The 72,089-nt window shown below is 37.9% G+C and overlaps 3 protein-coding genes across 3 annotated transcripts; 2 read left to right on the top strand and 1 right to left on the bottom strand.

The window, feature by feature from the left end:
• The first annotated feature begins 17,429 nt into the window (after positions 1-17,429).
• Positions 17,430-28,909, top strand: LOC124112878. The gene is made up of 4 exons (XM_048395587.1): positions 17,430-18,000; positions 18,188-18,274; positions 26,421-26,903; positions 27,111-28,909. The coding sequence occupies exons 1-4, from the start codon at positions 17,430-17,432 to the stop codon at positions 28,907-28,909; spliced, it is 2,940 nt and encodes a 979-aa protein (XP_048251544.1).
• A 122-nt stretch (positions 28,910-29,031) lies between these two features.
• LOC125379310 (serine/threonine-protein phosphatase 6 regulatory ankyrin repeat subunit A-like) lies at positions 29,032-31,542 on the top strand. Its single transcript, XM_048395586.1, has one exon. The coding sequence runs from the start codon at positions 29,032-29,034 to the stop codon at positions 31,540-31,542; it is 2,511 nt and encodes an 836-aa protein (XP_048251543.1).
• A 15,604-nt stretch (positions 31,543-47,146) lies between these two features.
• Positions 47,147-48,204, bottom strand: LOC125379309 (CD209 antigen-like protein E). Its single transcript, XM_048395585.1, has 2 exons — positions 48,030-48,204; positions 47,147-47,376 (listed from the first exon to the last, which is right to left on the bottom strand). Exons 1-2 carry the CDS (start codon positions 48,202-48,204, stop codon positions 47,147-47,149), a joined length of 405 nt encoding a protein of 134 aa, XP_048251542.1.
• Positions 48,205-72,089: the final 23,885 nt, after the last annotated feature.

The raw sequence follows: 72,089 nt of genomic DNA, 5'->3' as shown, positions 1-72,089 counted from the left end.
TGAAACAGTGCACCTGCCGAGAGTGGAATGTGTAGAGTTTGCCTCTGTTCTAATGATTAGAGAGCCTGCCTGGAGTGTGGAATATATAGAGTCTGCATCCGTGGTGCAGTGGAACAGTGCACCTGCCGAGAGTGGGAGGTATAGAGTCTGCCTCTGTTCTAATGGATTAGAGAGCCTGCCTGGAGTGTGGAATGCATAGAGTCTGCCTCCGTGGTGTAGTGGAATAGAGAGCCAGCCCAGAGTGGGAGGTATAGAGTCTGCCTCTGTGGTGCAGTGGAATAGAGAGCCTGCCTTGAGTGGAAGGTATAAAGTCTGCCTTTGTGGTGCATGGGAATAGAGAACCTGCCCAGAGTGTGGAATGTATAGAGTCTGCCTCTGTGGTGCAGTGGAATAGAGAGCCTGCCTTGAGTGGAAGGTATAAAGTCTGCCTCTGTTGTGCATGGGATTAGAGAGCCTGCCTTTAGTGTGGAATATATAGAGCCTGCATCCGTGGTGCCGTGGAATAGGGGGTTCTCTGTCTTTTTTCTATAGATTTTCGATGCGTTAAATTTCAAACTAGTAGCCATTTTTAGGAACTTCAGATGTACACACACTTTTATATCTTCTTTCCCACAGCACCACGTTTCACAACCACATTTCTAGCTCGTTTAAGTAGTGTCATTGAAGCTTTGATACCAATGTTATTTTCAGGTGGGGATCCAAATGTATTTTGGACCTTAGTAAGATCAATAAAAGTACAGAATAGTTTCCTTTCATGACGCTTAAGTTAAGTGAGAATAGTCTGAAGGATGAAAACATTATCGACAGTTCATAATCTTTTACCAAAGCACGATTGTGTGTGAGAAATTTAGCATCAAAGTGATCGCGATATCTGGTTAATCTATCATTTAATATGCTTGTGAATCTTTTTTCAAAAGCAGCTTAGTATTGAAACATGTCGGCCCGAAAGAGTAATTTAGGTTACCTTTCCTCTTATGAACTAGTGATCCCCATTAGCCAGACCTCGGTTAGTAGTATAGAATAGAGTGTTAAATTGAAATAAGCAGAATAAACATCCTTCGACTGAGGAGATGAGACAGCTAAGTAGTCATTACATATACAATCAAGAATATTGTTTCGGTTTAATTTTTGCATGACATCATTATCATAATGAGATAGCTTGAAAAAATCATAGATGCGGTCACTGTGAAAATTATCATCAAATTTATGGTCGCTTTCACCACGAGAATTAGTATGCAAATAACTTTTTTTGATTCTCGTGAAATGCTCCTAAAATGCTTCAAAAGTAATTTATCATTTCTTCCTTTCTGTCCGTCCAGTATTGTTTAAGAGATGTCATATCCCTTAGAATATTCTTTAAAAAATATTTGCTATCTTTCTTTTATATTTATATATTTTACATTTGTATTCTTTGCTCTTTACCCGAAGAAGCTTGTTTTTTCCGATTTGATTTATTTCAGAGGTAATTATTTGTAGCTTTGAACAATTCTCATTATTGGCGCTTACATTCCTATAAAAAGCAGGGTTTAAGGGCAGGACATGCATGCCCGTTCACGAACACCCGGCGATATGACTCCATTCATATAATTGTTTAACGCTGTTTTGCCTTTTACGTACAATGGAATCTATCTCGCCAGACAATCGAGACAGGTTTTTCTCTTGCCTTGACGTTCCTAATTTACTAGATCTGCTAACATTATTATGATTCTTGTTAGGACTTATATGGACACACTGTGCAGAGATAACTAGCACGTGCGTTATCTTATCCGCGAGTGAAGTAAAACTTCAGTTAAGTCACTCTCACCTTTATGCTTTGACCTGATTGTGTGGATAATGTTGTTCAATATGTTGTCTAAAGGCAGCCAGTGTACTACTATCAAACTTGGTTTGGCTGCTTGCCAGTAGACTGGATATCAATGCGAGTACAATCGTTATTGATAATAACATGAATTACACGTTCTTCAGTTGGGATATTATTTCAAAACTAAGAGCATGGTGTACATCAGATAACATTGGGCAAAATCATCTGCACTGAAGTGAGAGAATAAAGGATGTGAGGAAATGGACAGGAAATAATAGTTGATAGTACTTGTGTCTTAACATGCGGTCCTTCTGTCTATCTTATCCTCGGGGAGGTGGGGTAGCATAGTGGTTAAAGTGAGTGAGTGAGTGAGTATGGTTTTACGCCGCTTTTAGTCATATTCCAGCAATATCACGGCGGGGGACACCAGAAATGGGCTTCACACATTGTACCCATGTCGGGAATCGAACCCGGGTCTTCGGCGTGACGAGCGAACCATAGTGGTTAAAGCGTTCGCGCGTCACCACCGGTCATATTGCTGGAATATTGCTATAAGCGGCCTAAAAGCATACTCACTCACTCAATCACTATCTTATCCTCACCCAGTCTACCGTTACAGTTAACCATGACGTGGCTTTTACATATACTCCTACCCTTACTCTAAACCATAATTGTTTGGGTGACCAGAGTCATTAGATATTCTTTCTCTTATTATTTGAAGGTCATCGACAATTCTGACTTGGTCTAATTCGTGCCTCATACAATCGATGTCAAGATGTAATTCTTCAAGTATGAGTCAATCATTGGAACAGTAATCTTGCACACTTTGCGTTCTTGACTTAAATCCACAGCCGAAATATTGCTTCAAATACAGTCAGAGAGATAGTATTTTCAACATATTAAAACAGTGAAACCTTCAGTGAAGTGTTGAACACAGCACCCATATATAAATCTTGATATTTATTGAATCAACTCCCTCATACTTTTACCTCAAAGCGGGTGCCAATATTAGAATCAACAACTATTCCTTTCTTACCTGATCTCCTGGGTACTTTTGTCCTGCTTTTTAGGTCATCTTTACATCCATCAATTGATTTCTTTTATCCATTGATCAGTTCCTTTCATAAGTCATGAGGTGATCAAGGTTAGAATTGAAACTGTTGTAACGTGTCTGACTCTGTATAAATTAGTCAATGACTTACTCAAAATTTTAGTGACGGTGCAACTAGAAGACATAAGAAATAGTTATCACAAAGCTCTGAAAAATTGTAATTAGTAGAACAATGAGAGAAAATGACTATATAATACTTATTAATCATCGCTATCAATATAAACTGCCAATCATATATATCGGAGACATCCCCAGGTACCTTTGAGTTTCATTCATTTCCATATTTACTACAATTTATACCTCAGTCATAGTTTCTTTCAGAGGAAAATAATATCGCTTCTGTGTGCGATTTCTCAAAATACTCAGGTCATCAGATCTCAGCTTTATATTGCTTCAAACAAGTGGTTTATCACAATGTTATTTTAAAGGCACTGATCTTGTAGAATGTTACCATACCATAGGGAAATTTGGAAAAGAGAATCATTCATCTCATGAAGTCACTTCTAAAACTGTTGAGTGATGTTAAGTCCTTGCTCCTGCTGGTGAACAATCCATGAAATTGAGGTTTCTGTCTCAGTGAACAAGTCACTGAATTCAAGTAAAGGTATTGTTTGGGACGGAGCCAGCGTTTTGGATGAATTGCACACCAATCAAATGGTGCACTCTCCAGAAAGGTGTCGTTGTTATCCAAATAAAACAATTTGTTCCCTTTTGTCCCAGCGACTCTTCCTAAATTTGTAAAAGCCAGTCATTTCAATCTCAGTATGTAGGAGTATGTCCCCAATTCATGCCATAAATGCCCTAAAGTATATCTATGGTTCGCAGTCCTGTCATGGCACTGTGAGAGCTGTAGCAAAGGCAATGAGACTGACGACAATATCCTCTGGTCTAAATTGATCTTCTCCTCTTAGCCCTTAACACGCTTCACTATACCGTGTTCTATTTGGTATATCACGATGATGAAGAAATGCAAACTTTGAATCTCCGTTTTCAACACAATGTCCGACGAACACAAGATGTTTTCTGCAAGACACAACATTTTGCACGGAAATCTATACATTACTACTCAAAACAAAGTGAGTGTCAAATGTATATTCCTGCACGACCGTTCATTTGACATAGAAAGTAGAAATTAGAATTTCTAATCGCAAACCGTTTGGAATGTGTTTGTGTTCAAAGCTGAGCATTGTGTGCATATTAGCATATGCACTTTGCAAGCACAATAATTGTGAGAATCTGTTGACAAATCACCAAGTTTAACCTTAAAACAAGGGTAAAACAAACTGTTTTCATCGCTCGAACGCAATGTCACAATGAGTTTGTTTTGTCGTTGCACCTGCAATCTGTGTTCACCATGTACAATTGAGGTATACAAATCGTTACCATGATAGTGTTGTTCTCACTTGAAATTACATCATGGTCAGACGTCAATGAAACAAGTTGATAGATAAAGAGCCATTGCGTGGTTGCAGGATGCTTATTCACAAAGGACTGCGGCCCCGAGAATTGGTTGTAGAAAAAGTTTGATTGGTACACAAAATTTCGTCAGTAAATGACATTTAACAAGTTCAACACAAAAGTCTATTAGGGGACGAAACAAAGTGGTATATGTCAAGTTATGTTCATTGGGAAAAAATAACACTTGCTGTGCATCCACCAGTGTGGCAGTTTCCTTTTCTGTATACCTCGAGAAAATATGCTGAAATTTGCTTCTTACTTTTCTAACATAAATGCATGTTGATGCATGTACACATTTTCATGTAGGGAAAGCCTATCAAGTCTCACATCAACCTTTTGTCCGAATCTAGGATCAATTTCCAGTGTATTCCAGAGATACATGTTCCATTTAGTGCACAGTGAACAAAACATTATGCCTTTCATTCTGCCATCTTCACTAGTCTCCTCTGAACATGTGAACAAGGGACGATCTTGTTGCTACTTTGTCTTGTGGATACCATCTATCTTCTGGTTTGTTGTTTGCGCTGAGTCTGCCTTATGTGCCCTTGAGCTTTGAAAGTAAACTACGTCTTAGCCTAAAAACAAAAATAACAAAATATTATTATTATCATGATACCATCGAATGCCACAGCAAAGCGTACCTCCACAAGGATGTGAGGATTCTGCAGTATGAAATCATGAAATAGATCACTCCTAACACATACTGATTTTTCTAAGTCATATCCTAATATTAAAAGACATAGTCTAGATATCAACACTTCGCATCCATGCTATTTTAAATACCTTATTTATCAGGACGCACGTCAAAACAATAGAATAAAGCCAGGGCACAAAAAAACAAGACCAGAGCGCTGCGACCTGCTTAATGTGGCTAGGGAGAACACTATCATATCGCAAATAAATTAGATGAAACATAAGCTCCTAATTCCTTACCAAAATATAAGGAATTCTTTACATTCCTTATATTTTGGTAAGGAATTAGGAGCTTATGAGGCGGGGGCAACAAGCAAACATGAAAATAAATTTCAATTTCTGCCTTAGGGCAAGCTCACCATACTCTTACAGGGGCTGTAGAGACCATCCCCTTCCGTTTTCCATATCATGCCCCGTTTCATCCCTGACTGAGATGATATGGGATGTTCCGTCTTACAATGGAGGGGATCTGGCGGTTTAGAGGCGGGGGCCTAATTAATGTACACAATAAACTCAAGGCACCTTAGCGTTGGTTGTATTTGAATCTTCCAGGCTTAAATATAGGAAATATTATATTATATATTTATACAGGGAAATACTCAACCCCTTTGTATGTTCGATATAACCTAGCGACTTCGATACAGTATGCAAAGTCAGCACATAAAGATCCATCTTAAAATTTGGTTTTAATTTAAATAACGTTAAAATTGAGTGAGTGAGTTCAAATTTAACGTCGCATCGGCATTATTTCAGCCATAGAGCGACAAGACCAAGTTAATATATTTACAATTTAGTTATTTATGCAAAGTTTTATTTAAAAACAAGTTGTGAAACACATTTGAGCATAATATATTAAAAAAACAATTTATGAAACATATTTGAGCATAACAATATGATGTATATAGTTTTAAGTTGGGCTATAGACCACCTGTAACCAAGGCTAGGCCACCTCGCTGGAGATCATTTGGACTTACAGTATCTCGGCTTGATACTCCAGTAGGATTTACGTCATCACTTTAGCCACTGGTGGTTGTGCACAATGCTAGCCAACGTTAAAAAATACTCAGCAATGAGTTGGCTTAAAAACACTTGTTGATGATAGTTACATCGATTATGATAGGATTACGTGTCACACAGGGGGACAATAATTTTACGATACTTTAACCCCCTGGACCGAGCCTTCAATAATGTCAGTTGATAATAACATCACACATTTAAAAACAAGCATTAAATTTTCCATATATATATATTTATTTAAAATTTATTATACAGATCAATTTCTTTCAAATAGCTGATAATAAGATGCCCGCTGACATAGGAAAAGAGATCTTTCAGATTTACGTTTTGATAATGTGAATCCCTTGCGGTCGCAAAGTCCACACAGTCAAGCAATATATTCTTGACGGTGAACCTTTAATCACAAGGGATACACTTAGGAAGTTCGTCCTTGTCTGTCTTAAGCAGATATTCATGTGTAAACCGACTGTGGCCAATACGACATGGTCGTAAAACGACCTCGTCATGTCTTGACTGACAGCCCAAGTCGGTATGACCGATTGTTGGTTTCAATTCGTGTAGTTTTTTGCTTCCTACTTGGGTGTCCCACCTCTTTTGCATGAGTTGGTGGTTTGAAAGCTTTTGAGTTACCTGTTATGCCTACGTGACTTGGTAACCAGCAAAAGACGATGTCACATTGGCCAGTAGAAAGGTCATTATAGAGTTCTAAAATGTCAAGAATAAAAGGGTGATATGATTCGAAACGTTTAAGTGCCTGGAGGCAAGACAACGAATCAGAGAAGTTGATGAAATTTTAGGTTGTGATTCATGTTTGATATATACTGAACCGCAAAAGAAACGTCACCATGGAGAGATGTATAAGAAACCGTATTTGTCAAAACACTGTAAACATACTTTGAGACATATGAAAAAGAGGAAACTGGGCAAAACTGATCATCAAGGTTGAAATTAAAGTGTCAAATGTTCTTAAAGTGAAACACAACACTAGTCTCTGAGAAAATGGCATCACATGTCAGTATCTCGTGTGTCCGCCATGTGCATTGATGACTGTCGTGCAACGTCGATACGTGGAATTGATGAGGCGGTTGATGAAGGTCATAGGCACTTGAGCCCACACTCTATGGAACGCCTGACGTAGTTCAGCTGCAGTTGTCGGCCTTGGACTGACGTCATTCAGCCGTCTTTGAATCTCGTCCTACAGGTGGTCAATGGAATTTAAATCGGGACTGAGGGCAGGCCACTGCATGGTTCTGGTACCATTCTGCTGGAGGACGTCTCTTGTTGCTCTGGCAGTGTGGGCACGGGCATTATCATGCTGAAACTCATGGCTGCGGCGCCGTGCCAAATGAGGTATGGCGTGTAGTCTCAAGACTTGATCAATGCACCGAGCTGCTGTGACACCATTGCCTCACCCTGGACCGATGTTCTGGAAGACCACAGGGCCGACTCTCTGTGCAAGACCAATTCAAACCCACACCATGATGCTCGGACCACCCCTCTCTCAACAACACAAGCATCCGAATAACGTTCTACACGGCCTCGCCAGACTCTGTCTCTCTGCCATCTGAAGACGGTCCCGGCGATGACGTGGGGTCCTCGGTGTGGCCTGTGACAGTGGAGGTGTCTGCTCGTCAATCGTCGACGCACGGTGTCCGTACTAATGTGTGGCTGGTATGTCCCCATGGTCTGTCCAGCAGTTTCCGCAACAGTAACAAAGCGATCTTGAAGATGCTGTCCCACAATCGGACGATCCTGACAACGGGTGGTGACCCTTAGTCTTCCACTACGCGGTCGGTCATCTGTAGTGTTGGTGGCCTGGTACCGTTGCTGGAGCCTGTATATGGTCCTTATGTGGACTCGAAATACATGCCGGGCGGTTTGTCCAGCTTGCAATCGTCCAAGGGCTTGGTGTCCCTGATAATTTTTCATTTTTCGCATGTGGTAGCAAATTCATTAACGAATGAATGTTATCCGATGGGGGTGGATTTTTATAGGGAAAGAAATGGGGGAACGCATGTCCATTTCAATTTGCACGGAGCTCACGTGCATCGGGTCACCATGGCCGATGACGTGATGCGTTTTGGCGATCGGTTTTATTGTCATCTGCTTCTTTATTTCATCATCAAACGTTATTTTTCCGGACAAGCTAATGTTAAATTTTAGAAACTTTGACAAAAATTACCCAGATTTTTAAATGACAACTTTTCATGCAATGTTACTTGGAGTGACGGTTCTTTTGCGGTTCAGTATAGGTCAAAGGTGAAAGGATAGCTTTGGCCGCAGCCGTAAATATCGTTGAAATTGAAGTATAAGTGTCTGCTTCGAATGTATAATTATCAGCTTGGTGGGAATAATGCAATTCATATTATTATGAACGTTAACTGTGAGGCCACACTGATCAGAATGTCTCTCTGTAAGTGTAGTTTACCCAAGCACACTTACGAACTATTATGAAACCTTTTTAATCAAACCAGTGTGTGCAAGAAAATATGCATGTAGATATGTACAAGACAAGAGATGCAATTTTATCATAAATCAAATATTCATATCGAAAAGAACATGTTCGGACATTTCCATATTTGACGCAGATGTGACAAAAATAATATTTTGACTGTTACCCCCTGTTCTTTTAGGTGAACAGTTCACTTGCCTTAACGAGTGTTTGTGAATGGTGTCACTGGTGGGGCAGGATACGCTTACCTTTTCGCGAACAACTGTATCATTAATCTGTGATAGTAATTCATAAACACATCCTCATGATATAGTCGGAATCGTACAACGAACTCTGCTTTTAGTAGAGATTGATTATGATTATGTAAAGGGTTTTGTCGCTTTTTACACCACACAGGAGGAAGCTTTCTATACCAGCGGGATCCAGGCACTCCAGCCTCATAGACCCAGAAAAGTGTGGACCTCGGAGGGGATTATGTTGAAATATTAATAGCAACCAACTCATCAGCGAGGTCCAGCATAGTAAGGATAAGAACGTTTAACCCAACATTCATAGTATGTACTCGTAGGTACAGGAATACTCCCAGTGAGACCGAGTTAGTCGCTCAGTCACTCAGTGATTTCAAAACATGCACGCCCCCTTCAAGTAAACACAGGCACCGCCACCCTGCTCACTCTTCTTCATCATATATTTGGGCGGTCGGGTAGCCTAGTGGTTAAAGCGTTCGCTCCCGGGTTCGATTCCCGAGATGGGTACCATGTGTGACGCCTATTTCTGGTGTCCCCCGCCGTGATATTGCTGGAATATTGCTAAAAGCGGCGTAAAACCATACTCACTCACTCACTCATCATATTTTTGAATGAATTGTGTGTGAGCAAAAGTTTGATCATCATGCTCACTGTGTAATAGCAGTGTATTAACTAAATTAAATAACAATATGAATAAATTAATACGAACTAGGTCTACGGCGAGACACAATGACCTCCCTGTCAGTGTACAATGTTAGATTACCCCACTCTGTGAGGCAACCGTGTTAATACAGCTCACGCCACCTGATAACTCACAGGTGATAAGTGGTGGGTCAAGCATCAAGTTATTGTTATCTTGTATCCACACAGATTGCTCCATTTGAATCATGGGCCTATGAATAAACTTTGTCATTGTCACTGATACCATTTTTGTTTAGAAGGTCACCACTGGGATGTACAGACCGCTGGTCACGTTGGCTAGAGTTATTTAACGGTGATGAATGACTATCTGTATATAATATTATGATATCAGTAACCATATGTTATGAAGCTCAGGTCTGTTTTAGTGCAGTGATGTAGTGAAAAGGAATTTATTTTTATTGTTATAATTATTTTTGTTATTATTACTATTACAATAATTATTATGATAAAGAAAATAGATCCCCCCAAAATTGTAATGTCATAATTGACTAATGAGGATTGGGTGATCATCATGTGAGAACTGACTGACTGGTGTCTGTGAATCTGTGAATTGGGTTGTTTGACCCGATCTACAGCCCCCTTAATGATGGAATATTGCGTCACTTAATGAGCCTGGCACGTTTAAGGTCAATTAAAGATAAATTGCAGTCGTAACATGATCAGTTGATGAACAAACTTCTGCACCAAAATTGCTCGCTCGATTTGCCATCAAATTTGATAAAAATATACCTAATAATAATTATTCCGATAATAACTTCTTGAAAACCAATGATGACATGCCTTTACGCCCCCACCCCAAAAACAAAAACAAACAACAAAACAAACAAATAACAACAAAACAAACAACACAACAAACAAACACAGCAACAACAACAACAAACAAAACAAAACAACAAAACAAAACCAACAAAACAACCAAAAAAACGTCATCACTGTTATGAGGAAAATGAGATGAATATACTTTCTTTGCGTGGTGCAAACAAAAAAACAGCAAAAACAACAACAACCAAAACCAAAACAAGCAAAACAAACAAACAAAACAACAAATCAAAACCAACAAAACAAAAAAAACAACGTCATCACTGTCATGAGGTGATGAGATGAATAAACTCCGGTATCAGTTCTCTCCACATACCGTGCAGAATACATATATGGTACAAACCATTTCCTCATCTGTGGTTCCAAATATAATTTTAATCAGGTAAAAGCCCTTCCTCATATATCATTCTGAATTCTGCATTTGATATATCCAGCATCAAATATCCCCATCTGTCTTTCTTACTAGTGTACAGAATATATACCTGACGAATACCCTCCACTATATACCCCGTGTACCATTATATACTGGAGATGCCTATTACGTACAAAACATAGTTCTGTTGTTCTGTCTGAACAAACAGATATGTACTCATACATCCATCAAACCCAACTCAGATCCAAACACCAACAATAACCTTTTTCATGATCCCAGCAAATGTTTGAGAAAATTGGGTGCATAACGCTCCCCTTTTCAGAAGCATATTAATAATTTGAAATTGTATAAGTAGAACTGGTAAACGTATTACAACAAAAAACTAATTCATTTGGTGAAAACTAAGATGACTACCAAACGTGTAAATTGTTTCGCGGAATATTTGTCCGGTCCTTGTATCCCCCTTTCACAAAAATAATATCAGCGGTTGCACTGAGCATGTTGTGTACACTCCACCTCAGCATTGCCGTAAGTGAGTGGACATTTATTACAGGGGAGGAGGGCCGGTGAGATTGGCCTTCAGACTGTGTAATTTTTTGCCAAATACATGTAACATTTTTCCATGACACTCCTTTCCCAGCCCTATGATATACTGAACAACAAAAGTCCCTGTGATTTAATTGTCAAGTTATGTTTTTCACCAAATCTGAAACAATTTCGGTTTGCAACAGATAAAAGACTCATGTAAGTGGTTTAAGTGGTTCAAATGGTTTAATTTGCCATACTGACTTCAGAAAATGCCTTTCATAAAAAAAATGAACATGTCAAAATGTCAATTTACAAATCAATAGCGTGTGTGTCCACCTCTGGTTGCGATGCAAGGAACACATCTTCGTCTCATGGAATGGACCAGGCGTCGCACACAGTCCTTTGGGATATCTGTCCATATCTGCTGGAGCATGTTTCGTAGTTCCTGGAGTGTCTGTGGAACACGTGGTTGACGTTGAAGGCGCCGATCCATCTCAATCATGTGCTCGATAGGTGAGAGATCAGGGGAGCGAGCCGGCCAGAGGGATGACATTCACGTGGTTTGGTTGAAGAGAACCCTGAACAAGTCGAGCAATATGAGGCCGGGCGTTGTCATGTTGAAAGGTAATGCCATGGTCATGGCGACGCAAAATCGGTAGAACAACAGCGCCGATGATCTCGTTGCGGTAGCGCTGTCTATTGAGATTTCCCTCTACCACTATCAAACGGTTCCTCTGTCTTGCTGTAATCCTTCCCCATACTCTAACGCTGCCGCCCACGAACCGATCTTCTTCCATAACACAATGATTGACGTAACGTTCACCTCGACGTCGGCACACTCGAATCCGCCCATCGCTGTGGCTGAGGTGAAAACGAGACTCGTCAGTGAATAGAACTTGTTCCCACTGCATGGCTGTCCAGCGTAGACGCTGTCTGCACCACTGTAGACGTGCTTGACGGTGGTTTCCTGTCATAATGGGACGTCTGGTGGGTCTTCTGGATACAATCCCTGCACATCTGAGGAGACGACGTACGGTTTGTGAAGATATTCGTCGAAGGCCAGGGATGCTTCTTGCAGTCACTGTTGCTCGCTGGAATCGATTTCGTAGGTGTGTTGTTCGAATCCAGTTGTCTTGTTAATTATTGGTCACGCGTGGCCTGTCACTCCGAGGATGATCTCTGACTGCATTCGTCTATTGCCACTGTTGCCATAAACACCAAATGGTGTTTCTGTGGACGTTAAATTGTCTTGCAACATCACGTTGATTCGATCCTGCTTCAAGCATACCAATGGCTCGCAGACGCTCATTTTCGGACAGGCGTGGCATTTCGTAATGTTGAATAATTGCGTAATTTTGTTGTTTTTCTGAGTGGTTGTTGTCAGCACGATGCTAAACAATGCATATTGAATCCCGTTAACGTACATGTTTTTATACCCATTCTTGGGTAGTGAAATGCATGGGGCTTGCAACTTTTGCATGGAATGCATGCTTTTCTGTAGCAGTTGCGTTTTTGTGACTTGATACCATACATGTACTACGATATTGAAAACCAAACTTTACTTGTTTGAAAAATACACTAAAATATTGGTGTCACAGGAACTTTTACTGTTGAGTATATATTAGTTGTCCATAAATAATGTAAAAAATAAATATTAAAAAAAACCCCGAATGTGTCCTTTTTTCACCCCTCCCTCAGAATCGTACAGCCCCTCCCTCCCCTATACTAAATTACCAGTCCATAGGCATACTCGTTTCTGACAGCAAATGACCCAAGCTACATGAATTCATTTCAACACGTTCGCCTGCTTGCACAACTGTCAAACTAGTGTCTGAAAGGGTGATAGTGGTTGTGTCAAGTGATCTGGAGTAGGTGATTTGGATAGAACACACGACAGTGAATGAAAGCTGTATTGTGTATCCCGCTTCAGAAGCTTTCTCTCACAAACATCTGATCTCAGTATACACAAGAGCACAGCGTCTTTACACATGCATATTTCAATGACCTTCACTTCAAAGATAGTCCATCAAAAGCTTACTAATTCAACGCTACACCCAAATGATGATGTGAACCAAACTTCATCCTATTTAAGTCAATACGGCTTGATTTATCGCGCCCAAAAGATATGGTTGAGTGGCCTTCAATAACAGTTGCAAGTATTTTTAGAACATTCCCAAGGGCTATCTAGAAACCAAACATAATGTCTCTTATTAGAATTCAACATTAGAACAATAAGCATGTTTTACTTAGTGAAAGTAGGTTACCGTGACCTACCAATAATATCATCACACACAGTTACATTAAAAAAGAAATATTCAGTAAATCTATCTTTCATCTTTCACGTTTTGAAATTGCTAGAAAGGTTTGTATACACAGATAAAGATTCATTGCGCTGAATAAAAGAAAAAACAATGTTAAAAGAAAATGACCTTTTTGAAAGTTGGCGTGGTTGTAAGGTTGCCAGAAATATAAACAGCTTCTTTATCATTTCAGGCTTAGTACTTTATGAGTCATGTCATGTGATGGACAGGTGGCGACACGGTAACTGTGTTACGCTACATACGATAAGTCCCTGGCGATAGGCATTGTGGGTAGGAGCAGGAAGGTAGAAACCTAGCTCTGTGCAGGTAAGGATGTACTTCTTTGTCTCAGTATTTACAGGTTGTATTCTCTGTAATATGAGATTGGTCTTATTTAGTGGTATTCAACAATTTACTGCTATCAAAATAGCTTAGATGAGTCAGAACTTGTCAAACGTCAGCAATATGTCTTTGCGTTTAGCGAAACCTGTGTCATCCCGTGCAGACAGTTGCCATTACATATGTATTTTTTCTGTTGTGTATTTAGCTTAATACAATTTAATAAATTGCCTATCAAACTAAAACCTTGTGCCGTAAATGATTCCTACGAATAATGAAAGGACTGTGAAGCAAAGTTCAAATGCACAAAATGGCGGACGTTAAGTAGTGATCTCAGCCTCCCATCCTTATATAGCACGAATAGAGCTGATAACAACCCAAACGTGTATTATAGTCCACAGAACTAATCTAGGCATGAAACACGACGTTAATGTCACCAGATAACAGAATTGTAAAACACCGCTATCAGCGTTTTAAATTGAACATGTATGTTATACATGTGGACCAAGCATTCATTCGGGTATAGATGTATGTCCAATGTGAGTTGTGTCGCTCTTTTGGTATTCTTTCATTAAATGGCATTATGTTCAATGACACAGCAGGTTGCTTTATATGATTGCCTCATCATCACTTTTTCCATACCAAATTTTGGGGTTAGTGCATTAGACACATCCTTTCACTTCCCTTTATACTATTAACTTGACATTGACATTACAAAACAAAGTCCAAAATCTGCACCCATATTCCTGTTGTCTACATGCACTTCATATGAAAGGAACAGAGACAAATAAGAAAAAAAACCATGGATTAATTTTTCGTGGAATAAAGACTCGAATAACTGCTTCATCATTAACTTTAGCCATATCTTCTGTTACTAACATTCCACTTTGTTTGATATGATATACAACAACATAGATACAGTTATAACCTTCTTAGTAAATGTGTTTCATTAAGCTGAAGAACACAGCAAAAATATACCGTGATGTTTTAAAAGAGAGATATAATACACACACACAATGTTGGGATAATAAGCTAGATCAACTGAAACAACCTAAGTGCAGGGCGTTAAGATCAAACAGAGACAATAACACATATATTTCACTATTTAGGAAATTAAGATAACTTTTCAGAAGGACTTTCATTCAAAAGAAACAGATATATTTAAGTAAACAGAAAAAAACAAGGTGTTCTGGACAATTCTTAAACAAAGAGTTTCACAAGGTATTTCTGACACTATCATATATGAACAGTTGGTAACACACTCTGTCAATCGTCTCTGCACAGATACCTTCATATACTACACCATTGCTTCTCATTTAACAGTTCGCGTTGGAACCAAATGCGGACTTTCATCTTGTTTCAACTGTTCTCTGGGTACCCGCCAGGGCTGCATCTTACCATATTTATTAATGAACTTTATCAGAAAATGGAAAAAGAAGGGGGACAAGGATCTTTCATTAATCAATTCTTTTCTAACTTCTGTGCACTAATGTTTGTTGATGATATTTCTGAAGCTTCTGACACTTGTCATTAACTCCAAAAGAAGCTAAATATTTTGGAAAACTTTTGTAATGATACAGGAATGAAGGCAAATTTTAGTAAGACTAAACATATTTTCTTTAGAAATGTTGGCCCCCTACGCCGATATGAGAAATGGTTAGTTGGCTCTGTTGAAACTGTGTCATTTTATCGGTATCTTGGACTAGTTTTCACACACAAGCTTTATAAGCTTGAGGTGCTAGGCATATCTTTAAATGGTTTTCAGAGAAAGATTGGTAACATAACATGCTCTGATTTATTCAAGATGTTTGATAGTGCCGATTCTCTGCTTTTGGGGAACTTGTCATTGTAATTCAATAGAGGCTGTACTACTTACATTCTGTAAACGATATCTTAAAGTGAAGAGAACAACATTTTATGGTATGGTTCTTTGTGAGTGTGGCCGACTCCCTTTACAATATGTTTATATGTAACTGGTAACGGGCCCCCAAACAGGCTTCCACATCAGTGTTACCTATTGGTAAGATGTTTGGATGACGTGGGATATATTTCTTGGGCATCACCAATAAAATGGGTAGTTTACTATCTAAACTAGTCATATTGCATTATCTGTTCAGTGTGTGGTTATCCATGAACCTAAGCAGAGTAAGCATGGTCGCGTCACATGAAACAGTAACTGACGTGAATCGATGGCCTAGGGCGTGGTATGACGTCACCGTGGGACGAACATGGTGGAGGAAGAGCAATAGCGGCCGTGCTGTTTGACTACTGTATATATACTCAACCGGAAAAGAAACGTCACCATTGATAGATATATGAGAAACCTTATTTGTTCAAGCACTGTAAACATACTTTGAGACATATTGAAAAGATGGAACTTGGCAAAACTGATCATCAAGGTTGAAATTAAAGTGTCAAATATTCTTAAAAGTGAAACACAACACTAGTCTCTGAGAAAATGGCATCACAAGTCAGTATTTCGCGTGTCCGCATTTGCATTGATGACTGCCGTGCAACGTCGATACAAGGAATGGATGACGCGGTTGATGAAGGTCATAGGCACTTGAGCACACACTCTGAGGAACGCCTGACGCAGTTTAGCTGCAGTTGTCGGCCTTGGTACCAACCAGTACCTCTCAACAACACAAGCATCCAAATTACGTTCCCCACCGCGTCGTCAGACTCTCTCTCTCTCTCTCTCTGCCATCTGCTGTTGAGATACAGTAACGGCTCCCGTTTGAGAAGAGGACTCTTCTCCACTGCTGGTGGCGCCAATGCTGGAGCTGTGTTGCCCACTGTAGATCTAAACGGTCCCGGCGATGACGTGGGGTCAGAATGGGTCCTCGGTGTGGCCTGTGACAGTGGAGGTGTCTGCTCGTCAATCGTCGACGCACGGTGTCCTCACTAATGTGTCGCTGGTGTGTCCCATGGTCTGCAGAGCAGGTTCCGCAGCAGTAACAAAGCGATCTTGAAGATGCTGTCGCACAATCTGCATGTGCATTTCAATTTGCACGTAACTCACGAGCATCAGGTTACCATGGCCCTTGCCGTGATGCGTTTGGGCGATCTGTTTTGTTGTCATCTGCTTTGTTTTTTCATCATAAATTTCATTTTTCCGGACAAGGTTATGTTAAATTTTTGAAACTTTGACAAAAATTACCCAGATATTTAAATGACAACTTTTCATGCAGTGTTACTTGGAGTGACGTTTCTTTTGCGGTTCAGTATAGTTAAATGCCGTACGCTGTTGTTATGAAACTTATCAAGGTTTGGTCATTCCTTTGTGCAGAGAGACAGAGAGAACGCCTGCCTCGGACAGTTTTGTGACTGCTGTTGCACGGACCCAGTGATAAGACTGTGGCATGGGGAATCGTTTACTTGCAATATTTATTCACAGGTAATAATATTTGAATATTCGATAAGTTTAAAGAAACGAAACTATTTGTTCCTGATGTTCACTTTTCAGATCAGTCGGGGAAGCAGACTGAGAGGGAGACATAAGCTCACCGGGAAAGTCCGAGACAAGACGAAATTGATGGCTTTGGACATACCCAACTGAGACTTCCCAGAGTGATGGATACACAAAACATGGAAGAGAACGTTAGTCTTTCCACAAGTGCAGGTGGTAGTAATGACATTGGTCAAGGTGATTCAACACATGGTGATGATCGTCAGACTAGCCATGACGATGATGTTAGTGTCATTCCTCAAGGAACACATGGTGGTGAGACTTTCACAATGGACAATCCATCATCATCTGACGTAGTGCTACAGCAGACTGGCCACGACGCTGGTGTTAGTGTCGTTCCTCAAGGAACACAAGGTGACGAGACTTTCACAATGGACAATCCATCATCAGCTGACGTTGTGCTACAGCAGACTAGCCATGACGATGATGTGAGTGTCGTTCCTCAAGGAACACATGGTGGTGAGACTTTCACAATGGACAATCCATCATCAGCTGACGTAGTGCTACAGCAGACTGGCCACGACGCTGGTGTTAGTGTCGTTCCTCAAGGAACACATGGTGGTGAGACTTTCTCTATGGACATGGTAGCAGCAACAGAAATAGTGGAGCGTCAGGTCCGGTCTGGAAATGGTGCCATGGCTGTTTCCGAGAGAAGAGAGAGACAGGCAGTATCAACCAGAATCACTGCAGGTGAGTAGAATGTTAATAGGTATAAACCTAATGTCTCTTGCACAGTACTATGTTCACTCACTACACACGATACAAAATCGGTATAAGGTTATCATCTGTCAATGTAGCTCGTACACTTTCGATCACCAACAACTACCCCACGACAACTTCCATTTGGACTCACTTGCTCTTTTTACACTCATTCCAGGTCCTGACTTTAAAGGCATCATTGTACAAGACTCCTCCGATGTCAATCTGTCTCTAGGAGGTCAGAATGCTGGAATAATGACGTCAGGTAATAATTTAGTAAAAACGAAGACAGGATATAGTAAGATGGTTTTATTTCAGTGATTTTACAATGGGTTGTTATAATCGTGAGACCAGAAATATGTGATTGAGGTGGGATGAAGGAACGCTTGTCTCTGTCGCTTGCTGATGCTGTTGTTTCAGGTTGTGGGGCTCACTGCATCAGATGACAACTGGGTTATTGCTGAATGGAATATTTTGTTGCTTGTTTCTTGTTGGCTGTGCTTCAGGGTCGGTTTGGTTTTGTGTTTTTCTGGATGATTGTTGTGTTGCTGGTGTACACAGTGTAAATTGCTTTAGGAGCCGTCCAATGTCCTGACAGGCCTGTTCTGTGTATGCAATGCACATCTTGAATGATGCGTTAGGGTTCGTCGCATGTCACTTTAATTGTTCCGTTAACTCGCTTGTTTGGTAGTTTCCTGTGATAAAATGTTTGATTCCTTTGTTCAATAGATGTTTTTGACTGTCGGGGATGTCCGCAAAGAGGTTTTATCTAAGTAGGTCGTGTATGTTTCGGAGATTAGAGTAGATGGCGAAGATCCCACGAGTAGGTCCTGTGCCTGTCTCTAGGTCTGGTCTTCCCATAAGGTACTGTCATTAGGTGCAGAAGTCTTTAACTTGAATGCCCTTGTCGGCATCCAGTTTATTGTACAGAGGTAATTCGGTGCTGTCAAACCTGGATTGGATGACTTAAGAGTCTTGGGTTATTAGAACATTGGTAAACAGGTGTACTCCATCACATTGATAGATTTAGGATTTTTTGAAAGGGAAAAAGTAAAGAGATAGGTGTTGGTCTTGATGATGTTATTATCCTGTTCCTGGTGAAACGCTTGACAGCTGTACCACCTTGTTTCGAACGTTCCGTCACAATCTCATCTTCACTTGTGTCAGCCAAACATCGGGCACTGTCTCTCACGATGGCTCGACACGAGTTCAATGTAATGTGTGCCGAGACAGCAAGGTCCACAATTGCAAACTGGCTTATTGATAACAGGCTTAGAGATTGCTGTCTCCTGGCACATTCCACAAGTATGGAGCCATATACAGAGGCGGGTAACATTGTCATCCGTACCACAACAACCACTGATGGCCTTAGAAATAGCAAATGGGTTCAATTTCAAAGGTTGATGATCAGAAGCCTCGATTACTATGAATCGAGACCAGGAATCTAATTGTAGATCAGTGTCTTCATCAGATGAGCTAGCATCTTGGTGTTTTCTTTTCGAACCCAAGTGTTTTGTAGACATAATGAAAGGAAGTGTTTCTGCACAACTTCTCCTCACCCTCCATCGAGTGTCAACAAGAACGGTATCTTATTGCAGTGGATATCAAAATTGTAAAAAACCAGGGCTACAGGGATGTTATACTCCAGCAAATGTAACTTGAATAACTATATTTTTCTACTAAATCTACTAACAAGCAGGTTGTGCCCATAACAATAATTTAGAGACATACATAATTCAGCGGTCATGGTTACCAGATTGGCCCATGAGCCACCGCCTTCTGGCACAGGACTCTAGGCAATATACTTTTCAATTGTTGGGTTACACATACCAAGCAATACATTTATGAAAAGTAAAATACATGTGCAAATGTAAGAAACTAGAATTGTTACGCACAGGGCTTGGCATGACCAGCCTATTGATAGAACCGAGCCCATTCTACCACGCCCCTTGTAATATGACGTCATTGGTGCCAAATGATAATCATTATGACGACATCATGTTTTATAAGAGCCGCGTCACATGGTTTTGGTACAGGTGTTTGATTCTAGTGTCTCAGATGCACAGCCTACTGATTTGAACATGGTATATTGTTTGGTTCCTCGCAAAGTACAATGCAAAGAAAAAATATTCTAAAATAAGTTATTTTCAATTCCCAAAATCGCCACAGAGAAGACAATAACGGATAAACTACTGTAAGATTCACGATGATGGATGGAAAGGTCCGTTGTGTGAATCTCGCGTTTGTGATTCTCCCTTTGACACTTGCTGTCGTGTTTTGCGAGCGATGCTTGCCAGTTGTTCGACTGATAAGAAACAATTATGACCAAATCCTGTACCGTCCTTATTTGGAAACGGGATCAAGGGACAGCACTCCTATCAAGACTGGAGTGTTTTTGTAAACAAACGTTGTAAAGTCGAAGCATGTCAGATAAGTCTGATGTATGAAATACCACATTAAAACCTAAACACGGTAACATATAAGGTAGTTGTTTAACGCAGGAATAAAGTAGTATTTATGGTCTTACAATTTCTTTCTGGTCTAATGGCAGTTCTTCGCAGTCAGACAATGAGTCGGACTCGTAGGCCGTGTTGTTTTACCGTAAATTCGTACTTTGAAAGCTTTTGCGTTTAGACGAGACAGGGACCGAGTTAAATTGGCACCAATTACGTCATAATCTAAGGGGGATAATTCAGGCCTGTTTAGCTCGGAAAACGAAGGCCCAATAACAACATAACATTTTCACATTTATTGTGAGCTTCCTACTTTCACTGTGAGCAAATGAGTGTATATTTTCAAACAGTGATATTAACTAATTCCAAAATTGCATTTTGTTTCAAATAAGAAAAAAAGTATTTTTTGCATGTACACTTCCTTTTTAAAAGCACCATACTTGGCACACTTTTGAACCAATCGAACATTTCTGTTTCAAATGGATCCACCTCAGTGGCACACCCTGGTGGTGACGAAAATTCAAGATGGCCACCAATATGGCTTAAATATCTAATCATATCAATAAATACTCAATACATAATAATTATCTGGTAAATTTATACGCATTATCATCATAATTTAGTCACGATTTATTACAACATTGTTGTATATAATTCTAATATGGTATGCATCTGCTCTGGATGTGATGAAAATCCAAGATGGCCTTCAAAATATCTTAATTTTCAGAAATTGTCCATTTCCATTGCAGATGTAGATATTTTTTTATGTCTTTTGGCTTTGGATAAGTTGATAAAATTTACTGTGATGAGCAAAACATATTATTTTTAAATACCATTGTATAAATGAATATTGTGTATCATGGCTCCTTTAAATTCTTAAATGGTTTACAAGGAAATATACTTCCGAGCATCTTAAAAAATGCAGTGTTTGGAGAACACATTAATGAAGGCATCTTTTTTTTGATAAATTGCAAGTTGACTGTATCTTTTATATTAGATGACCCCATAATAATTTAGAAATGTATTCACAACTTTAAAAAACTGGAATGTATGGATAAGTAATACTGACATTATTGCCATGAACCTGAACCTATGACATCAACTTACTTCTATTACTTCAGTTACTGGGAACACTTTCCTTCACAGTGGTACAGAGCAGTCTATGTAACCTTTACAAACGTTGTTCAAGACTTACAGGTGTAGGATATAAGTTCATGACACTGTTCTTGTACCTGACCAAGTGTTGTCTGCTTGGTAGTCTACATGTCCTCTCCTAATCCCTGTCTGCAGAATTCGGTAGTGTGGAACGTTTATCAATCACCTGCCCCAATAATGCCCCCCGGTAGGTTTCACGCATTGTGAGCTGCCTGCATGGGCGGAATGTTTTCAATTGACAGAAATCTTCTTGAAAAAAGATTTTTGCCTTGCTTCATTGTACCTCCAAATTAAAACGCTCGAAACGCTGCATTGTGTTGTCAAGAGATATCTGAGTCTGCTTGTGAGGGGAAAGCATTGCTGCTGACTTCAGAAAATATATTACAACCATCCCAAAAAAATGCAAAGACGAAGGCATGAAATAGTGACAGTGTTTTGTATTTCTGTGTTCCTATAGAAGTCGTCTCTCGGCTGTTTCAGTCATTCCATCTTCTTTCACCATGGCATTGACGTGTACATGAATCTGATCTAGTGCCATAGCAGAGAATGGTCATTTCATTGTGTGTGCTTCAAATCCACCGAAACAAAATTCGTAGTACAGTGCTTGGTGTTCTACAGGCAAAAAATACATCTATCTCAACAGCAAGCGATCGTGCAGTTGATGACTAAACATATAACAGTAAGATAGTTAGAACTATGTCTTAACAAAATTCAAAAATGGGCCAACGAAAATGGCTTTAACTTTGCTAAATCAAAAACTAATTGCATTCACTTTTGTCGTAAATACAAACCGCATTAGCACCAGCGTTATTTTTTTATGGGTGACTTTAAATTTTAACTCACTATTGTTAGATGGGACTCCTATAAAGGCCAACTAGAAGAGGCCAAATTCCTGAGTTTCATATCTGACCGTCATCTAAACATTCTTACCACACATCAAATATCTAAAAGCAAATGCTTGAAGGCTCTCGAGTTGTTGAAGGTCTTTTCAAATTCTGGGTTTGGAGGGATGAAACAACCCTCCTTCACCTGTACAGGTCATTAATATGCTCACAACTAGGTTATGGTTCCATTGTCTATGGTGGAGCGTGCAAAAGCAAATTAGGAAAATTAGACGCAATACACCACCAATGCCTATGGCCTACATTATCAGGCCTGGTTCCACCACTTGGAATCAGAATAAACCACACATCACTGCCGCTAAAATACATTCAGATAGTAAATCACCCTATCTTCTCCCTGACAGACAGTGAAGCCACACCTAGCTAAAATAATCCGAAACAACTCAACAAGATTATAACACAATTACTGGCAAAGTATAATTCTCATAGATCCAGTTTACACACGGGTCCAAGGCAAAGTTATTAGTGCCACTGTAATTGGATCCAAAACTGTCTTCTCAGGAATCCCAGATAATAGTTCAATCATTAATGCTGGGGCCAAATCAATCTTAACACATTTGACTTACATCAACTCTTTCAACGCCGTAGGCCGAAACACCGGCCAAAGAAGCCTCGAGTCCCCAGACGCCCAGACGACGCCAGACGCCAAGTCAAAATAGTATATATATATATTTAACCTACCTGTCATACCATTATTTTATTCTTATTATCTCATTTCACAATGTCTGAAATGCGTATTCCATTTCAATTTATCATTTCATATCGATAAATAAAAAATTTAGTCACTAAAAGCAAATCTTTAAATATATTACACAAAGTAATAAATAAAATCAACACAAATATATTTAAAAGTTTTCAAACTTACATCTAAGTTATTATTTTCATCTTTTCGCGCGACCGCGTGTTATGTAAGTCAAATGACATCTCGGCTTCGTCGACTCGATTTTTCAGCTCGGACAGAATGTTTAATACAAATATATATGCATGAAACATCTTTGTCACAGCTCGTAACGTAGCACGATACATTCACGAAGTTCCATAATTTTAATATAGATCTCGATTTCCTGTTTAAAACGTGCAGAAAAACACGAATTAACAAAAATCTTTCGTCAAATTCTGAAATTGATCATACACGAGGACGGTACCATAGCTGTAATTTGATTGGCTGCCTAAGGTCGCGTGCTCAAATTTGACAAAACACGAACATCGTAGCAGATTTCGGCTAGAAAGCATCATTAGAAACCAATTGTTATCCAATAAAATCGCCTGTTATTGGTACGAAAAGCATTCAGGCGATGTTACGACCGTGTAGATAAAAAATAAGCTTTCCAGCGATGTGTCATTTGGCAGTCTTCGACGAACGTGTTATTCATACGAAGCTTCGAAAACGGAGGTATTTCTTCATGTTATAATTCTTTTTACGTAAACAATGAAAATAAAATAGAAATAGAAAATCGTCAGTTATGAATGTTTTAGCTTACCCTTTTTTATTTACAACGAACTTAATTAAGTTGTAAATGCATTATTTAAATAATGTGATGAACATAACTACCATATTCATAAACAAAAGAATTAGACCTTTCAAATGGTGTATAACATGTAGTAGCAAAGATGTTTTACAATCAGATAGTTTCTTTGATTAATGTTGCATTTATCTATCACACAAGAGTCTCGGTGTCACGGCAGTAAACGCCTTTGGTTGACTGGTGTTGAAAGAGTTAAACCACAAAATCAATGTACGAATTTCATCATCTTTTCAGATTCACTTGCATTCAAGCACTTAAAAGTGTCTCGTCGAATCATCCTATAATCTTTGACATTTTAGAACTTTACAATGAACTTTCTACTAGCCAATGTGACATCGTCTTTTGCGGGTTGCCAAGTCATGTAGGCATAGCAGGTTATTCAAAAGCTGATAATGCAGCAAAAGCAGCTCTTGACAAACCATTATCGCCACTCCTCATCCCTTACAGTGATTTCAAACTAACCATTAAGAGTTAGTATGCTCGGGACCTTATGCAAAACAGGTTGGACACCCAGGTAGGAATCAATTAACTTCACGAATTTAAAGCAACAATCGGTCATATCTACTTGGGTTGTCAGTCAAGACATGATGAGGTCATTTTGTCGTATTGGCCACAGTCGCTGTACCCACGAATATCTACTTAAACAAGATGAGGACAAACCTCCTAAGTGTATCCCTGGTGAGGAAAAGTTCAACACCAAACATATTTTGATTGATTGTGTGGCTTTTGCATTGCACATTATCAAACAGTAAATCTTTTGAGACATTTTGGCCGTGTGGGCGGACATCTGATCCTAAGCTACTTGGAAGAAAAAGGGTTGTATCATTAATTTGAAATATGTATGTGAACAACTAATTATAAAATGTTGTTTAAAAGAAAATTGTGTTGATGCTTTTGTCAACAGCAATTATCAAGGCCCTGCTAAGAGGTCAAAGTACCGTAAAATGATCTTTCCCTGTGTGACACATAATCCTATTATAATCGATGTAACTATCATCAACCGCTGTTTTCAGTCGACTCAGTTTTGGCAAATATAACTTTGTTTTCACGACTCATTATAATTATGTCAACTTGTTCTCGTCGTTATGTGGCTGTGATAATGTCGATGCCACGTTAAATATGGACTCACTCACCCAGTTAGTAAAACAGGATGGGGGAGTACAGTAGTATATATTGCAGGCTGCCATTAAATGTTCTCCTCCTCCCCCTCCTCTCCACCTCCGATCCCTTTAGCTGTTGGATGCTGCATTAGGGAAATGCTTGTACCATAAAATTATTTCATAAATGTGTTGCTGTTGTAGAACTTAAATTATGACCGATGTTATCTCTTGGGAGTTTTGGTTGGCATACCACACCTTGTCTTTATAAACTTCACAAAACAGTGTTGGCTATATCAATTGAAGTACACAAGACACCATCATGTGAATGCACAAACCCATATCATGTATAGTGTCAACAAGATCGCGTGTTCTTGTTTAATCCCTGAATCTGTGGAGTCCCTTGTTGTCATACGTTGAAGACAAGCCGTTCAGAGATGGTTTGGGACGCTCGAGACTATGTATCTATTGTTCAGGATTGTTTCTTTATACCTGTGCATCCAATATCACACTGCCAAGAGCTTTCAAAGAGACAGGTACAGGCTGTTTACAGGCTTAATGACTATTTCAATCTTATGATATCTCTGGGGATAATTGTTGCCGCTCTAGCTAGCATTAAAGACTCAGAATCAAAATTATAACTGCAGGCATGTTTCAGTACTGGTACTGGTCAAATATCATTATCAAATTCCTAAAAGACCTAACCGCCAGTGACCTAACAGATCTGGAATTGCTGACAGAGTTACAGAATATAAACCAGTTACAGTTACAGAATAAAATCCAGTTACAGTTACAGAATATAAACCAGTCCACGCATTCAAATAGATTCGACAGGTCGCAGACCTTGCTTCAACTGAATGCATTTTGGTATCAAAAACTATTACATTCAGTAAAACATTACTTGGAATTGTTTTGATCCAAAATTATATGAATGAATAAATGATACTGACACTGTGAACAAACATTTGACAATTTCTGAAGATTGAGGCATTTTAACGGCAACCTTGGGTTTTCGTCGCCACAAGTGGGCACTAGATACTATATCCTGAATAAATGACTAATATTGACCAGATAAGTATGATATATTGAGTATAGATTGTCACCATAAGTGATTTCAGCCATGTTGGCGACCATCTTCGGGTTTCTACCACCAGGTCGCTGCTGAGAAGGACCCATATCCAGAAATGTTCAGAATGGTTCAATGTAAAAGTGTGCCAAGTTTGGTGCTTTTAACCCAATGTGCACAATGCCCTACTATAAACCATTTTCTGTCTTCAGATTTATTTGAGATCAACCTGAAACGAGTGAAAGACGTCTTTGTCAAAACTGCCAACTACAAGAGAGTGAAGGAGCAGCTGGAGAAGTATGGCCACGTGACAATAAGTGGTGCTTCTGGTGAAGGGAAAACTTCCATTGCTTTAATGGTAGGAGCAGATCTCAGAAAACATGGATATGAACTGGTATTTGTTGATGATGTGGACAAATTCAACCTTGAGAACTGTGAACTGCGTGGAAAGAAAGTGTGTTTGATACTAGATGATATATATGGAACAGTTGGCTTATCAACTGATGTGCCACATCTTAAGTCCATTTTACAAAACCTGAAACATTATTTACAGGATGGTAAATCTACCAAGGGTGACCTACCGGAAACTAGACCAACCACTGACTCATTTATCCGTGTTATTTTCACCACCAAATCATATAACTTGGAAGCTGGAATTGCAGAGCTGGACGGCCAAGAGTTTTACTTTTTCTCAGGTCAGTCGGTTCTCGATTTTACAAAGATGGAAACATGTCATTACAGTCACGAGGAAAGAAAGAAAATACTCCAGAAACAACTAGATTACCATAACGTCAGTTTGGACCTCGATATTGGTGAGCTATGTGACACATATGCTTTGTTTGGGTTCCCCTTAACATGCACACTGTTTTGCGAATTTCGAAGTTTTCAAAAACAACCTGCAGAGTTCTTTCGAGAACCTTTATTTTATCTTCGGAGAGAACTTAAGACAATTATGAAACGCAAAAATAACCAGTCAGCCGCCTTCATCCTGATGCTGCTGTGTGAAAATAATCTGAACTTGAGCCAGGTGGAAATGGAATCTGAAAATGAAATTTTGGAAGCTCATTTGCAGGCTGTAAATAGTGTGGTGACAATTACTTCACGGACTGCAGTCGCGGAAGCAGCAAGATGTTACAGAGGTACATTTTTCACGGAGGGAGATATCATTGGATTTTCACATCCTACTATTTATGATGCCTGTGCGTGTGCCCTATTTAATATGAATCCGTCCTTTGTCCTGAAACACTGCAGTATAAGATTCCTTTATGAGCGTGTACAACCACAGCAAGTCGAGTCCACCGCAATAGATAATCACCTGCACATCATCTTCGTCTCGAGTGTCTACAATGACGCAATCGCCTCCAGACTGGCCGAGGCTATCGCCAAAGGCAACTACAGTATGTCTATTACACATCCTATCTTGAAGAAAGAACAAATAGTTGACAAAGTGTTCCAGAAGCTTAAACTGAGAAAATCAAATACATGGGAACGTTGGCTAAATACAGAAGACAATAAACGTCTCCAAATGTTACATGCAAAGGAAGAAGAGAAGCACTTACTTTTCTGGGCAGTTCATGCACAGAGTCTGTACTTGGTTGAGCGAATCATTGAAGTTGGATACCATTTTTCAGACGAAGAGATCATCGAAGCCTTTGAGGCCTGTGCTTCTTGTGGGAACGAATCAGTGTTGTTGCTTTTATCTTCTAACTATAGGAGATGGTTGCATCAAAGTGTGCTCAATAAAGCTCTAGTGATTGCCACAGAACACAACTATAAGGGGGTTGTATCAGCCTTACTTGAACTTGGAGCTGATGTCTTTAAATCAACAAATCATGATGAAGAAAATGTCTTTCAAATTGTGAACACAAAAGGGTACAATCAACTTGGAAGAGAAGTTTTGAATTTCGTCTTGAAAGGATTACCTATCACAGAACTGTCTGGAGACTTCGACTTTCAGATAGCGGCTGACGCAGCTTTACGACATGCCTGTACAACAGGAGATGTACAACGTCTAAAATTATTCCTGCCTATAGCTGACATAAATGCAAGAGATTTTACAGGCAACACATTTTCCATGTATGCATGTTCACACGGGTACAATGACGTGTCCAATCTGTTTCAGTCACATGGAGTTGACATCACACTGATAGATAACTACGATGACACACAACTGCCATGTCATGCAGAACATCTACTGCCATTTTTTAATATTCGGGGCCCTCTTGGCTGGACAGGAGTAATGATTGCAGCTGCCTGTGCAAAGAAGGATGTTTACGACCTGCTTGTGTCAAAAGGAGCTGATCTCAGACTGCCAGCTGAAAACAATAACACTGTATTTCATCTTGCATGTAAAGGTGGAAACAGGTACATTTTGGAACACCTACTGCCATCATTTGACATTGATAGTCAGGGACAAAATGGCTGGACAGCAGTGATGAATGCAGCTTTCTGTGCAAAGAAGGATGTTTTCGACCTGCTTGTGTCAAAGGGAGCTGATCTGGCACTGAAAGATGACCGCAATAACACTGTACTTCCTTTGGCATGTCAAGGTGGAAATAGGTCCATTGTAGAACATCTACTGCCTTTATTTGACATTGATAGTCGGGGACAAAATGTCTGGACAGCAGTGATGAATGCAGCTTTCTTCGCAAAGAAGGATGTTTTCGACCTGCTTGTGTCAAGGGAGCTGATCTGGCACTGAAAGATGACCGCAATAACACTGTATTTCATCTTGCATGTCAAGGTGGAAATAGGTCCATTGTAGAACATCTACTGCCATTGTTTGACATTGATTGTCGGGGACAAAATGGCTGGACAGCAGTGATGAATGCAGCTGTCTGTGCAAAGAAGGATGTTTTCGACCTGCTTGTGTCAAAGGGAGCTGATCTCACATTCACAGATGAAAACAATAATACTGTATTTCATCTTGCATGTAAAGGTGGAAATAGGTCCATTGTAGAACATCTACTGCCATTGTTTGACATTGATTGTCGGGGACAAAATGTCTGGACAGCAGTGATGAATGCAGCTGTCTGTGCAAAGAAGGATGTTTTCGACCTGCTTGTGTCAAAGGGAGCTGATCTCACATTCACAGATGAAAACAATGACACTGTATTTCATCTTGCATGTCAAGGTGGAAATAGGTCCATTGTAGAACATCTACTGCCATTGTTTGACATTTATTGTCGGGGACAAAATGGCTGGACAGCAGTGATGAATGCAGCTTTCTGTGCAAAGAAGGATGTTTTCGACCTGCTTGTGTCAAAGGGAGCTGATCTCACATTCACAGATGAAAAGAATAACACTGTATTTCATCTCGCATGTCAAGGTGGAAATAGGTCCATTGTAGAACATCTACTGCCCTTATTTGACATTGATTGTCGGGGACAAAATGGCTGGACAGCAGTGATGAATGCAGCTCTCTGTGCAAAGAAGGATGTTTTCGACCTGCTTGTGTCAAAGGGAGCTGATCTCACGTTCACAGCTGAAAACAATAATACTGTATTTCATCTGGCATGTAAAGGTGGAAATAGGTCCATAGTAGAACATCTACTGCCATTGTTTGACATTGATTGTCGGGGACAAAATGTCTGGACAGCAGTGATGAATGCAGCTTTCTGTGCAAAGAAGGATGTTTTCGACCTGCTTGTGTCAAAGGGAGCTGATCTCACATTCACAGATGAAAACAATGACACTGTATTTCATCTTGCATGTCAAGGTGGAAATAGGTCCATTGTAGAACATCTACTGCCATTGTTTGACATTGATTGTCGGGGACAAAATGTCTGGACAGCAGTGATGAATGCAGCTTTCTGTGCAAAGAAGGATGTTTTCGACCTGCTTGTGTCAAAGGGAGCTGATCTCACATTCACAGATGAAAAGAATAACACTGTATTTCATCTCGCATGTCAAGGTGGAAATAGGTCCATTGTAGAACATCTACTGCCCTTATTTGACATTGATTGTCGGGGACAAAATGGCTGGACAGCAGTGATGAATGCAGCTTTCTGTGCAAAGAAGGATGTTTTCGACCTGCTTGTGTCAAAGGGAGCTGATCTCACGTTCACAGCTGAAAACAATAATACTGTATTTCATCTGGCATGTAAAGGTGGAAATAGGTCCATAGTAGAACATCTACTGCCATTGTTTGACATTGATTGTCGGGGACAAAATGTCTGGAAAGCAGTGATGAATGCAGCTGTCTGTGCTCAGAAGGATGTTTTCGACCTGTTGGTGTCAAAGGGAGCTGATCTCAGAGTGACAAGTGACAACAATGACACTGTATTTCATCTTGCATGTCAAGGTGGAAAAAGGTCCATTGTAGAACATCTACTGCCATTGTTTGACATAGATTGTCGGGGACAATATAGCTTTACAGCACTGATGAATGCAGCTTTCTGTGCAAAGAAGGATGTTTTCGACCTGCTTGTGTCAAAAGGAGCTGATCTCACACTGACAGATAACTACAATAACACTGTACTTCATCTGGCGTGTGAAGGTGGAAACAGGTTCATTGTAGAACATCTACTGCCCTTATTTGACATAGATTGTCGGGGAATAAATGGCTGGACAGCATTAATGATTGCAGCGGTCAATGCACAGAAGGATATCTTCGACCTGTTGGTGTCAAAGGGGGCTGATCTGACACTGAAAGATGACTACAATGACACTGTACTTCATCTTGCATGTAAAAGTGGATATAGGTCCATTGTCGAATATCTACTGCCCTTATTTGACATTGATAGACGGGGTCCGCGTGGCAGGACAGCAGTGATGATTGCAGCTGACTGTGCTCAGAGGGATGTGTTCGACCTGCTAGTGTCACAGGGAGCTGATCTCACATTCACAGATAAACAAAATAACATGGTATTTCATCTTGCATGTAAAGGTGGAAATAGGTCCATTGTCGAATATCTACTGCCCTTATTTGACATTGATAGACGGGGTCCACGTGGCAGGACAACAGTGATGATTGCAGCTTACTGTGCTCAGAGGGATGTGTTCGACCTGCTTGTGTCAAAGGGAGCTGATCTCACATTGACAGATAAAAACAATAACACTGTATTTCATCTTGCATGTAAAGGTGGAAACAGGTACATTGTGGAACACCTACTGCCATTATTTGACATTGATAGTCGGGGACAAGATGGCTGGACAGCAGTGATGAATGCAGCTTTCTGTGGAAAGAAGGATGTTTTCGACCTGCTTGTGTCAGAGGGAGCTGATCTGGCACTGAAAGATGACCGCAATAACACTGTATTTCATCTTGCATGTCAAGGTGTAAGTTGGTCCATTGTAGAACATATGTTGCCCTTATTTGACATTGATAGTTGAGGACACTGATGAATGCAGCTTTCTGTGCAAAGAAGGATACTTTCGACCTGCTTGAGTCAAAGGGAGCTGATCTCACAGTGACTGATGACAAAAATGACACCGTACTTCATCTTGCATGTAAAGGTGGAAATAGGTCCATTGTAGAACATCTACTGCCCTTATTTGACATTGATTGTCGGGGGAAAAATGCGTCGACAGCAGTTATGATTGCAGCGGTCAATGCACAGAAGGATGTGTTCGATTTGTTGGTGTCAAAGGGAGCTGATCTCACATTCACAGATGAAAACAATAACACTGTTTTTCATCTGGCATGTGAAGGTGGAAATACGTTTATTGTGAAATACGCAGATTGTCAGAATGTTTCTGATTACTTACGTGACACATTTATGGGTATGTGAAAATCCTCCTCTGGAAATCCCGCGTGCTGTTTACAGTGAATACGCCTTTTTATAAAAGTCGGTCACCGGTAGTGATGTCATACGGAAGTAAACATTGATGTACACATTTGGTAATTTCTTTGAGGTGTAAACTTTCACCTTGGCACCCAGTGTGTTCTTTGTTTTTGTCTAGTTTGCATTTTTATCATCGCCTTGATAATCCACAGATATGACGGAAACCTTTTTGTGTAGAGTCACATTATTTATGAGTAGTAAGCAGCACACAAGATGTCGTCACTTATGACGGTGGTGTTAATGCGCTAGTGCAATAATGAGAATAGACAAAATTCATCGGCTCGATGCTGAAAGGTGCGATTTTAGGGTGTGTAAGCAACAGATTACTGCACTCGTGCATGTCAGATACCATTGATCTTACAACTCGTTGTTACAAAGCGTATCTTGTGTCAAAGCGAGCTGATCTCACACTGACACGAATATCTGCTAAAGACAGATGAGGACGAACCTCCTAAGTGTATCCCTTGTGATGAAAGGTTCACCGTCAAGCATCTATACACGACTGGACAGCAATGAATAAGGCAGCTGTCTCTGCACAGAAGGAAGTTTTCGACTTGTTTGTGTCAAAGGAGGCAGATGTCACAATGAGTGATGACCACAATGACACTATATTTCATCTGGTATGTAAAGGTAGGAAATAGGTCCATTGTGGAATATCTAATGTCATTATTTGACATTAACCCTCGGGTACAAGGTGGCTGCATAGCAGTATTACTGGCAGCTTTCCGTGCAAAGAAGGATGTTTTCGACTTATTTGTGTCAAAGGGAGTCGACATTACACTGACCGATGCCTACAGTGTCACTGTACTTTATCTGGCGTGTTGTGAAAGTGGAAATAGGCGTGGAAGTTTGCAACAGGTCCATTGTTGAATATCTACTACAATTATTTGACCTTAGTCATCGCGGAGTAAATGGATGGACAACAGTGATGATGAGGTACATTGTACATAACATGAGCATAAATGGTGTTAGTATATGGTATTAATTACAAACAATTTTATATTTAGTTTATGTTTCACTTTATGGTATATACTGTTTCTACAAGTTATTATGCTGTTGCCTGTAAGTTTGTCGGAGGTGCAGGTCAGATTCGGACTGTAAAGATTACTTTTAGACAATATATCATTGGGGTATCGAACCATTTTTATTCATCATTATTCTTTACAAAGAGCAGGCTTAGCGTGGTTCAGATGTTCTAACCATAAGATATGAACAGAAATTGGAAGATGGAGGAAGATTGAGAAAGCAAGGCGATACTGCAAAAGTCAAGAAACTTTGAAGATTGAAAGCATGTTATTTTAATGTAACTTGTCCTTTAATTGGTAGCATTAGAACCAAAGCTTTCCCTTGGAAGACTTCCACTGCTACCAGTTGTGGACAAAAATGCGTTAAAGCTTTCTTAGATGAACCCTTTCAGTTAGCAAAATGTATAATTGATGCCACTATAATCAGAAGAGTTTATCTATATAGTGAGAATTACGAAAGAATAATGTAAACATGAAATCATCTTTGATTTCATAATATTTCTTGGAATATCATTGTGATGAGTAGAATTATGTGAACTGCTTATTATCTTTGCAATGTCATGCTCACAATATGTACGTGAAATGTAGTGTTGCTTGTATGATGAGTAGAATTACATAGGAACTGTTAAATTACAAAGGAGGTAACACCTTTTGTTGTTTGCGATGACATCTACAAGATATACAAAGTGTGCTGAAATGTAATATAACATCTTTGTGTGTGATTGTTATGAATACTAGTATATTTTGATCATTAGGCGAGGTCAGCTGATTGTAGACCCGGGGTAGAATAGCTCTTCAGCAACCCATGCTTGCCGTAACAGGCGACTATGCTTGTCGTAAAAGGCGACTAACGGGATCGGGTGGTCAGGCTCGCTGACTTGGTTGATGCATGTCATCGGTCCCAATGGCATTGATCGATGCTCATGATGTCAATCACTGGATTGTCTGGTCCAGACTCGATTATTTACTGACTGCCGTCATATACCTAGAATATTGCTGAGTGCGGCGTAAAGCAACAAACAAACAAACACACATACAAACACACAAACAAACAAACAAACAAACAAACAGCTGCCTGTACATGTCACTGGTGGAAAACTATTGTGGCATTCTTGATATGTCAGGGACCGCTTCTGTTTTCTGTACATCGAGCGTTTTGTTTGATTAATGGACACTTAGAAGTATAGGACTTAATACCTCATTAAACATGGTTGCAAAATGATTTTGTTATTGAATTGGTAACGTCGGTTGTCATATGATTTGGTGAGGTTAAATGGTTCATGATGCCTGTTTCTGGTGGGTGGCATTAATGAAATGGTGAAATATGGCTGCTTCTGTTTTGCATGGCATGAAACATCTTTATCGTTTTCTGCATACAGTAAAACAAACGAACGCTAAATACTTAAAGGTAACCAGATAAGCTTCATAACACCAGTCGGACTGACTTCTGCATGATATTATATTTGGAAGTAAAAGTAAAAGAAAGCAGAAATGTGTCATTGTATATACACAGTCATTGTAAATCAGGTATAGAAAGACATGTGACAATGTATGTACGTTCTTGTGAAATAGTAATAGTCAGAAATGTGACATTGTATATATACAGTCTATGTGATTCATTTATAAACAGAAATGTGACATTGTACATATACAGTCTATGTGATTCATTTATAAACAGAAATGTGACATTGTACATATACAGTCTATGTGATTCATTTATAAACAGAAATGTGACATTGTACATATACAGTTTATGTGATTCATTTATAAACAAATGTGACATTGTATACATACAGTCTATGTGATTCATTTATAAACAGAAATGTGACATTGTACATATACAGTCTATGTGATTCATTTATAAACAGAAATGTGACATTGTATATATACAGTCTATGTGATTCATTTATAAACAGAAATGTGACATTGTATATATACAGTCTATGTGATTCATTTATAGACAGAAATGTGACATTGTATATATACAGTTTATGTGATTCATTTATAAACAGAAATGTGACATTGTACATATACAGTTTATGTGATTCATTTATAAACAAATGTGACATTCTATACATACAGTCTATGTGATTCATTTATAAACAGAAATGTGACATTGTACATATACAGTTTATGTGATTCATTTATAAACAAATGTGACATTGTATACATACAGTCTATGTGATTCATTTATAGACAGAAATGTGACATTGTACATATACAGTCTATGTGATTCATTTATAAACAGAAATATGACATTGTATATATACAGTCTATGTGATTCATTTATAAACAGAAATGTGACATTGTACATATACAGTCTATGTGATTCATTTATAAACAGAAATGTGACATTGTATACATACAGTCTATGTGATTCATTTATAAACAGAAATGTGACATTGTATACATACAGTCTATGTGATTCATTTATAGACCGAAATGTGACATTGTACATATACAGTCTATGTGATTCATTTATAAACAGAAATGTGACATTGTATATATACAGTCTATGTGATTCATTTATAAACAGAAATGTGACATTGTACATATACAGTCTATGTGATTCATTTATAAACAGAAATGTGACATTGTATATATACAGTCTATGTGATTCATTTATAGACAGAAATGTGACATTGTATATATACAGTTTATGTGATTAATTTATAAACAGAAATGTGACATTGTACATATACAGTCTATGTGATTCATTTATAAACAGAAATGTGACATTGTATATATACAGTTTATGTGATTAATTTATAAACAGAAATGTGACATTGTACATATACAGTCTATGTGATTCATTTATAAACAGAAATGTGACATTGTATACATACAGTCTATGTGATTCATTTATAAACAGAAATGTGACATTGTACATATACAGTTTATGTGATTCATTTATAAACAAATGTGACATTGTATACATATAGTCTATGTGATTCATTTATAAACAGAAATGTGACATTGTACATATACAGTCTATGTGATTCATTTATAAACAGAAATGTGACATTGTATATATACAGTCTATGTGATTCATTTATAGACAGAAATGTGACATTGTATATATACAGTTTATGTGATTCATTTATAAACAGAAATGTGACATTGTACATATACAGTCTATGTGATTCATTTATAAACAGAAATGTGACATTGTATATATACAGTCTATGTGATTCATTTATAGACAGAAATGTGACATTGTATATATACAGTTTATGTGATTCATTTATAAACAGAAATGTGACATTGTACATATACAGTTTATGTGATTCATTTATAAACAAATGTGACATTGTATATATACAGTCTATGTGATTCATTTATAAACAGAAATGTGACATTGTATATATACAGTCTATGTGATTCATTTATAAACAGAAATGTGACATTGTACATATACAGTCTATGTGATTCATTTATAAACAGAAATGTGACATTGTATATATACAGTCTATGTGATTCATTTATAGACAGAAATGTGACATTGTATATATACAGTTTATGTGATTCATTTATAAACAGAAATGTGACATTGTACATATACAGTTTATGTGATTCATTTATAAACAAATGTGACATTGTATACATACAGTCTATGTGATTCATTTATAAACAGAAATGTGACATTGTACATATACAGTCTATGTGATTCATTTATAAACAGAAATGTGACATTGTATATATACAGTCTATGTGATTCATTTATAGACAGAAATGTGACATTGTATATATACAGTTTATGTGATTAATTTATAAACAGAAATGTGACATTGTACATATACAGTCTATGTGATTCATTTATAAACAGAAATATGACATTGTATATATACAGTCTATGTGATTCATTTATAAACAGAAATGTGACATTGTATATATACAGTCTATGTGATTCATTTATAGACAGAAATGTGACATTGTATATATACAGTTTATGTGATTCATTTATAAACAGAAATGTGACATTGTACATATACAGTTTATGTGATTCATTTATAAACAAATGTGACATTGTATACATACAGTCTATGTGATTCATTTATAAACAGAAATGTGACATTGTACATATACAGTTTATGTGATTCATTTATAAACAGAAATGTGACATTGTATATATACAGTCTATGTGATTCATTTATAGACAGAAATGTGACATTGTATATATACAGTTTATGTGATTCATTTATAAACAGAAATGTGACATTGTACATATACAGTTTATGTGATTCATTTATAAACAAATGTGACATTGTATACATACAGTCTATGTGATTCATTTATAAACAGAAATGTGACATTGTACATATACAGTCTATGTGATTCATTTATAAACAGAAATGTGACATTGTATATATACAGTCTATGTGATTCATTTATAGACAGAAATGTGACATTGTATATATACAGTTTATGTGATTCATTTATAAACAGAAATGTGACATTGTACATATACAGTCTATGTGATTCATTTATAAACAGAAATGTGACATTGTATATATACAGTCTATGTGATTCATTTATAAACAGAAATGTGACATTGTATATATACAGTCTATGTGATTCATTTATAGACAGAAATGTGACATTGTATATATACAGTTTATGTGATTCATTTATAAACAGAAATGTGACATTGTACATATACAGTTTATGTGATTCATTTATAAACAAATGTGACATTGTATACATACAGTCTATGTGATTCATTTATAAACAGAAATGTGACATTGTACATATACAGTCTATGTGATTCATTTATAAACAGAAATGTGACATTGTATATATACAGTCTATGTGATGCATTTATAGACAGAAATGTGACATTGTATATATACAGTTTATGTGATTCATTTATAAACAGAAATGTGACATTGTACATATACAGTCTATGTGATTCATTTATCAACAGAAATGTGACATTGTACATATACAGTCTATGTGATTCATTTATAAAGGGAAATGTGACATTGTATATATACAGTCTATGTGATTCATTTATAGACAGAAATGTGACATTGTACATATACAGTCTATGTGATTCATTTATAAACAGAAATGTGACATTGTATATATACAGTCTATGTGATTCATTTATAAAGGGAAATGTGACATTGTATACATACAGTCTATGTGATTCATTTACAAACAGAAATGTGACATTGTATATATACAGTCTATGTGATTCATTTATAAAGGGAAATGTGACATTGTATACATACAGTTTATGTGATTCATTTATAAACAGAAATGTGACATTGTATACATACAGTCTATGTGATTCATTTATAGACAGAAATGTGACATTGTACATATACAGTCTATGTGATTCATTTATAGACCGAAATGTGACATTGTATACATACAGTCTATGTGATTCATTTATAAACAGAAATGTGACATTGTACATATACAGTCTATGTGATTCATTTATAAACAGAAATGTGACATTGTATATATACAGTCTATGTGATTCATTTACAAACAGAAATGTGACATTGTACATATACAGTCTATGTGATTCATTTATAAACAGAAATGTGACATTGTATACATACAGTCTATGTGATTCATTTATAAACAGAAATGTGACATTGTACATATACAGTCTATGTGATTCATTTATAAACAGAAATATGACATTGTATACATACAGTCTATGTGATTCATTTATAAACAGAAATGTAACATTGTACATATACAGTCTATGTGATTCATTTATAAACAGAAATGTGACATTGTATATATACAGTCTATGTGATTCATTTATAAACAGAAATGTGACATTGTACATATACAGTCTATGTGATTCATTTATAAACAGAAATGTGACATTGTATACATACAGTCTATGTGATTCATTTATAAACAGAAATGTGACATTGTACATATACAGTCTATGTGATTCATTTATAAACAGAAATGTGACATTGTACATATACAGTCTATGTGATTCATTTATAAACAGAAATGTGACATTATATATATACAGTTTATGTGATTCATTTATAAACAGAAATGTGACATTATATATATACAGTTTATGTGATTCATTTATAAACAGAAATGTGACATTTTTTACATACAGTCTATGTGATGCATTTATAAACAGAAATGTGACATTGTACATATACAGTCTATGTGATTCATTTATAAACAGAAATGTGACATTGTATACATACAGTCTATGTGATTCATTTATAAACAGAAATGTGACATTGTACATATACAGTCTATGTGATTCATTTATAGACGGAAATGTGACATTGTATATATACTCTTTGTGAATAAGTTATATACGGAAATATAGCATTGTATAAACACTCTATGTGATTTAGTTAAAGACTGAAATTTGACACTGTACATATAGTCATTGTTATTATCACGGCGTGTAAGCTTAATGTGTGAGGAAAGCCCGAAGTGATGCAGGTCTCAAACGTTTACCACTTCGGTGAAACCCACGAGCACGGATATGGTGCTGACAAACCTAGAAACATGATCGGGGCGAACCGGGATTCGGTCATTGTTATTAAGTTACGGTTATAAATGTGATATGATATATACACTCTATGTGATTCCGTTATAGACAGAAATTTGACACTAGATATAGTCATTGTTAGTAAGTTATAGGTATAAATTTGACATTGTACATATACTCTTTCTGAATCAGTATACGGAAATGTAACACTGTATATATGGTCAATGTTATTAAAATATTGACAGAACTTTGACATTGAATAAACTTTCCAACTCTTTGTGATTCAATTATAGACATATGACACATTGCATACTGAACAACAAAAGTTCCTGTGACATTGAATTGGATCAATGCAAAGTTATGTTTTTTTACCAAATCTGAAACAATTTCGGTCTGCAACAGATAAAGGACTCCCTGTAAGTGTTCAAATGGTTTAATTTGCCATACTGACTTCAGAAAATGCGTGATTTCATAAAAAACATGTCAATTTACAAATCAACAGCGTGTGTGTCCACCTCTGGTTGCGATGCAAGGAACACATCTTCGTCTCATGGAATGGACCAGGCGTCGCACAAAGTCCTGTGGGATATCTGTCCATATCTGCTGGAGCATGTTGAGAAGTTCCTGGAGTGTCTGTGGAACACGTGGTTGACGTCGGAGGCGCCGATCCGTCTCATCCCACATGTGCTCGATTGGTGAGAGATCAGGGGAGCGAGCCGGCTAGGGGGATGACATTCACGTTTGTTTTGTTGAAGAGATTCCTGAACAAGTCGAGCAACATGAGGCCGGGCGTTGTCATGTTGAAAGGTAATGCCTGGGCCATGACGTCGCAAAAACGGTAGAACAACACGGTCGTCGCGGTAGCGCTGTCCATTGAGATTTCCCTCTACTTGTATCAAACGGGCCCTCTGTCTTGCTGTAATCCCATCTCATACCATAACGCTGCCGCCCCCTAACCGATCGTCTTCCATGACACAATGATTGATGTAACGTTCACCTCGACGTCGGAACACTCGAATCCGTCCATGGCTGTGGCTGAGGTGAAAACGAGACTCGTCAGTGAATAGAACTTGTTCCCACTGCATGGGTGTCCAGCGTAGATGCTGTCTGCACCACTGCAGAAATGCTTGAGCGTGGTTTCCTGTCAAAATGGGACGTCTGGCGGGTCTTCTGGCGACAATCCCTGCACATCTGAGGCGCCGACGTACGGTTTATGAAGATATTCGTCGAAGGCAAGGGATGCTTCTTGCGGTCACTGTTGCTGGCTGGAATCGATTTCGTAGGTGTGTTGTTCGAATCCAGTTGTCTTGTCGATTATTGGTTACGCGTGGCCTGCCACTCCGAGGATGGTCTCTGACTGTATTCGTCTGTTGCCAACGTTGCCATAATCACCAAATGGTGTTTTTGGACGTTACACTGTCTTGCAACATCACGTTGACTTGATCCTGCTTCAAGCATACCAATGACTCGCAGACGCTAATTTTCGGACTGGCGTGGCATTTCGTAATGTTGAATAATTGCGTAATTTTGTTGTTTTTCTGAGTGGTTGTTGTCAACACGATGCTTAACAATGCATATGGAATCCCGTTGACGCACATGTTATTTATACCCACTCGTGGGTATTAAAATGCATGGGGCTTGCATAAAAGTCAGCTTTTGCATGGAATGCATGCTTTTCTGTAGCAGTTGCCTTTTTTATGACTTGCTTCCATACATGTACTATAATTTTGAAAACCAAACTTTACTTGTTTGAAAAATACACTAAAATATTGGAATCACAGGAATTTTTTGTTGTTGTTGAGTATATATACACGGTCATTGTAGATCAGAAAAAAGGAAATGTGTGATTTGTATAAACACTTTTGTGATTTAATTGGTGACAGAAATATGACATTCTATATACAATCTTTGTGATTCAGTAAAAGACAGAAATATGACATTGTATAAATACTCTTTGTTATTCAATTATAGACAGAAAAATGACTCTGTACATATAGTCATTATATAGGTTAAAATAACAGGCAGAAATGTAATATTGTCCTTTGTTAGGGGGACACTTGGTAATTGTTCTTCAGTTAAAGCACGTTACATTCCAGTCGTTGTGTATCAGGTATAGACTGACGTAAGATATTGTCCTCTATTTGATAGCGTTAGAACCAGACCTCCACTTCTACCAGTTGTGAACAAAATTTTCCAAGATCATCCCTTTCAGATCAGAAAAAAATGTCGTGAATTTGTAATGAATGTAAGCCTCACGAAGAGACTATAAAATAATATGAACGTGGCATCATCTTGGATTACATTATCCTTGTTGGAATATCATTGTTATGAGTAGAATTTTGTAAACTGTTTATTATCTTTAATACGTCATCCTCACAATATAGATGTGAAGTTTATAATTGCTTGTATTTGTCATGTTTTGATCTTATGCTACATGACCAAGGGGGGTAACCCGTTTGTTGTTTGCGATTAGGTACAAGGTATAGGAAGTGTACAGGAAGACTCCCTTTGCCCCTTAGTGTAATGTAAATTATTTGTGTGCGGTTGTTTTGATAATAGTTTTGAATATTACATGTACTTTATACTGAAGGACAGTGAAACTGAATACATCTTGTGTTTGATATGATATTTATCACTATTATATACTCACACGCAAGAGAAACGCAAGTCGAGTGTGCAGTATACATCTTTTTTATTTTCAACAGTGACGGCAAGAAATACTAATAGGGCGAGATGGTCAAACATTTGACTGAAGAAGTTTAGTGAACTGAAAGGCAGATGACATAATTATTTTTCTTCAGTTTCGGGTCAATACCTGGTCATCGGGTCATCTCCTGTATATTGAGTGGATCAGACGATTTTTGAAGGCCTAGGGATCCTCCTGCACACATCCAGAGCAGCTGTGCGTAGTTCATCGGCAGTTGTAGGGACTGGGCGCACATTGTGCAGACGCCTTTGAACCTCATCCCACAAGTGTCCGATGGGGTTCAGATCAGGGCTGAGGGCTGGCCAAGGTAGGTTTGCAGAAAGGCCATGGTAGCTGCTGGAAAATGTGTTGTTGATGTTGTGCAAAAAATGGAACAACGTGGGGTCTGATCACTTGGCCGATATACCGCTGAGCAGTGACGCCGTGTCCCCGACCTTGACCAACATTCAGAAAGCACATAGGTCTAAGCCTCACATTAAGTCCAATCCCTGGCCATATTAATTCTGACTCTTCCGTCTGCATGGGAGACACAAAAGCGACTTTCATCAGAGAAGATGAAAAGCTTCCACTCACGATGACGCCAATTACGATGACCCTGTGCCCACTGAAGTCGTGCCTGTCGATGCCGTGGTTGGAGAACAGGACTACGTGCTGGTCGGCGACATCTGAGGTTGTTGGAACGGATACGTCGGATCACAGTGCCCAGGCTAATGTGTCCATTATGTGTTCCTATGGTCTGTCGATCACTTTCACTTGCAGTTAGCAACGGATGTCGCTGTTGTTGACGGGTAATCTGCCGATCTTGTCGAGGTGTGGTGACCCTAGGACGACCGCTCCGAGGAAGGTCATCTGTGGTCTGTGTAGCATTGTATCGATGCAGGAGACTGTAAATTGTGCTTGTGTTAACGTTGAAATGACGGGCAACATCTTGGACAGACTCTCCAGCTTCCAAACGTCCGATAGCCTTGTTTCTCTGAATTTGAGTTAGGCGTGGCATTGTTGACCAAGGAGTGGTAGGTCCAAGAATCGGCCACAGTTTTATACCCACTACAATTCGTGACAGTTCGTGCATTTTCGATTTCCCGAGAAATGGGTGCATGATACCCACATATTCATTGAAATGGTGCGTTTTGGCGATTCGTTTATTATGTTGCGTTTTAATGAGGCTTCACTACATGCTAAAACTGGTATCAATTTATGGTTCCGTGTTTGTTACCGATTTGCTTAAAACCACTTGCGTTTGTTTTGCGTGTGAGTATATATATTCATTAACATGCCAAACAAAAATACCTAAAGAGCAAAAATGACGAGAGAATATACAATGAGACGTGTATTCAAAATTAGAGGTTAGAAAATAACATCCAGCAATTTTCTTCCTTCTTTTTGTGTTCGGACATCAATGGATAAATTAATGAATAAATCATTGAGAATGTTTCATCAACTATTGTAGTCATGATATATTAATTCGTTCTTATTGTGCTTAAGTGCAATAATAACACATAGGGTTTGCGTGGGCCCGTTTGAGTTCTTCTCAAATCGTTATGAAGCATGGATGAGACCTTAGTTCTTCCATGTTGCATCAACTATTGTAATTATGTTTTATTAATTCGTTCTTATTGTGCTTCTGTGCAATCATAACACACAAGGTTTGAGTGGGCCCGTTTGAGTTCTTCTCAAATCATTATGAAGCATGGATGAGACGTTAGGACTTGCATCTTTCTAAAGGTAGGCTAAAACGCTGAGTTCAAGAATAAAGGATCTAAATGATCAGAACCAACGCTTCTGAATGTATTCGTTCCCCCTGTAATTTGTCAGCAGTTCGTTAGTGTTTCTGTCATTTCTGGAATACGGTGTGTAAACTGTATGAACGTCAAATTGTGTCGTTCTTGTAAGTAGTTCGTTAGTGTTTCTGTCATTTCTGGATTACGGTGTGTAAACTGTATGAACGTCAAATTGTGTCGTTCTTGTAAGCAGTTCTTTAGTGTTAACGTCATTTCTTGAATACGGTGTGTAAAATGTATGGACGTCAAATTGTGTCCTTCTTGTAAGCAGTTCATAAGTGTTTCCGTCATTTCTGGAATACGGTGTGTAAAATGTATGAACGTCAAATGGTGTCGTTCTTGTAAGCAGTTCGTAAGTGATTACGTCATTTCTGGATTACGGTGTGTAAACTGTATGAACGTCAAATTGTGTCGTTCTTGTCAGCAGTTCGTAAGTGTTTACGTCATTTCTGGATTATGGTGTGTAAACTGTATGAACGTCAAATTGTGTCGTTCTTGTCAGCAGTTCGTAAGTGTTTCTGTCATTTCTGGATTACGGTGTGTAAACTGTATGAACGTCAAATTGTGTCGTTCTTGTCAGCAGTTCGTAAGTGTTTACGTCATTTCTGGAATACGGTGTGTAAACTGTATGAACGTCAAATTATGTCGTTCTTGTAAGTAGTTCGTTAGTGTTTCTGTCATTTCTGGATTACGGTGTGTAAACTGTATGAACGTCAAATTGTGTCGTTCTTGTCAGCAGTTCGTTAGTGTTTCTGTCATTTCTGGATTACGGTGTGTAAACTGTATGAACGTCAAATTGTGTCGTTCTTGTCAGCAGTTCGTTAGTGTTTACGTCATTTCTGGATTACGGTGTGTAAACTTTATGAACGTCAAATTGTGTCGTTCTTGTCAGCAGTTCGTAAGTGTTTCTGTCATTTCTGGAATACGGTGTGTAAACTGTATGAACGTCAAATTGTGTCGTTCTTTTAGGCAGTTCGTAAGTGTTTACGTCATTTCTGGAATACGGTGTGTAAACTGTATGAACGTCAAATTGTGTCGTTCTTTTAGGCAGTTCGTAAGTGTTTCTGTCATTTCTGGAATACGGTGTGTAAACTGTATGAACGTCAAATTGTGTCGCTCTTGTCAGCAGTTCGTAAGTGTTTTCGTCATTTCTGGAATACGTTGTGTAAACTGTATAAACGTCAAATTGTGTCGTTCTTGTCAGCAGTTCGTAGGTGTTTACGTCATTTCTGGAATACGGTGTGTAAATGTATGAACGTCAAATTGTGTCGTTCTTGTCAGCAGTTCGTAAGTGTTTCTGTCATTTCTGGATTACGGTGTGTAAAATGTATGAACGTCAAATTGTGTCGTTCTTGTCAGCAGTTCGTAGGTGTTTACGTCATTTCTGGAATACGGTGTGTAAATGTATGAACGTCAAATTGTGTCGTTCAAACAACCTCTGAGCAAGAGTCGCATGGCGCTATTGGAAGAAAGAGCATGGATCTCAAAAGTTGTCAAATAGAGACACCACAAGCTTGAGCTGTTACAATATTGCCTGACAAGTTGAACATTGGAAAGTTGAAGTCATCCCTCTTGTCATAATCTTGCGAAGTGTTGTTTGTTACCTAAATCTTTACGCCTAGATCTACATAGGAACATATAAAGCTGTATCACTTGTCTCCTTTATATCTAGTTTAGGTGGGTAAATCAGTGGAGGGGATTTGGCAATATGAATGTTATTGAACGATATCAGATCATCGTTATACCTGAAGCTAAGGTAAAATATCTTGGCCAACTTCACTTATTTTGATTTTGCCAGTCAGAACAGAAAATCAGCAAGAAGGGGAGCACAATGGTGCTCATGGCGATGCCTACTGTTTGACTAAATGTCTAACCCCAATGTTAAGCATAGATCAATGTCAGATCCAGACCACAGTTCCCAATGTGTTGAGTTGCCTCCTGTATCTGCCCGTATCTGTCCCTGCGGGTTTCATCACATTTAACCATATGTGACTCACATGACAAGGGGATATAAATGCGCGATGATGTAACTGGGTCGCTGATCAAGCAGCTTCAAACATGATTGGTTGGTTGGTTTGTAGTTTAACGCCGCACTCAGTAATATTCCAGCTGTATGACGGCGGTCTGTAAATAATGTACCGGACAGACAATCCAGTGATTGACATCACGAGCATCGATCCACGCAATTGGGATCGATGACATGCATCAACGAAGTCAGCGAGCCTGACCACCCGATCCTGTCAGAAAAAATATCCCCCCCCAAAAAAACAAAACCACAACAACTAAAAAAAAACAACAACAAAAAACAACCCAAGTACATATGCTATTACCGACAATCTGAAATAAAAATATCACAGATTTGAACTTCAAGCATGTAGAAACAGTCTGCTTTAAGGACCGTTTATTACCTAGAACAGTTGCGGGGAATGAGCTCCGGGATCTCCACGCCTTCAAAAACAAACACAGAGGATCTCAGGGAAAGAAGGAATGTTTAATATATATGATAAGAAAAGGTAACAAACATATCCGTAGGGCAGATTTCATTTGCCGGAACAGGAACTAGTTACTTGGGGCTAAGTCTGGGCTGTACAGTTAAATCACCCACCCTACAGCCCAGACTTAGCCCCCAGTGACTATTTCCTGTTCCGGCAAATGAATTCTGCCCTCCGTGGAAGACACTTCCAGGATGACGAGGACATAAAGGCTGCCACAGATGCGTGGTTAGAGGGCCAATCTGCGGATTTCTATAAAAGTGGTATTAAAAGCTTGAAGGACAAATGGAATAAGTGTTTTGAGGTGAATGGAGATTATATTGAAAAATAAAAGTGCAAAAGATATTCTGCGACTTGGTCTTATATTGAAGTTTCAAAACTTATTGAACGCCCCTCGCACACGCAGTACAGTGATTCATCTGTCATCATCCCAAATCACAGAATTCAGGAAATGAGTGCTTTAAATGTCATTTTAATGGATCAGTTTCACAGAGGTAACCCCTTAAGAGATGGCATGGGATGTCATTCATGTATAGAATTCAGGAAATGAGAGCTTTAAATGTCATTTCAATGGATCAGTTTCACAGAGGTAACCCCTTAAGAGATGGCATGGGTTGTCATTCATGTACAGAATTCAGGAAATGAGAGCTTTAAATGTCATTTCAATGGATCAGTTTCACAGAGGTAACCCCTTAAGAGATTGCATGAGACGTGCGCCATGTATTTGTGGCCATGTCTTGATTCTACACAGTCCTCATCCACCCCAACAAACATATGTGATGGTTCACCAGGCTTCCAAGCTTCAATGTTGGTGAGAGGTTCTCCATCTGTCCAGTAGAAAGTATCATTCTTGAAAACATCCTTCAGACCAATCCACATCCAATCAACTGCAAAAAAGAAGAAGACAACAAAACACTACTCAACAGTGTAGTATATTTATACATGAGTGAGTGAATGAGTGAGTGAGTGGGTGGATGGGTGCTTGGGTGTGTGTGTGAGTGAGTGAGTGAGTGAGTGAGTGGGTGTTTGGATGGGTGGATGAGTGGGTGAGTGAGTGAGTGCCACTGTCCCTATCTGGAATCGCCTTTTAACTTCCCATATATATTTAAAAAATTATAGTTACTGTAGTTTATTTATTTATGAGTGAGTGAGTGAGTGAGTGGAAATGTGAGTGAGTGGAAGGGTGAGTGAGTGAGTGAGTGAGTGAGTGCCACTGTCCCTATCTGGTATCACCTTTTAACTTCCCATATATATTTGAAAACTATAGTTACTGTAGTATATTTATGAGTGAGTGAGTGAGTGAGTGAGTGAGTCCCATTGTTCCTATCTGTTATCGCCTATTAACTTCCCATATATATTTGAAAACCAAAGTTACTGAGGAGACGAGGTGTACGTGAAGTCTTGACAAGTCACTGTAATGTTAATCGAATGCATGATCAGACCTTTACAAAGCTTGACCATCTAACTGCCAAACTTGGCAAAGAAAATATCAAGCACGAATATTCAGGTGTCTGTGAAGAATTGTTCTTTCTTGACTTACCTCTCCCAAACTTTATGTCCACAAGCCTTTTTTTCTTTCTTGAATCCATCTTTACCAGTGATGCACCTTCGGACTGACAGACACGAAGGGCGTCATGCCAGTATTTGCCCTTGAGATGCTTCTTGATATAAGTCACGATCTGACCAACCTGAATGCGGCGGTAACCTTTAGGCATACCTGTCCAAAATGGAGATGAAATACAGACATACATACACCTTTTATGCATGACACTACCACTGAAAAGGCGACTATGTTTGTCGTAAGAGGCGACTAACGGGATCGGGTGGTCAGGCTTGCTGACCTGGTTCATGCATGTCATCGATCCCAATTGCTTGGATCGATGCTGATGATGTCAATCAATGGAATGTCTGTCCAGACTCGATTATTTACAGACCGCCGTCATATAGCTGGGCTATTGCTGAGTGCGGCGTTAAACAACAACCAAACAAACATTATGTTAGTTGAATGATGCACTTCACCTGCCTTTATCACATATGGGGGGCCATTCGAGATAAACATAAAGGTTGGGAGAGGTAAGTCAAGAAAGAACAATTCCTCACAGACACCTGAATATTCGTGGTTGATATTTTCTTTGCCGATTTTTGGGTGGAGCATAATCCATTTATTATCATCAGCGAAGACGAGATTGAGAAAGACGTTTTCCTTGGTTCTTTATCCAAAACAGCATTTAAATCTCCTTGGTACAACAGTAGGCGTCATAGATAGAACTCATTTTTGCTTGTTGGTGTAAATCATACAACTTGCCTTCCATACCAAGTTGATCAAATCTTTCTCAGTCTCCAAGATCAGAAATTGCGATTGTGTAATTGTTCCTGTATTGTATTGTGTAAGGTGATGTGTTCAGGGGACCCCAGAATCAAGCATTATTTATAATATGAAGTGACACACTCAAATATCCTATTTGTACAGATTGATGTTTTATCTCTAATGCAGAAACTTGGGGTTCTGTAATAATACCTTGTCTTTAATTCTAATATTGTAATGATGAGAAAGATTCTGTTCTACCACTATTGTAATTTTATCTTTGACTGGAATAGCTGTTAGTAGAATGTAAGGACTTTCGCATTGAATATAATCTGTTTGGAGCTAGATGGATGCACAGCTCTCGAAAGCGAACTAAATTGGGTAATTTAAATCCATGCGCTGATGTGTTGGGTTCAACTTTCTCTTTCTTGTATAATCCAAGTGTATTTGTCAAGTCTGTATCAAGGTTTTTAAAATATTTTCCACTATTTGAATCCAGTGCTCCATTTGACTCATTTTGTGTGATACTTTCTCCATTGAGTGTGCATACCGTAATATCCACCAGGTATAGCATGTTATTCCTTATCTATTAGAACTGTGAAGATTACGGGGTAGAATAGCTCTTCAGCAACCCATGCTTGCCATAAAAGGCGACTATGCTTGTCGTAAAAGGCGACTAACGGGATCGGGTGGTCAGGCTCGCTGACTTGGTTGATGCATGTCATCGATCCAAACTGCGTGGATCGATGTTCATGATGTCAATCACTGGATTGTCTGGTCCAGACTCGATTATTTACAGACCGCCGTCATATAGCTGGAATATTGCTGAGTGCGGCGTAAAACAACAAACCAACCAATCCTTATCTATTAATAACGTATTATAACTCCATGCAGCACTTATATTGGTCCACTGTTGGTAATGTGTCATAACACAGAGAGCGACTTCAAGTTGTCCCCTTGAGTTTTCAACAGCATGAAGCAAGATAGACACAATTTTTATGGATAACAACTTCTTTAATACTGTGAAAAGCGACGTTTCGGTATAGATCCTTATACCGTTGTCAAGCAAGACTGAATGAGGGACACAGTGCAGAATATATATAGTAGGTGGAGGATATTCTGCACTGTGTCCCTCATTCAGTCTTGCTTGACAACGGTATAAGGATCTATACCGAAACGTCGCTTTTCACAGTATTAAAGAAGTTGTTATCCATAAAAATTGTCTATCTTGTCATCCCTCAACTTCGAAGTAATGCCGATCAAACAAGCATGAAGCTGTTGCCTAGACTGCCCACTAGTTATTCACGGGAATGTGACATACGTATTAAATACATAAAGACATTAAACCTTCAGTATGTATAATATAAATACCAAGTACAAGTATTTTTATCCCGAAAGTAGCACAGACGCAAGTGACCTCACACATCAATGATTTAAGTTGATGTCCTTGCTGCTAACTTTCAATCCCAATCCCCGATAACTTTGGAAAATACAGGTTCATTACAAGAAATATTAAAACAGCAATGCTTTGTTCTCCGATCCAATGTGGTTCTGGCAAACTTTGCTACATACGGTAATAACAGACGGCAATTGTATATTGGATGAATTAAGAAACTTTCATAAAAAATGATATACTTCTGAAATCAATGACAGAAGTTACGAAAATTTAACAAATTTAGAGACTCCAACATTCGACAACCAAATGAAAAACTTATTAGAAAAAGAAATTGAGCTTAGAGAAATTTCATTGGTAGTTAAAAACAGGAAAAACAATAAAAGTCCCGGTATTGATGGCTTTCCTATTGAATTTCTAAAGTTTTTCTGGAGAGAACTAAAATTCTGGATATACAGATTTGTAAAAAGTACTTCTGCTAAAAACAAAATGAGTATGACACGAAATGAGGAGTGATAACTTGTAAACTAAAATCAAACAAAGACAGAACATTGATAAAAAAAACTGGAGACCAATAACCTTATTGAATGTACTCTATAAAATAATTAGTACTTGTATTGCAAACTGTATAAAATCAATATTGGAATTGCTCATTTATAATAATCAAACAGGATTTATTCCAGGAAGATCTATTTTAGAAAACACAAGGTTGTTATATGATATTATCTTTGAATCAAAAAGACAAAATAAATCGATTTTGAAAAGGCATTTGATACGGTATCAAAACAATTTATAAATAAGTTTTACACAAATATGGATTGGACCAGAAATGATAAGGTGGATAAATATACTAACTTACGATACCACATCAAGCATAATACAAATTGGGCATATTTCAGTATTTTCACAAATGAAAGAGGCTGTCGACAAGCAGACCCATTGTCGCCATATATTTTTCTCCTAGTAGCTGAAATCCTAGGATGTATGATATAAAATTGAAGGGATTACAGTCAATGACAAAGAATACAAACAAGGGCAAAATGCTGATGATACTGAATTATTTCTAAATGGCAAAGATGAAAGCTTATATGCAGCTACAGAAACACTAAATAAATTCTACAAAATGTCTGGCTTAAAAGTTAATGTAGACAAGACAAAAGCAATACGGATAGGCTCAAAAGTGGGTAGCAATTATCGTTTATCTCAAGATTTACAAATAGAATGGCACAATAAGGAATTTGAAGTATTAGGAATTATGTTTAATCCAAACTTAGGTGAACTCTGGATAATCAATACAAAAATAAAGCTAGAAAAAATAAATAGATTGCTTTCAAATTGGAGAAAAAGAAATCTAACGATAATAGGAAAAATTACAGTCATAAAAACTTTAGCATTGTCAAAACTAGTTCATATATTTTCGACACTACCTAACCCTCCAGAGGACTTTGTCTTGTCACTTGACAAAATATTTTACAATTTTATCTGGAATAATAAAGACAAAATCAAAAGGAGCACTTTGACAAGAAAATATGAGGAAGGTGGATTACGCATGATTAACATTAGAGCCTTTATTGACGCACTAAAACTCTCTTCACTCAGATTATATTGTAAAAAAACGACATATAGTAACATTTGTGATATCCAAATTAAAGATATACTATCTTTGGGTGCTAATGTTGACAAGCAATCTTTTGTTAAAAACCCATACTAGAAAGATGTATTGAAAGCTTGGAACAATTGTAAAAAGAATATTATTAATGTTGATAATATAGAAGACATTTTGTCCCAACCATTATGGCTTAACCACAACTTCAAACAAGCAACATACTACATAAAGCAATGGGCTAATAGTGGAATTTACTCAATTAAAGATATATACTGATGCCATTTGAAGAACTGAAACTAAAATAACCGATAAAAGGTACAATGTTAGACTATAGATATGTAATCTTCAATATACCCGAATCATGGAAAACAGCAATCAATAAAACTAGAAACATAATTTTACAGAATTTGTATGTAAACAGTTGCTTAAGTGATCTGATGAAAGTGATTGAAAGATCTTAATGACACAAACCTCTGAAAGGCGCTAGAAACTTTTATGCTAAATTAATATCAAATGAAAATAATCTTAAAGTTTGGGATAAATGGCAATAAATTTTTCACTGTAATTTTAATTGGAAAACGATATTTACTGTTTATAGATATAAACTGAGGGATGTAAAACTTTTAGATTTTCAAAACAGATTTCTACATGGAATTATCTACACAAAGAAGGAACTATTAACAATGAATCTTGTGGACAACAGTGTTTGTAGCTTTTGTAATGCTGTCAATGAGGACGTCATCCATGTCTTTTGGGAATGTAATGAAACTAAACAAATTTGGAATGATCTCGAACTTTGGCTCAACAATTATCTTTCACAAAAAAATAAATAATATCTTATTTGGTTTGGAATCTAACTACTCTAACACTTTGTATTGGGGAAAAGGCACATTCATGTGGAATGAAAAGAACCAAGCCGAAATTAGATATATACTTTTAAAACTATTTTAAAACATATATTCATCGAGAAAATTATTGCTATGAAAAAGGTTGACAAAAATAACTTTAACAAAAAATGGTCACCTTTATTCTCAGCATTTGATCCATAACTCTCTGTTGATACATGAAATGTTTGAGCCTGACTGTGTGTTGCAACCGTTTTGGTTTGAAATAGGACAATGTTGGTTTCCAACCTTTTAATTTTTTAAAGAGTGTATTGTGCCATTCTATGCAATCCGAAATATGTCTTTGACGGAATACTGTATTAATCTACAACCCTGGGAGCAATAAAAACGTTTAAAAAAACCCAAAAAACGTTGCTACATGGTGTGCTACAGCAGACTGTGGTGTATTCCTTAGTGTAGGTACAGCAATTGATGCACAAATGCAGTTTGCTACAATCGTAGAGGATGCTACTTCATCACCAGTTGATCAACCTTCAGTCATCATGTGATACCAAGATGTACTACAGTAACATGGAACTTAAGATTGGACAAATGGTAGGTTCTAATAATAATATTGTATTTGCTACCGATAAACAAACACTAGGCATCAATTCAGATCTTAACACTGCCTTAATGACACAACAAAGCACAGACGAAACAGGAATAGTTACCCGCAGTCATTGAAACATAACTTTATGAGTAACACCACCACATTCAGTTTTGTTTTGTTTGTTTGTTGTTTAAAATCATACTCAGCAATATTCCAGCTATAAAACAGCGGTCTGTAAATAATCGAGTGTGGACCAGATAATCCAGTGATTGACATCATGAGCATCCATCCACCCAATTGTGATGCGATGACTTGCATGAACCAAGTCAGTGAACCTGACCACCTGATCCCGTTAGTCACCTCTCACGACAAGCATAGTCACCTTTTACGGCAAGCATTGGTTGCTGAAGACCTATTCTACCCCGGATCTTCAGTAATTGCACAACCGCCACATATCATAACCAAAAGTCAACAACATGTCGATCAGAAAACATCATTCTGTAGCAGGTGGTGTTGTGTGTTTATTCATGATTTGGATAAATAGTCTTCAGCAGCCACATACAACAGCCCTGCAATTGAAACAATCACTGTCCATAATTTTTGACTATGCCAAGTAGCAGTCGAGGCAAATAAGTTCAAGAGCCATGATGCAATACTTCCTAATATACTGGGAAGTGTAGATGTAGCTTATCCTGTGAGCTTTACTAGAACTTCTCCTATTGACTTTAAATATTTTATTATCCACTCTTTTTCACCATCCTTATCACGAGCTGGTGTAGGTGTACCACCTCCAATACCACCACCGGTAAAAACAAGAACCAAAGTTGATATTATTAATCCCAATGCAGTTAAAATACTGGTAATGGCAATCCCCTGTCCTTTTGGCCAGTGTGGTATTATTATTGAGATTAAGATCAACATTTTCTCGATTTGGACTGATTTGTGACTGAAGTGCTTCTCTATCAGGGGAAGCTGTGTCTGAGCAGGCTGATCTTTCTGTCACACGGCGTCTACTGAAATCATCTTCTACCTGTGTAGGTTTGGTTTTCTCAATAGCAATATGCTTGTCGAGCTCTTCTAGCTTAGCTATATTATTGACGAGTGAGTGAGTTAAAATTCAACGTCACATCGGCAGTATTTCAGCCATATCGTGATTTTCACGTCCATGTCAATGTAAGATCCATTTGTTGGACATGCTTTAAGAACAGTCAGCTGTGAGTTTTACCAAAGAACGAAATGTTCTTAGCTATTTTTATAGCAGCAGTAAATAGAGCTTAGTATGGTCAATTTAAATAAAAGCTTCCACCTGATGATAATAATGGAAGCAGAAACATCACAAGTGGATACGAAATCAGAAACAGTCGTGACACCGGCAGTGGAGAGAGTGACTAAGAACCCCAGTAAATAGCAGCGGTTAAATAACGGGCGGCCGCTAGAAAGACAATAATACCACAATGAGCAGTTGGGCACAGTTCTGAACATACTGAACACAGTTCACACACTGAATGGTTTTAAAATTGGGCTTCATATGCACTAGCTGTTGCTCGTACATAAACAACACAATATTGCTTTCGAACAACCTGCGACTGCACAATCCAAAAAACTAAGGGAAGAACCCCAACGTTATAGTTTGTAAATGAAGAGCTTCATAGACAAAATAATTCAATTCAAGCTTTTAATGATGTTGAAACTGCTATGCATGAATACTAAGTTTGAGCTTATGGGAAAATCGACAAATTGCAGTTAGAGTATTATGGGTGAACATTGGGGTATACATGTCTTGGCAATAAGGAAATGACATTATAACTTTATATGCTCTGTGTGTGGAATCGGGGTCAAAGGTCAGTATTGTTTTTTGCAAGGCCCATGGGGCTGACAAAATACGGTTCCAGAATATTTTTTGTTTATGAAGAGGGAGTACGTCAGTGAGAGAAATAGAAATAGAAAGAATTAATATGTTGTTTTTTTTATACATAAAAAAAAGTTAGAGATTAATTCACGTGTGATTATACTGTACAGTGGCTACTGTCAGATAGTAAAGTTAAATTGATTGATTTACTGATTGACAACAAACCAGCAGTCGAGTGGATATAAGCTGAAACTCCAAGAATCTTAAGTAGGTACAAACATGGTTTCGAAATAATATGGATCCCATCATCACAAAGGCGGGTCCAATTGTGAGCACCTTTGACCACCTGATAATAAGACAATTGTTCACTGCATTTGCACCTTACCTCTGTTTGTGTTGTAGCTGTCACATGTATGTCCGATGTTAGTGTTAAGACGGCATGAGTTATCCATCTGGTCCAGTTGTTTGCAGGCGATGTGGTAATAACTGGACAAGGCTTGGCAGGCCAATGAAAGCAGGATGCCACACCAGATTACACACATGTAGGTGTATCGTTTGAACATGTCTGTGTGAAGGCGAAAAATGAATACTCTTCACAATATGAGGACGGTACTTATTTTAATGTCAGACCCAGATGGAGTCAGTTGAAATGATATCTGTACAGAGTAAACTATTCGTAGTTCAGTAAATATTTTAGAGATGTCGCCGTTGCTTTATTGATCCTGGCCACATTGCTAGTTGTGTAACAGGTCGTTGTAAGCAATTTGTTCATCTCAATTGTATAAACCATTGCACTAACAAGGTAGACACACTGTATGGATAAATCGTGTTGTGGCAGTATTATCCCCTTGTTGTCAACACCTTACTCATGTTATCCCACTCACATATGCAATTGTTGTCACTGTTGATCCTCCACCTACTATATATAGTCTGTACTAAGTCCCTCAGTCTTACTTAAAAGCTCCAACGACCTAACTAAGGCAGGCAAACAAATAACCTTCTTGTGGATACCCGCCCACGTAGGAATATACGGTAATGAAAACGCCGATAAAGCAGCCAAACTATCCCTCAAAATCCCAGTAATAAGCTTAAACTTACCCATCTCAAAATCAGAAATTAAAAGTGTAAACAAGCAAAAAATCACAAAAAAATGGCATAACCTATATCTAAACTCAAATAGCCAAATCAAAAAAGTGCTCGGCAAACCACTAACCAAACCAAAAATTCTCCATCCATCCAAAAAAATCGACAGAGTAATCACTAAACTCCAAACAGGACACACCAACCTAAATAACCACCTACAAAAATTTAAAAAAACACACTACAGGTAACTGCCCACATTGCAAACAACCAGAAACCCCAGAACACGCACTCATCCACTGCACACACTACCTAACACATCGAACCGCATTACAAACCACCCTCAATCTAAACAAGGCTCTAACTCTAGAAGCAATACTAAACCCACAAAATAAACTTGAAAACTTCAAGGCCTTAGGCGTATTCTTAATAAAAACGGAACTAATAAAACGCATCTAAAAACACAATAACCTACCAAATCAAAATCACATAAACAAACAAACATCCACCATACCCAGCTCCCTTAGTTCCCCTCCCCAATCCCATCGGCATCTATTCCAAATCTCAAAATTCCCAAATTCTATATAAGCAACCCCTAAAACCCCCCTCTTGGGTTGCACAGACCACCTTCGCCCCTTTCGCAAACACATTAAATGGCCTGGCCGGGCCCGTGTGCGAAATACGCATCAGTCGGAAAGCGCACGTTAAATCTCCAAAGTAAGTAAGTAAGTAACCCTCAGTCAGTCTTGCTTGACAACAGTATAAGGAACTATACCAAAACGTCGCTTTTTACAGTATTAAAGAAGTTGTTATCCATAAATTGTGTCTACCTTGTCATCCGTCTAATTCGTATCAAACAATTCATTCCACTGATAGTTTGGCTTCTACAGCCTCATCTTAGCGCTGTGTGACATACATGTAAGGGACGAATGAAATGTTTGAGTTCAGAATTTAAAAAAATGTTTTCTGATATGAAACTCATAAACATGTTTTCCAAATAATGTAAGCTAACTGTTCCTTTGGAAAATAAATCATTGACATTTCAAGATTCCTTTCATGAAAATATTTGTGATGTTTTAAACAACAAACCAAATAATGTATACACATATTTTCCTCAATACTGTTAAAAAAGGCAAGGAAAGTGAAAAGAAATTATCTCAATTTTGTTGTGAATAAATCGTCCCAGATTAATTAAATCAATTCCCGAGAGAGAAATATCATAATATTCGCAGAAAGTATTTAAATGTCCAAGTGAAAGTTCTGAAATCAATCGGATTCCAAAACAAAACTATTTGTGGACGTGGCCTGACAGTGCAGATAAGCGTGACAAATGTTTTCACTGGCTGATGTATAGATTTGTGATGCTTATCAGCCATACCGATACATCAGGAAGCGACCTTGGTTAAAGTGTAGCTAATTATAATAATCAATTGATGAAACGTATAAACACTGTATTTTATATCGTCTTATTTGTCCGATTTCACACTGACAGTGACACATTTCCATTCGATTGTGATCAAAACAGTGGGTTTTGTGAGTAAACTGGTGTCAAAATAACATTGAGCTTAAGTTACTTCAAGTTGGTATACTAACTGACAAAATGTGTAACATTCAATTTAAGTAGGTACAATTGTGTCAAAACATCCTTCAATTTAGCTCAGTTCCCAGGTGGGTACATGTAGGGTCATTAGCAGCAAAGCAACATTGGGTTTAGTCTGTTCACTCGCAGCAGAACACTATCAACAGGCTAATTGGAAAAATATGGAGAAAAATTTGCACTGTCAGCGCTTGCCCCACGTGTAGAGTGAGTGAGTGAGTGAGGGGGGTGAGTGAGTGAGTGAGTGAGTGAGTGAGTGAGTGAGTGGGTGGGTGGGTGGGTGGTTGAGTGAGAGAGTGAGTGGGTGAGTGAGTGAGTGAGTGAGTTGGGTTCAACAATGCTTTTGACATTTTGATATTCCAGTTATATCCCGGGGAGGAATGTGAGAGGAAAGCCAAAAGTGATGCAGGTCTCAGACATTTACCACTTCGGTGAAACCTATGAGCACAGGTATGGTGCTGACAAACCTAGAAACATAATCGTGGCGAACCGAGATTCGAACCCACAATCATGTTTCTGGCGTGCCCAAGAGACGCAACTCTGCACAGCAGACGACTGAGTCACCCGTGCCCCCACGTGTAGAAGTGAAGACGATTTGATTGATGTTTTGTTCATTAAGTACTTTGCGTAGTTAAACGTCTGTGCCTAATTCATATTTTACAAATGTCTAACAGTTAATGAGTCTCAGGGTAGAAAGACATGTCTTAGCCACAACTTAATTATTTAGTGTGCTGTAATTCATATCCCCTTCCGTCTCCCCAACCCAATTATCATCTATCACAGGAAAACACAAGTTAATTATTCAGTGTGCTGTAATCATCTATCACAGGAAAACACAAGTTAATTATTCAGTGTGCTGTAATTCATATCCCCTTCTGTCTCCCCAACCCAATTATCATCTATCACAGGAAAACACAAGTTAATTATTCAGTGTGCTGTAATCATCTATCACAGGAAAACACAAGTTAATTATTCAGTGTGCTGTAATTCATATCCCCTTCTGCCTCCACAACCCAATTATCATCTATCACAGGAAAACACAAGTTAATTATTCAGTGTGCTGTAATCATCTATCACAGGAAAACACAAGTTAATTATTCAGTGTGCTGTAATTCATATCCCCTTCTGCCTCCACAACCCAATTATCATCTATCACAGGAAAACACAAGTTAATTATTCAGTGTGCTGTAATCATCTATCACAGGAAAACACAAGTTAATTATTCAGTGTGCTGTAATTCATATCCCCTTCCGTCTCCCAAACCCAATTATCATCTATCACAGGAAAACACAAGTTAATTAATCAGTGTGCTGTAATCATCTATCACAGGAAAACACAAGTTAATTATTCAGTGTGCTGTAATCATCTATCACAGGAAAACACAAGTTAATTATTCAGTGTGCTGTAATCATCTATCACAGGAAAACACAAGTTAATTATTCAGTGTGCTGTAATTCATATCCCCTTCTGCCTCCCCAACCCAATTATCATCTATCACAGGAAAACACAAGTTAATTATTCAGTGTGCTGTAATCATCTATCACAGGAAAACACAAGTTAATTATTCAGTGTGCTGTAATTCATATCCCCTTCCGTCTCCCCAACCCAATTATCATCTATCACAGAAAAACACAAGTTAATTATTCAGTGTGCTGTAATCATCTATCACAGGAAAACACAAGTTAATTATTCAGTGTGCTGTAATACATATCCCCTTCTGCCTCCACAACCCACTTATCATCTATCACAGGAAAACACAAGTTTATTATTCAGTGTGCTGTAATCATCTATGACAGGAAAACACAAGTTAATTATTCAGTGTGCTGTAATCATCTATCACAGGAAAACACAAGTTAATTATTCAGTGTGCTGTAATTCATATCCCCTTCCGTCTCCCCAACCCAATTATCATCTATCACAGGAAAACACAAGTTTATTATTCAGTGTGCTGTAATCATCTATCACAGGAAAACACAAGTTAATTATTCAGTGTGCTGTAATACATATCCCCTTCTGCCTCCACAACCCAATTATCATCTATCACAGGAAAACACAAGTTAATTATTCAGTGTGCTGTAATCATTTATCAAAGGAAAACACAACTCATTTATTCAGTGTGCTGTAATCATCTATCACAGAAAAACACAAGTTAATTATTCAGTGTGCTGTAATACATATCCCCTTCTGCCTCCACTACGCCGTGATATTGCTGGAATATTGCTAAAAGCGGCGTAAAACCATAACTCACTCATTCTGCCTCCACAAACCGAATTATCATCTATCACAGGAAAACACAAGTTAATTATTCAGTGTGCTGTAATCATCTATCACAGGAAAACACAACTCATTTATTCAGTGTGCTGTAATACATATCCCTTTCTGCCTCAACAACCCAATTATCATCTATCACAGGAAAACACAAGTTAATTATTCAGTGTGCTGTAATCATCTATCACAGGAAAACACAACTCATTTATTCAGTGTGCTGTAATACATATCCCCTCTGCCTCCAAAAACCCAATTATCATCTATCACAGGAAAACACAAGTTAATTATTCAGTGTGCTGTAATCATCTATCACAGGAAAACACAAGTTAATTATTCAGTGTGCTGTAATACATATCCCCTCTGCCTCCACAACCCAATTATCATCTATCGCAGGAAAACACAAGTTAATTATTCAGTGTGCTGTGATCATCTATCACAGGAAAACACAACTCATTTATTCAGTGTGCTGTAATACATATCTCCTCTGCCTCCACAACCCAATTATCATCTATCACAGGAAAACACAAGTTAATTATTCAGTGTGCTGTAATCATCTATCACAGGAAAACACAGGTTAATTATTCAGTGTGCTGTAATTCATATCCCCTTCTGCCTCCACAACCCAATTATCATCTATCACAGGAAAACACAAGTTAATTATTCAGTGTGCTGTAATCATCTATCACAGGAAAATACAAGTTAATTATTCAGTGTGCTGTAATCATCTATCACGTGAAAACACAAGTTAATTATTCAGTGTGCTGTAATTCATAACCCCTTCTGCCTCCACAAACCCAATTATCATCTATCACAGGAAAACACAAGTTAATTATTCAGTATGCTGTAATCATCTATCACAGGAAAACACAAGTTAATTATTCAGTGTGCTGTAATTCATATCCCCTTCTGCCTCCACAACCCAATTATCATCTATCACAGGAAAACACAAGTTAATTATTCAGTGTGCTGTAATCATCTATCACAGGAAAACACAAGTTAATTATTCAGTGTGCTGTAATCATATATCACAGGAAAACACAAGTTAATTATTCAGTGTGCTGTAATTCATATCCCCTTCCGTCTCCCCAACCCAATTATCATCTATCAAAGGAAAACACAAGTTAATTATTCAGTGTGCTGTAATCATTTATCAAAGGAAAACACAACTCATTTATTCAGTGTGCTGTAATCATCAATCACAGGAAAACACAAGTTAATTATTCAGTGTGCGGTAATACATATCCCCTTCTGCCTCCACACCGCCGTGATATTGCTGGAATATTGCTAAAAGCGGCGTAAAACCATAACTCACTCATTCTGCCTCCACAAACCGAATTATCATCTATCACAGGAAAACACAAGTTAATTATTCAGTGTGCTGTAATCATCTATCACAGGAAAACACAACTCATTTATTCAGTGTGCTGTAATACATATCCCCACTGCCTCCACAAACCCAATTATCATCTATCACAGGAAAACACAAGTTAATTATTCAGTGTGCTGTAATCATCTATCACAGGAAAACACAAGTTAATTATTCAGTGTGCTGTAATCATCTATCACAGGAAAACACAAGTTAATTATTCAGTGTGCTGTAATACATATCCCTTTCTGCCTCAACAACCCAATTATCATCTATCACAGGAAAACACAAGTTAATTATTCAGTGTGCTGTAATCATCTATCACAGGAAAACACAAGTTAATTATTCAGTGTGCTGTAATCATCTATCACAGGAAAACACAAGTTAATTATTCAGTGTGCTGTAATTCATATCCCCTTCTGCCTCCACAACCCAATTATCATCTATCACAGGAAAACACAAGTTAATTATTCAGTGTGCTGTAATCATCTATCACAGGAAAACACAAGTCAATTATTCAGTGTGCTGTAATTCATATCCCCTTCCGTCTCCCCAACCCAATTATCATCTATCACAGAAAAACACAAGTTAATTATTCAGTGTGCTGTAATCATCTATCACAGGAAAACACAAATTAATTATTCAGTGTGCTGTAATACATATCCCCTTCTGCCTCCACAACCCACTTATCATCTATCACAGGAAAACACAACTTAATTATTCAGTGTGCTGTAATCAGCTATCACAGGAAAACACAAGTTAATTATTCAGTGTGCTGTAATCATCTATCACAGGAAAACACAAGTTAATTATTCAGTGTGCTGTAATTCATATCCCCTTCCGTCTCCCCAACCCAATTATCATCTATCACAGGAAAACACAAGTTAATTATTCAGTGTGCTGTAATCATCTATCACAGGAAAACACAAGTTAATTATTCAGTGTGCTGTAATTTATATCCCCTTCTGCCTCCACAACCCAATTATCATCTATGACAGGAAAACACAAGTTAATTATTCAATGTGCTGTAATCATCTATCACAGGAAAACACAAGTTAATTATTCAGTGTGCTGTAATACATATCCCCTTCTGCCTCCACAACCCAATTATCATCTATCAAAGGAAAACACAAGTTAATTATTCAGTGTGCTGTAATCATTTATCAAAGGAAAACACAACTCATTTATTCAGTGTGCTGTAATCATCTATCACAGGAAAACACAAGTTAATTATTCAGTGTGCTGTAATCATCTATCACAGGAAAACACAAGTTAATTATTCAGTGTGCTGTAATACATATCCCCTTCTGCCTCCACAACCCAATTATCATCTATCACAGGAAAATACAAGTTAAATATTCAGTGTGCTGTAATCATCTATCACAGGAAAACACAAGTAAATTATTCAGTGTGCTGTAATCATCTATCACAGGAAAAAACAACTTAATTATTCAGTGTGCTCTAATTCATATCCCCTTCCGTCTCCCCAACCCAATTATCATCTATCACAGGAAAACACAAGTTAATTATTCAGTGTGCTGTAATTCATATCCCCTTCTGCCTCCACAACCCAATTATCATCTATGACAGGAAAACACAAGTTAATTATTCAGTGTGCTGTTATCATCTATCACAGGAAAACAGAAGTTAATTATTCAGTGTGCTGTAATACATATCCCCTTCCGTGTCCCCAACCCAATTATCATGTATCACAGGAAAACACAAGTTAATTATTCAGTGTGCTGTAATCATCTATCACAGGAAAACACAAAATAATTATTCAGTGTGCTGTAATTCATATCCCCTTCTGCCTCCACAACCCAATTATCATCTATCACAGGAAAACACAAGTTAAATATTCAGTGTGCTGTAATCATCTATCACAGGAAAACACAAGTAAATTATTCAGTGTGCTGTGATCATCTATCACAGGAAAACACAACTTAATTATTCAGTGTGCTCTAATTCATATCCCCTTCCGTCTCCCCAACCCAATTATCATCTATCACAGGAAAACACAAGTTAATTATTCAGTGTGCTGTAATCATCTATCACAGGAAAACACAAGTTAATTATTCAGTGTGCTATCATTCATATCCCCTTCCGTCTCCCCAACCCAATTATCATCTATCACAGGAAAACACAAGTTAATTATTCAGTGTGCTGTAATCATCTATCACAGGAAAACACAAGTTAATTATTCAGTGTGCTGTAATTCATATCCCCTTCTGCCTCCACAACCCAATTATCATCTATCACAGGAAAACACAAGTTAATTATTCAGTGTGCTGTAATCATCTATCACAGGAAAACACAAGTTAATTATTCAGTGTGCTGTAATACATATCCCCTTCTGCCTCCACAACCCAATTATCATCTATCAAAGGAAAACACAAGTTAATAATTCAGTGTGCTGTAATCATCTATCACAGGAAAACACAAGTTAATTATTCAGTGTGCTGTAATACATATCCCCTTCTGCCTCCACACCGCCGTGATATTGCTGGAATATTGCTAAAAGCGGCGTAAAACCATAACTCACTCATTCTGCCTCCACAAACCCAATTATCATCTATCACAGGAAAACACAAGTTAATTATTCAGTGTGCTGTAATCATCTATCACAGGAAAACACAACTTAATTATTCAGTGTGCTGTAATTCATATCCCCTTCTGCCTCCACAACCCAATTATCATCTATCACAGGAAAACACAAGTTAATTATTCAGTGTGCTGTAATCATCTATCACAGGAAAACACAACTTAATTATTCAGTGTGCTGTAATTCATATCCCCTTCTGCCTCCACAACCCAATTATCATCTATCACAGGAAAACACAAGTTAATTATTCAGTGTGCTGTAATCATCTATCACAGGAAAATACAAGTTAATTATTCAGTGTGCTGTAATTCATATCCCCTTCTGCCTCCACAACCCAATTATCATCTATCACAGGAAAACACAAGTTAAATATTCAGTGTGCTGTAATCATCTATCACAGGAAAACACAAGTAAATTATTCAGTGTGCTGTGATCATCTATCACAGGAAAACACAACTTAATTATTCAGTGTGCTCTAATTCATATCCCCTTCCGTCTCCCCAACCCAATTATCATCTATCACAGGAAAACACAAGTTAATTATTCAGTGTGCTGTAATCATCTATCACAGGAAAACACAAGTTAATTATTCAGTGTGCTGTCATTCATATCCCCTTCCGTCTCCCCAACCCAATTATCATCTATCACAGGAAAACACAAGTTAATTATTCAGTGTGCTGTAATCATCTATCACAGGAAAACACAAGTTAATTATTCAGTGTGCTGTAATTCATATCCCCTTCTGCCTCCACAACCCAATTATCATCTATCACAGGAAAACACAAGTTAATTATTCAGTGTGCTGTAATCATCTATCACAGGAAAACACAAGTTAATTATTCAGTGTGCTGTAATACATATCCCCTTCTGCCTCCACAACCCAATTATCATCTATCACAGGAAAATACAAGTTAAATATTCAGTGTGCTGTAATCATCTATCACAGGAAAACACAAGTAAATTATTCAGTGTGCTGTAATCATCTATCACAGGAAAAAACAACTTAATTATTCAGTGTGCTCTAATTCATATCCCCTTCCGTCTCCCCAACCCAATTATCATCTATCACAGGAAAACACAAGTTAATTATTCAGTGTGCTGTAATTCATATCCCCTTCTGCCTCCAGAACCCAATTATCATCTATGACAGGAAAACACAAGTTAATTATTCAGTGTGCTGTAATCATCTATCACAGGAAAACAGAAGTTAATTATTCAGTGTGCTGTAATACATATCCCCTTCCGTGTCCCCAACCCAATTATCATGTATCACAGGAAAACACAAGTTAATTATTCAGTGTGCTGTAATCATCTATCACAGGAAAACACAAAATAATTATTCAGTGTGCTGTAATTCATATCCCCTTCTGCCTCCACAACCCAATTATCATCTATCACAGGAAAACACAACTTAATTATTCAGTGTGCTGTAATCATCTATCACAGGAAAACACAAGTAAATTATTCAGTGTGCTGTGATCATCTATCACAGGAAAACACAACTTAATTATTCAGTGTGCTCTAATTCATATCCCCTTCCGTCTCCCCAACCCAATTATCATCTATCACAGGAAAACACAAGTTAATTATTCAGTGTGCTGTAATCATCTATCACAGGAAAACACAAGTTAATTATTCAGTGTGCTATCATTCATATCCCCTTCCGTCTCCCCAACCCAATTATCATCTATCACAGGAAAACACAAGTTAATTATTCAGTGTGCTGTAATCATCTATCACAGGAAAACACAAGTTAATTATTCAGTGTGCTGTAATTCATATCCCCTTCTGCCTCCACAACCCAATTATCATCTATCACAGGAAAACACAAGTTAATTATTCAGTGTGCTGTAATCATCTATCACAGGAAAACACAAGTTAATTATTCAGTGTGCTGTAATACATATCCCCTTCTGCCTCCACAACCCAATTATCATCTATCAAAGGAAAACACAAGTTAATAATTCAGTGTGCTGTAATCATCTATCACAGGAAAACACAAGTTAATTATTCAGTGTGCTGTAATACATATCCCCTTCTGCCTCCACACCGCCGTGATATTGCTGGAATATTGCTAAAAGCGGCGTAAAACCATAACTCACTCATTCTGCCTCCACAAACCCAATTATCATCTATCACAGGAAAACACAAGTTAATTATTCAGTGTGCTGTAATCATCTATCACAGGAAAACACAACTTAATTATTCAGTGTGCTGTAATTCATATCCCCTTCTGCCTCCACAACCCAATTATCATCTATCACAGGAAAACACAAGTTAATTATTCAGTGTGCTGTAATCATCTATCACAGGAAAACACAAGTTAATTATCCAGTGTGCTGTAATACATATCCCCTTCTGCCTCCACACCGCCGTGATATTGCTGGAATATTGCTAAAAGTGGCGTAAAACCATAACTCACTCATTCTGCCTCCACAAACCCAATGATCATCTATCACAGGAAAACACAAGTTAATTATTCAGTGTGCTGTAATCATCTATCACAGGAAAACACAAGTTAATTATTCAGTGTGCTGTAATTCATATCCCCTTCTGCCTCCACAACCCAATTATCATCTATCACAGGAAAACACAAGTTAATTATTCAGTGTGCTGTAATCATCTATTACAGGAAAACACAAGTTAATTATTCAGTGTGCTGTAATACATATCCCCTTCTGCCTCCACAACCCAATTATCATCTATCAAAGGAAAACACAAGTTAATAATTCAGTGTGCTGTAATCATCTATCACAGGAAAACACAAGTTAATTATCCAGTGTGCTGTAATACATATCCCCTTCTGCCTCCACACCGCCGTGATATTGCTGGAATATTGCTAAAAGTGGCGTAAAACCATAACTCACTCATTCTGCCTCCACAAACCCAATGATCATCTATCACAGGAAAACACAAGTTAATTATTCAGTGTGCTGTAATCATCTATCACAGGAAAACACAAGTTAATTATTCAGTGTGCTGTAATCATCTATCACAGGAAAACACAAGTTAATTATTCAGTGTGCTATCATTCATATCCCCTTCCGTCTCCCCAACCCAATTATCATCTATCACAGGAAAACACAAGTTAATTATTCAGTGTGCTGTAATCATGTATCAAAGGAAAACACAACTCATTTATTCAGTGTGCTGTAATCATCTATCACAGGAAAACACAAGTTAATTATTCAGTGTGCTGTAATACATATCCCCTTCTGCCTCCACACCGCCGTGATATTGCTGGAATATTGCTAAAAGTGGCGTAAAACCATAACTCACTCATTCTGCCTCCACAAACCCAATGATCATCTATCACAGGAAAACACAAGTTAATTATTCAGTGTGCTGTAATCATCTATCACAGGAAAACACAAGTTAATTATTCAGTGTGCTGTAATCATCTATCACAGGAAAACACAACTCATTTATTCAGTGTGCTGTAATACATATCCCCTTCTGCCTCCACAACCCAATTATCATCTATCACAGGAAAACACAAGTTAATTATTCAGTGTGCTGTAATCATCTATCACAGGAAAACACAACTTAATTATTCAGTGTGCTGTAATGCATACCCCCTTCTGCCTCCACAACCCAATTATCATCTATCACAGGAAAACACAAGTTAATTATTCAGTGTGCTGTAATCATCTATCACAGGAAAACACAAGTTAATTATTCGGTGTGCTGTAATTCATATCCCCTCTGCCTCCACAACCCAATTATCATCTATCACAGGACAACACAAGTTAATTATTCAGTGTGCTGTAATCATCTATCACAGGAAAACACAACTCATTTATTCAGTGTGCTGTAATACATAACAAATTTTACTAAAGTTCAACATTTAAACACCCATAGTCTTGACTAGTTCAAAATAAGTGTTCAAAACATAAATGTTTTTCATAAAGAAGTTGACAAATAACCCTCTAAACTTAGTCCTAAGATATATGTTTTAATTTCATCGCAACCTGCTATGCACGTTCGGAGTCTCCAGGTCATTCCTTGGAAATCAGCGTGACAAGTCATTTCTTGGAAATCAGCGTGACAAGTCATTCCTTTGAAATCAGCGTGACAAGTCATTTCTTGGAAATCAGCGTGACAGATCATTTCTTGGAAATCAGCGTGACAAGTCATTTCTTGGAAATCAGCGTGACAAATCATTTCTTGGAAATCAGCGTGACAAGTCATTCCTTTGAAATCAGCGTGACAAGTCATTTCTTGGAAATCAGCGTGACAAATCATTTCTTGGAAATCAGCGTGACAAGTCATTTCTTGGAAATCAGCGTGACAAATCATTTCTTCGAAATCGAATATGCCATTTCCCATTGTAGTGGTGAAGGGTTGTAGAAATATTTTAAAAAGTGCTAAACGAATGTAGTTCTCCAACAAACTTTATGAATTCTACATTCTACTATTTATTTTACATGAGTAAGTCTATTAGCTAGCAATTACCCCAAGTACATAGTAACAAAATCAAAATAAATGCCGCCCCACCCCGAACTTGGATGTGTCAGTACTTGACCTACTTCACGGTTACTCACACCTCACAACTGTCAGTGTTGTCATTTACATTCTCTATGCCTCAGACAAGTTACGCGAAGCAAGAGTGAGTGAGTGAAATTTAACGTCACATCAGGAATATTTCAGCCATATCATGACGAAACAGTAAGATGACAACCCCGATCTATGATGTGGTTCAACATTAACCTGTAGATTTTCTGGGAATGAGCCTGATGGTACACGTCACTGCCAATGTAACAGGTTTTGGTTTGGTTTGGTTTGTTGTTTTACGCCACACTCAGCAATATTCCAGCTATATGACGACGGTCTGTAAAATAATCGAGTCTGGACCAGACAATCCAGTGATTGATATCATGAGCATCGATCGACAAAAACATCTGATATCAAACTACCGTATTTCCTCTATTAATTTCGTCAGCGCCGTTGACCTGACGTGTATTAGAGACCTGGCTTATATTAGAGATCCAGCGTGTAATCGAGAAAATATCGATACGTTTTACGATTCCTATGGACGATCGATCAGCAGCCATTTTTTATGAATCGATGTGTTTGGTATCGATGTATTCATTGTGTGAAAAGGCTTAATATATTTAAAAGCCGTGCCTGTATGCGCCGCCCCAGAATATCCCAAACAGTTATTCAATACACTAAAATATTGATGTCATAGGAACTTTTGTTGTTGAGTATACTAATTCCTCCACCCTATGTGGTATTAAGGATATCAGTAATAACTTAACAGAAACAAATAATGACCGGACATATAATATACCCAAGTTGAGGAGCAGGTACAAAATAACAGCCAGATTCATCATATTTTTCTTTAAAATTACACGTCATCACTGTCATTGGTAAAACGAGGTGAAATACAAAGAAGATGTTTCCGGTTCAATAAACGTAATTCGAAGTCAGATAAGTCGACCTGTCGTACTGTTCATGTCAACAACAAAAACGGGCACGGATAATACTGAATGAATGATACTGGTGATGAATATCTGTATGTCTTCCCATTTTCTGAATTTCACTATCTGTATATCTTCCCATTTTCTGAATATCACCATCTGTATATCTTCCCATTTTATGAATATCACTATCTGTATATCTTCCCATTTTATGAATATCACTATCTGTATATCTTACCATTTTCTGAATATCACTATCTGTATGTCATCCCATTTCTGAATATCACTATCTGTATATCTTCCCATTTTATGAATATCACTATCTGTATATCTTCCCATTTTCTGAATTTCACTATCTGTATATCTTCCCATTTTCTGAATATCACTATCTGTATGTCATCCCATTTCTGAATATCACTATCTGTATATCTTCCCATTTTATGAATATCACTATCTGTATATCTTCCCATTTTATGAATATCACTATCATCTGTATATCTTCCCATTTTATGAATATCACTATCTGTATATCTTCCCATTTTCTGAACTCCAAATAACAAAATGAAACCAATTAATTAATGTGGTTTTTCGGCGAGATTCAGTTACCTCCCTGTCACTATTTCATAGTGATTCATAAACACATGCATTTAAATAGTAGGACAAGTAGTATGAACTTGTGTGTACTTGTAGTATGTATTTGTAGTATGTACACGTAGTATGTACTTCTGTGTACCTGTAGTATGAACTCGTAGTATGTACTTGTGTGTGCCTGTTGTATGTACTTGTGTGTACTCGTAGTATGTACTTGTGTTTACTCGTAGTATGTACTTGTGTGTACTCGTAGTATGTACTCGTAGTATGTACTTGTGTGTACTCGTAGTATGTACCCGTAGTATGTACTTGTGTGTACTCGTGGTATGTACTCGTGGTATGTATTTGTGTGTACCTGTTGTATGTACTTGTGTGTACTCGTAGTATGTACTTGTGTTTACTCGTAGTATGTACTTGTGTGTACTCGTAGTATGTGCTCGTAGTATGTACTTGTGTGTACTCGTAGTATGTACTCGTGGTATGTACTTGTGTGTACCTGTAGTATGTACTCGTAGTATGTACTTGTGTGTACTCGTCGTATGTGCTCGTAGTATGTATTTGTGTGTACCTGTAGTATGTACTCGTAGTATGTACTTCTGTGTACTTGTATGTACTCGTAGTATGTACTTGTATGTACTCGTAGTATGTACTTGTATGAACTCGTAGTATGTACTCGTCGTATGTATTTGTGTTTACCTGTAGTATGTACTTATAGTATGTATTTGTGTGTACCCGTAGTATGTACTTGTGTTTACTCGTAGTATGTACTTGTGTGTACTCGTAGTATGTACTCGTAGTATGTACTTGTGTGTACTCATAGTATGTACACGTAGTATGTACTTCTATGTACCTGTAGTATGAACTCGTAGTTTGTACTTGTGTGTACCTGTTGTATGTACTTGTGTTTACTCGTAGTATGTACTTGTGTGTACTCGTAGTATGTACTCGTAGTATGTACTTGTGTGTACTCGTAGTATGTGCTCGTAGTATGTATTTGTGTGTACCTGTAGTATGTACTCGTAGTATGTACTCGTAGTATGTACTCGTTGTATGTATTTGTGTGTACCTGTAGTATGTACTCGTAGTATGTACTTGTGTGTACTCGTAGTATGTACTCGTGGTATGTACTTGTGTGTACCTGTAGTATGTACTCGTAGTATGTACTTGTGTGTACTCGTAGTATGTGCTCGTAGTATGTATTTGTGTGTACCTGTAGTATGTACTCGTAGTATGTACTTGTGTGTACTCGTAGTATGTGCTCGTAGTATGTATTTGTGTGTACTCGTAGTATGTGCTCGTAGTATGTATTTGTGTGTACTCGTAGTATGTGCTCGTAGTATGTATTTGTGTGTACTTGTATGTACTCGTAGTATGTATTTGTGTGTACCTGTAGTATGTACTCGTAGTATGTACTTGTGTGTACTCGTAGTATGTGCTCGTAGTATGTATTTGTGTGTACTCGTAGTATGTGCTCGTAGTATGTATTTGTGTGTACCTGTATGTACTCGTAGTATGTATTTGTGTGTACTTGTATGTACTCGTAGTATGTATTTGTATGTACTCGTAGTATGTACTCGTAGTATGTATTTGTGTGTACCTGTAGTATGTACTCGTAGTATGTATTTGTGTGTACCTGTAGTATGTACTCGTAGTATGTATTTGTGTGTACTTGTATGTACTTATAGTATGTATTTGTGTGTACCTGTAGTATGTACTCGTAGTATGTATTTGTGTGTACCTGTAGTATGTACTCTTAGTATGTACCTGTGTGTACTTGTAGTATGTACACGTTGTATGTACCTGTGTGTACTTGTGGTATGTGCTCGTAGTATGTATTTGTGTGTACCTGTAGTATGTACTCGTAGTATGTACTTGTGTGTACTCGTAGTATGTATTTGTGTGTACCTGTAGTATGTACTTATAGTATGTATTTGTGTGTACCTGTAGTATGTACTCGTAGTATGTACTTTTGTGTACCTGTATTATATACTCGTAGTATGTATTTGTGTGTACCTGTAGTATGAACTCGTAGTATGTACTTTTGTGTACCTGTATTATATACTCGTAGTATGTATTTGTGTGTACC

This window comes from Haliotis rufescens, unplaced genomic scaffold (assembly GCF_023055435.1).
Source record: "Haliotis rufescens isolate VD_foot unplaced genomic scaffold, xgHalRufe1.0.p SCAF_14, whole genome shotgun sequence".
In the NCBI taxonomy this organism is placed as follows: domain Eukaryota; kingdom Metazoa; phylum Mollusca; class Gastropoda; order Lepetellida; family Haliotidae; genus Haliotis; species Haliotis rufescens.
Note: the sequence above shows the minus strand (reverse complement) of the source record. Positions and strands in the feature narration are given on the sequence as shown.

Excerpts from the sequence above, each read along its gene's own strand:
- LOC124112878 (XM_048395587.1), top strand. The coding sequence starts at position 17,430 with ATGGAAGAGAACGTTAGTCTTTCCACAAGTGCAGGTGGTAGTAATGAC. Across the intron at positions 18,001-18,187 it reads ATCAACCAGAATCACTGCAG|GTCCTGACTTTAAAGGCATC; the intron begins GTGAGTAGAATG and ends CACTCATTCCAG. Across the intron at positions 18,275-26,420 it reads TGCTGGAATAATGACGTCAG|ATTTATTTGAGATCAACCTG; the intron begins GTAATAATTTAG and ends TTCTGTCTTCAG.
- LOC125379310 (XM_048395586.1), top strand. The coding sequence starts at position 29,032 with ATGAATGCAGCTGTCTGTGCAAAGAAGGATGTTTTCGACCTGCTTGTG.
- LOC125379309 (XM_048395585.1), bottom strand. The coding sequence starts at position 48,204 with ATGCCTAAAGGTTACCGCCGCATTCAGGTTGGTCAGATCGTGACTTAT. Across the intron at positions 47,377-48,029 it reads GGACATAAAGTTTGGGAGAG|TTGATTGGATGTGGATTGGT; the intron begins GTAAGTCAAGAA and ends TCTTTTTTGCAG.